This window comes from Thalia democratica, chromosome 5 (genome assembly GCF_965202585.1).
Source record: "Thalia democratica chromosome 5, ktThaDemo2.hap1.1, whole genome shotgun sequence".
Taxonomy (NCBI): Eukaryota; Metazoa; Chordata; class Thaliacea; order Salpida; family Salpidae; genus Thalia; species Thalia democratica.
The window spans coordinates 32,133,184-32,205,272 of NC_139169.1; the positions used below are offsets into that span (position 1 = coordinate 32,133,184).

At 25.1% G+C, this 72,089-nt stretch overlaps 1 protein-coding gene across 1 annotated transcript; it reads left to right on the forward strand.

Moving 5' to 3' along the window:
* Positions 1-38,118: 38,118 nt before the first annotated feature.
* On the forward strand, positions 38,119-46,742 carry LOC145836415 (kelch-like protein 26). Its single transcript, XM_082944216.1, has 2 exons — positions 38,119-38,727; positions 46,620-46,742. Exons 1-2 carry the CDS (start codon positions 38,119-38,121, stop codon positions 46,740-46,742), a joined length of 732 nt encoding a protein of 243 aa, XP_082800342.1.
* The last annotated feature ends 25,347 nt before the right edge of the window (positions 46,743-72,089 follow it).

A 72,089-nucleotide genomic window follows, 5' to 3' on the forward strand; every position in this document is an offset into this window, starting at 1 on the left:
CTTATCAATTAAAAAAAGTTAGCTCTAGTTCTTTAAAAAATGTTAAAATTTGAAATAAGTATTTTTTGAACAGTAACGTAGTCCTTTTTCATAATTATTTTAGTTGTAGTAATTTAAATAAGGTTTCTATATAGCTTAAAACAAAAGTTGTAAGGTAGAGGATTTTTTTTGAAATGAGTAAATTTTGCGCACCCGCACAGTGGGCTGAAAACGGGGATCAAGCGGCCATTGACATAAAACTGTCATAAAAAGCAGTATAATACAATTTAAAGTTACACTTAGTGTTGCAATATGAATAATGTTTGTTTTTATTTAAAAAATAGTTAAAATTTTAATTTCTAATAAAACTTTAAAGAAAAAAACTTAAAAAAAAAAGAAAATAATAATTGGCTACCTCAAGAGAGTCACATTTACTCCCATTTTAGTTTTAATATGAATGAATTTTTAATATCAAGCCAGGTGAAAATATTTTCTAAATACAGTTTATTTTTAATTAAAGGCTGTTTGTGTATATCAAAGTTTGTATTATTAATAACGTTACATTTGTACTAGTTTATCAAAAGAAAAAAACCGTAAACATTTTGAACAATAAAAACATTTATTCGTTGCAAAACAGTGCAAAAAACAAAATAATTTAGCCTGTGATTAAAAAAAAAGTACTTTAAATTTACTAGAAAATATAAGTCAAACAGTAAGTTCTTAAAACTTCTTTGAAATTAAGTTTCTAAAATAAATAAAACACTCTATTCAGTAGCACAAAGCATATGTAACAACGTTTCCCATTTTAAACTACATAATGAAATTTTTTCATCTAACTGCAAACAACTTCGCGCAGTATGTCCAACTTCTTTACAATAAGTGCAAATCAGTCTGTCTAAAGTGTTGTTAACATCGTAGTCACTCTTGTCCCATAATCGATTTAAACAATCTGTTAAATTTTCATACTGAGAAGTTTTCCTTGAAAAATTCATTCTGTACTTATATGAAACTTGTTGTTAGCTTCCAATCCACTTTCGGTGTAATTTAGCAAACCTCTACCGTTGTTTTGGTCAATTAGTTCAGCACTATGTGCAAGAACAGTATGCGCAGGATATGAAAAATATTGTGAGGTTTAATTTGAAATACACAAAATAACAAGAAAGTTAAAATAAATATAAGTGTTTGTAAACTAACAAAACCAAAATTTATTAAAAAACTTATACAAATTAAAACATATTAATAAAAAAAGTTAAGAAAAAAGAAGCATCTAATTTTTTCTCGAAACCGAAAAAAAAGCTTAAAATTTAAAAGTTTGTTTTGTTAATTAAAAAGAATTAATAAACATTTTCGAATAGACTTTTTTAATTTTATCTGTGGTGTTCTTAAGCTTTGTTTTACATAGATCTGTAAACAATTGTAGATGGAAAGTTATAATATTAATAACATTTTACTAAAATTAATTGAACATATTTCATACCATTTGAATTTCTCTTTTTAGCAATAGAAGCATCTGGTGTTAGTCTGCTTTTTTTTAACTTGATTTTTTTATCTTCAACAACTAGCCAAATATTTTTTTTTCATTTTTGCAACATTTTATAGAACATCACTGATACTACTTTCCATATTTTCAATTCTCAATAAATAAAGAAAGGTTTGTGTTAAGTAAGAAAGCTGAAATGTCAAATGAAAATGGAATTAAATTGCTGATTGAAAACTACAAGATTGAAAAGCAACTGAAAGAAAAATCTAAAGCATTTGGAGCTCAAAAGGATATAGAGTTTAATTCATTCAAAAAGGTTATTTGCAAGTTAAAAAAATAAATATACTAAGAAATTCTTGCGTCTTGAACAAAGGTTAGTTGAATTTAGAAATGATGATTGTACATGTGAAACATGTCTTGACAAAATTCGAAAAGTTTCAAACAAAGTTTCTGATCTAAGCTGATGCAGTTCGATTGAACAAACCAGCTGAGTTTTTTACAGATATTAGTACAAAATTAAATTTGTTTACCGAAAAAATTGAAGCTCAAAGTGATGAAAAATTAAAAGAAAAAAAGGCACTCAATGTGATTGTGTTCAATATTCGTGAGTCAGAAAGTCCTAAAAGCTCAATTGAAAATTCAAAAACAGATTTAAAACTATTCAAAAATCTTTGGGAGTAAACAAAATTATAAAATCTTAATTCAACTTATTGTACAGAATTGGAAAAAATATTTAGGATAGATGCAGACCATTATAATTAAGCTCAACAGTTTGAAAACTAAGCAGAGACTTTTAAACTTAAAAAATCTAAAATTTATTAGCAAAGGAAAAGAAAACGTAGTATATATTAATCCCGATAGAACAGCTTCAAGCTATTGGCATTTAAGAAACTGCGAGAAGAATTAAAAATAAAACAACAATTGGCTAATGAAAAAATCTGAGAGTTCAATACCTAATAAGAAACAAGAAAATAGTTGAAAAAATATAACAGCCCTTTCGTTACACCACCCTGAAACTCTGGGGTTAGTGTTAGTTGTAACAAACTTGTTGTAAACTTTAATAATTTTAATATATTTAGTCAATCTGTTAATTCAGATGGTAATTGTAGTGTTTTTTTTCTTAATAATAGTACTGTTAGTTATTTAGAATTTAAATGTATTAAAGCCTTAAGCACAATATTTCCTAATAGGTCAAAGTCTAGTAAAAATTTTATCATAAAAGTTTCATATACATATATTAAATCTATCTTAAACAAAATAAGTTTTGTTGAGTTCTGTATGTGCACAAAAAACATAGATTTTTTTGTCTTATTTGAAACTTGGTTAAATTCTAACATTATCAATTCTAATTTTTGTCCATCTGGGTATATTGTTATTCGCAATGATAGATTGAGCAGGGGGATCGTTGCTGTTTTTGTTAAAAATTGTTTAAAAGTTATTGAAGTTGAAAGTGAATTTATTACTTTTGACGGTTTTGAATTCATATGCTTTGTTTTAATTCTCAACGGATTAAAATTAAAATTTTTATGTATTTATATCCCTCTAAATCTTTCTAAATCTATAAAAGTTGTACCAAACATGATTGACCTAATTAAACATTTCACACCATAAAGTGTTTCTTTCTATATTATTGATGACTTTAATTTTCCCAATATTGATTGGAGTATTCCAAGTTCAACTTTTAATGAATGTAAAAAAAGTTTTATTAAGTTTTGTTCAGAGAACTATTTAACCCAAATTATTGATTCACCTACACATAAAGACGGTGGTATTCTTGATTTAGTGCTTTGTAATTGCATGGGGTTAAATAGAATAAAATTTAGTTAAGTGGATTCACCTTTAACTAATACTAATTTCCTTATATCTTTTGGCATTAATATTAATAAGAGCATGAAATTAGCTACTGTGACACTTTACCCACATTTTTCCACAGCGGATTTTAAGTGTATTTTAGAAGATATGTCAAGTATAGTTTGGAAATTTAATTATAATAAAGCAGAAAAATTACAGGAGTTTTATGATAAATTTGTTAACATTATTAAGCTTGAAATCAAAAAATTTGTACCCTTGAAGAAGAATAATAGAAAAAGAAAAATATATCCTTCTAGTCTAAAAAAGCTACTAAAAGAAAAGCAAAAGCTATAAAAAAATTGCAAGCTAGATCAGCAGATTACTAAAAAACACATGCTAGTTTCAAAAGCATACGAAACAGCTGTAAAAAATTTCGACATATAAATGAAAAAGCTTTTGTCAAAATACAAATTCAAAAAAGTTTAATTTTTTGTAAAATCAAAGCTAAACCTATCACCTTTATTTCCTCTTTTACACAATGAAAACAATTTACCATTAACTTTTGACTTTGACAAAACCTTTTGTTTTAACAAACCATTTTAAACCACCAAGATGAACATTTTAAACTTATTGATAAAAGTTGCCTTAAAATGGAGGATTTTTTTATTAGTATTTTAATTAGTATTATATTAACATATAATTTCATTAAAAATACCTAATCATATTTTTTTAAATAGTCTTATTTCTCCGAAACAATTTGTTTTTTTTATCTGAACGAAATTCCTGTATTCAATTATTAGATTGCTTTCATGCATAGTTAGTATCTTTATTTACTAATAAATCTATCAATGTAATTAATACAGACATTTAGAAAGAGTTTGACTCGGTCTCTCCCTATAAGTTAACTACAACTTTTTCTCAATACAAAATTAATAGAAATCTAGTTGAATGGTTTAAATAGTTTTATTAGGATAGAACACAAAGAGTAGTTATCGGTAACATGTTCTCCGAATCCTTATCTATTTTTAGTGAGTTCCTCAAGGATGGGTTATTGGCCCACTTTTATTTATAATTTACATAAATGATATAGCCTCAGAAGTCGATTCTAATAGCAACATTAAGGTTTTTGCAGTCAACATAAAAATTTAGCTATACAAAAATATCTAGATACAATCTACCATTGGTTAAAAGAAATTAAACCTAAATCCCAGCAAATGTCATGTTTTGAATATTCACAGAAGTACACCTATTCCTAGGTTTGACTTTAAAATAAACTATGTAATCTTGCCTAAACCTGAAGTGTTTAAATATCTTGGAATTTTTTCTCAGAAAATTTAAAATGGAACCATCACATTAACTACATTAACCGTACTGCATCAATTTTATCTTTCCAAATTCTAAAAGCCTTATATCTACGGATTTGAAAATTCTTAAAAAATTGTACCTAATTTACATCCGTCCTAAGATGGAATTCAACAAACCTTTATGGTTTCCATGTTCTATAAAACACATCAACCAACTAAAATCTATTTAACGAAAATTTACGAGTTATTCTTTAATCGGTGCAACATTTCATATACGTCTTACATAGACAGACTAACAAAGCTTTATATAAAAGCTTTCGAGTACAGAAGACTTGAATTTGATCTTATTACTTTTTTTTAACTGATTAACAATGAAACTATTATTGATTCCAAAACTTTCTTTAAACCATATAAAAATAATTACTCACTCAGAGGTAATAATAGAAAATATACATGCAAATATCATTTCAACAATGTTGGTTGGCAAAAATAATTTTTCTTTGTTCGGTAAAAATGTGGAACGAACTTCCAAAGGAACTAGTATCCTGCAAAAATCTTGAACATTTTTGATTAAACTTAAAAAAACTTGATTTAAAACAAATATTTACCAGTAAAATTTATAAGTTATTAGTTTTGTTCATCTCTTTAACCATTGATTTGGTGTGTTGTAAGTAGTTAATTGGTAGTTTAATTTGTAAGCAACACCTTCCCGTATAGATCTTAAGTAATTTTTTAACTTTGATATTTTGGCCGGTCTATTCTTAATATTCTTAGGGCTTTAAATTTTGAAATTATTGGATGCTCAGTTGATTCGTAATCTAGATATGTGAACTGTTGCTGCCACATGTATAAAGTAATTTTTACTGAATTTGCCGTGGTGAAACTTTGAAAACATGATGAATGGTGAATAGTTGCTGAGATCAATGTTCTGCAAGATGAAGATTTCTGTCTAAAGTTGAAAATAACTGCCGTTTTGAAAGTTCTTGTTTGATGAGCAATGGTCTACATCAGGGGTCGGCAGGCAATTGGTGCTCGCGGGCCAAATTTCAAGTTTCAAAAAACTTCGCGGGCCGCAGTTTTAGTTTTAGTTACATTTAAATAATCTTCCGGTTTTAGTTTTAGTCACACTTTTAGTTAACTTTTATTAAGTTTATTATATGGATTTACTTTTATTTTACATAGCCTATTTATTTAAAAAAAAAAAGAGTTTACATTGACTAATATATTTAATTCCTAATAAACTATGTACTACTTTTTCCAGTTAATATTTTAACTTAATATTTACTTAACTTTTTTTAAAAACCAAGCTTGAACTACTTTATGAGTGACTTTTATACATTTTTTACGATATCAACCAATTTTTCATATAAAAAATTGTTAATTATCGAAAATAAATTTTAAGTTTTTAAAAATTTGCACTCTTTTAAAAATTCAGTAATTAGTTTACATAAAAATAAAACCTATTTGTATTGAAGAAACCTAAAACAATTTTTTACATAATTATTGCTCGAATACATTATTACTAATTAACTAGTCTTTTACATAGTTGTCACTTTAACAGCAAAAATGTTTGAGTTATATAAAACTAGTCTAAGTTTACTAAAAGTTAAATAACTAACTAAAATATTATCATTATTAAAAAGTACAAAATATGTACGTAGCCTATAATAAATAACAATAAATAAACTACACTACAAACATCAAACTATTATGAGTATTGATAGATTTATTTAAAGTACTTGAAAAATAAATTTCACACAGACCTGAGTTTTCAACAATGTCTTAAACATGTTTAATTTAGTCTGAGTACAAAAAAATTCTAAGCTAGGCATTTTTTTTTGAAACTCTGTTTATAACAAAGTTTAAAAAAAAAACGAATTTTATTAACAGTGAATTAAATATAAACAAAAAAAATAAATGTTATAAGTCAGCTTGAATGTATATTTAAGTTTTTTAAATATTTGTAACGAAAAATTGAAAATTTACTAACCCATTATTAAAAGTAAGTTTTTTTTTCAGCATTATGACAAATATTTATAACAATAAAAATTTTTCATTTAAAAATAGTAAATGTGAAATATAAGACGAACTATAAAAATATAAAAACGTTGGTTAGGAGTTATTGCAAAAACGAAAAATTGCTTACGTCAGTTTTAACAAAGCGCTTGATTATCCTCAGTAACTACAGACTGATCAGAAAAAATTTTCAAGGCATTTATAAAGTAGCAAAAGTAATTAATAAAAAGGATATACCGTTTGAAATGAAAACATTTTAAAACATTTGTCTTAGCAACTTAACTTGGTACTACAAAAAAAACAAGTTATCTATGAAATGTGGTGCCATATAATGACACTTGAAACAAAGTCAAAACTTTTGGAGTTTCAGATAAACGAAAACAACTATAAAAATTTACACAACCTTTGAAACATTAAACTAATAACAGATTTTGACTTTTTAGATGCAATTAAAACTTATCAGACAATTTTTTTTCTACAATTTTTTGACCTTCAATAGTTATAAATTAAATTTAGATTCTTAAAACTTTACACAAAAAAAATTAAGTTTAAGTCTAACGCACATTTACAATCAAAGTTTTCTGCGTGCAATAGCTTAATTGAAGCTGATTTTTTTGTAAATTAAGTTGTATCATAAGTTATCAAACGACGCAAAAATGGCAAACGAATTATTAGTTATATTAATGAAGGGAAGGATCATTTGAATCACATACGAAAAAATTATATTTTTCATATCTGCATCTGTAGCTTTAAAAAAAAAAACATTTAAAACTATTTTTTGTTAATTTCAATTTCCAGGTTTTTTTAGCCAAATTGTCAAATTCAAGGTATTACGTCAACACTGATTGTTCACACTTATAAATTAATATAAATAATATTTCAAAGTATAGCAACTGCAAGACTTGAAATATAAAATATATTATAATCATAACCATAACTGTGAGTATAACAAAACATATAAATCATAAGTTTGTTTGCCACTCTTCAAAGCAAAAAGTTTTGAATAAGACCAAAAACTAGCCTGATAACTTAGATTTAAATTTTAGAACAAAAAAAGCAATTGAAGCTAAATACTAAAAAAATGTTTAAATTAGCCTGAAGTTTGAAAAATATTCCATGACTGACTTAGTTCAATATTGTGGCAAAGTTAAGTTGCTTAATTGCTTGAATTTGAACTATTTTGATTAACAACTTTTAAATTCATTAAATTTACCATCACTAAATATAATATATCTTAAATACGTAGTTACAAAAAATAGCATATATATTAGGGTGGAAAGCAAAGAAATAAATTCGATCTACCAAAAACTTTTGTTTGAAAAATGAAACTGTATACATACCAATTTAAATAACAAGTAAATTTTTATTTCTGCATATATACTGTTTTAAAAGTGTTTGTAAACACTAAGATTTTGAAGCAGAAAAAAAATTTATATACATGATTAACCTTCACTTAATCTAACTTAAGTATTAAAAAAAATGGTTTAAAAATGGTTCTAAACATCTGTGTACATTGGTGTGTATAGAAATTAATTTAAATTGCACACAATCCTTCTAAGATTTAATATGTATGAAATAAACCTATTTATTATTATGCTATTTTAAATGTTTTTGTGCACACTTAGATATAAACTACTGTGATGAAACATTTATAAAATAATTTAGGTACTAGTTACATGTTAAACAAAATACCTGAACTATACAGAATGAAATTTTAGTTAATTACTGTGCATTACATGGAAAGCATTTGCGTTTAGTTTGTTATATAAATAACTAAAAATGTTATATAAACAACCTACTGCATCCAAGCACTTCTTTTTTCAGCTAATAATTTTTGCAATAAGAAAGTTATTGTAAAACTGATAGAAAAATCACTTGTCAAATGCTAGTCTGTCTTTTTAACATTTTTAAGTCAAAGCAATATAGTCTTTTAGTTGTTTTAAAATGTTATTCAGGGAATTAAAACGATATTAATCTATCTATACGAAATTCCCGAAAAAAAATTCACGAAAATATATTTTTGCTCAGCGGGCCACATTAAGTAGCTCGCGGGCCGCAGAAATTTCTCTCGCGGGCCGCATTCCATTCAAAAAAATAACGTGCTCGCGGGCCGCAGATTTACCCTTCGCGGGCCGCATTTGGCCCGCGGGCCGCAGTTTGCCGACCCCTGGTCTACATGATGGTTCCTAGAGTTTCGAACCAGTTTTTGAATAATTTCGAAAAGAGATGTTTAATTTAAAGATTTGTTGTTTTGGAATGACTAATTGGAGATTGGTGACTTTGGAATCGTTGAATATTTTTGTTGTGAAAGTTTTAGTTTTTTTAAGTTTATGCCTATTATTGGTTTTATGTTTGTTTAAACACTGTATTTTGTTCTTCTTTATTTTTATGTTAGTGTCTTTAAGTTTAAGGGCTTAGGTTTTAATGCCTAGGTCCTTCGTTTGACAAAAAAATTAAAAAAATAATATTTGTTTTATCAAAAATTTAAGTGATAACTAAGAAAACTTATTAACTATTTTGTAATAAGCTACTATACACATTTATAAAACAAAAACAAAAAATCAATTTAACTTGTAACTGTCTAGGTTTCCACTCTTTTAGACAAAAAAGTTTTCTGAGGTAATTAAAAACCGTCCTAAATGACCTTAAACAGTCCTAAATCAGTATTATGTTTTATAATTCCTTTAAAAATGTTTTTAATAAAAATAAAAATTGAGTTTTTAAACAAAATTGGTAATAAAACTACAATATTTCAACTGAATCAACTAAACCTCATTCAATGTCTAAACAGGTTTGAAAATTTAAAATGATATTAAAACTATCCTGAATTTTTATATTAAACAAAACTATCCTGAGTCTAAAAAGAAGTTTTTATATATCCTGAGCTGCACTGAGTCATATAGACATTTTCTAAAACTTCAATAAAACCTGAGTGTCCTGAGAATCTTTAGTGTGTGGCAATCCTTAGATAACAGTTTTTTAAAAGTATCTGATACTAAACAAGCGTATACATATTTTTAACAATTTTTAAGGAACTCCCTAAAATGAACAAAAATCTTATTTTTCTATTGTTTTTAAAAATTAAATATTAGTTTTTTAACAAAATGTTTTTAACATCATAAATAGTTTTTAAAAAGCAAAGTTGATAAATAAATAAAATTTTGATAGTTTACGAAGTAAATTTAAATAAATCATTTTTTTTAGATAAAAACTACTAGATAATAAATTAAATTTTTTTTTCAAGTTGTTAAAAATTTAATTACAACTAAACTTTATTTTCCTTTACTAAACTAAATAAATATTTATTAAATAGATTCAGATACTCTTCTTTTGTAACAGAGGATTTTAATAACAAAATACTTATGTAAATATGATAAATATCTTTAAAATTATTGATTAAACTTACTAAATTGTTGGTCTTTAAGCGACAAATAGTATGTTTCAACTTTACTTAGTTTTCTTTAAAATATTTAAACAGAAAATCTAAAACATGATTCCTTTAAAACCATTTTTATTCCATCAAACAACATATAATTTTTATCAATTACTTATGTTAGAAACTAATATTAAGATTAAATTTTGAGTAAATAAATAATCAGAGGTTTAATCAGAAAAAAAAGAAAACAATCAATTATCATTAATTAGCATAATTGAGAAAAATTAATTAGACATTCACAATTCATAACTATATGTTTGTAAATAGTTAATCAGTAGTTTAACTAGAATAAATAACAATAACAAAATAAACGATAAAATAAGAAACATAACTAAAATAAATTTATAACAACTTATAAAGATTAGAATTATAAACATATTGTTGCTTGCACAAATCAGGTTTGACAATTTATTAAATAAATAAATGATTGTTTTTTTTTTTGATGAAACCTTTAACTAATTATTTACATAAAATTTAGTCTTAAAATTACTTGCTAACATAAGTAGTTGATAAGAGTTAGCCGAAATCGTTTTTGCTTGTATGTTTGTTTGAATAAAAAATTTTTTGAACGAATCATGTCTTAAATTTCTGTGTAATATATGTAGTACAAAAAAGTTATACAAACATAACTTCATAAAATTAAAAATAAATTAGTTACTCAAAGTTGAGAGTCATAGGGAATATTTCTAAATAAGTAGGTAAAAAAATTAGTAGACCAATTTGCTAGTAAAACTGATTAACTTTTCAGCAATAATGGATGATAAAATTTTAGCCTTCGATTTTTTTAATAACTTAGTAAGTTAGAAACTACTTTTCTTAATATTCAAGCTCACTGATTCTCAAATGAAAATTTTTATACAGTGAGGTTAACACTATAATCAAATTATGAACTATTTATATATTATTAGTTTTTTTGGATACTATCATTGTTATAGTTATTTTTCTTAAACGTTTTCTGCATTTTTTTATTCAATTTATATAATTTTAATTAATTAAATGTTTACTGCTCTTTGTTTTCATAACTAGTTAAATTTTACTTATTTTACTTTATTAGTAGTTATTTATTACTAATTGAAAAAATTTGTTTATTCTTGAATCATTATCAGTTATCACCATAGATTACTTTCAGCTTGAAGGCTTGTTTACAAAATGTTAGCATTTTTTTTGTAAAATAATCAATCATAACTATCATACTAATTTAGTGCACCATAATATCTATGCGGTTTTCGAGGGTAAACTTTACAAAGTTTATTTAAAAAAAAATCCTTATGGAGTTTTTTATTAAAGCCTGTACCTAATTGTATTTACGCACTGGAAACTAGCTATACATTTTTGGTATTTTTAAAATTCGTTAAATTTTTAGAATACTACATAAACATAATTGAAAAAAATAGGCAGGTAAATTAAATAATTTAGGTTTAGATAATACATTGTTTTTAAATTAGTTTTTTAGTGGCATGCATGCACCAATGCAACTCCTCACGCTACGCCCCTTCATTCCAATAACTTATTATTACATTTATCTTTCTCTAAAGTACATATTCTGAACACAGCAGCTACTCAATAGTAAGACTGTAGAGAATAATCACTATTCTAAAAAGAAACCTTAAAGATAGTTTTTCTTTGGTTCAAACACGTGTATTCAATATACATACTTATCAAAATGTGCATACTCAGAATGAGTATTTATCTGGAAGTGTGTACTTTAAACAAAAACTTAAGAGGAATGTAAATGTCAGGTTTAATTGGTCAGAATCTTGAAAAGTCAGGATTTAGATGCAAAATTTTGTGTGGCTACCCTATTTAGCAAGTATCATAATTTTTACCTTTTTTCTCTAAATTTTAATTTTCTAAAATTTTAATTATTTTTTTACTTCACATTTGTTTTCCTTTAAGTACTAAAATATGTTATTTTATTATGACCTTGTAAAGTATAAGTATTTTGTTATGCTATAAGCTTTTTTTTACTTAACTAAGTTACAGTTAAGGAAAAGCAAAACTAATGAAATATTTTTAGGCAATGTTCATCTAAATTTATACTGAGTTTTGGTAGAGAAATTCGTTTTAGAATCTAGACCATCTTGCTGTTGCTAACATGTTGTACAAAAAGACATTGTAACCGGATACCAAACTGCAATTGATAACTGTTTGAAATTAATGGAAAATTTTGAGCTAAAGTTCCTGATCATCCAAGCGTTTAAGAGAAAGCTAGCAAGACAAAAAAAGATCTCATGAGTTTACTGATGCAAGTTGGCATTACTATACTACAGCCACATATAAACTTTAAACATAACATATATAAACATAAAACAGTTGGAGCAGGAGACATTCTAGCCACAGCTTTCTGCAGTAAACATGTTATTCCAGAATAGACGTTTATATTGTCTTCTTGTGTTGTATAGAATATTTTTTTAGTAATGTTATTTTTATAAATATTATAAGTTTTTAAACCTAGTTTGGTGTTATACATTCTTAAAGTATATTCCTGTTAGATTAAATATTGTATAAAAGTTTTGACCACATTTAAAGTAATTTTTAATTATTATGTTTTTTATATGTTTGTTAGTGTTTTCAATTGTTCTTTAGTACAATATGTTAATTCATTTCATTTCTAGTTTTACATAGAGGAATCTAAAGTAATATTTAATATCTGCATTAAGTATAAGTTTAAAATAAATTCAGTTATTGTGTTTAGTGTGGCTTTCCAGGTATACTTTATTAGAAACCTACTTATTTGTATTTTTATTGTTTAATGCAGTGGTCTACAAGGTGTACCCTGGTGCACACTAGTGTACATGATTTTTTTTAGGCTGCACGAGAATTTTGGGGTCCATGCACCTTTTCTCTAACAATTTTTCTTCTTATAAACAGTTTTTGATTTTAATTTTAAGCAGTAAAATTAAGTTTGATTTTGTACATTCTTAAAGTATGTTCTATTTACATTTAATTCTTGTGTAAAAGTTTTGACCATTTTGACAAAGTTTGATATTTTTTAATCTATGTTCATTCATTGTTTGCTTAGTTTTAAACCCTAAGATAGTAACCCTAAGTATTGTTAAATATCAGTTAAATTAATATTGTTATTTATTACTTAATATTTTTTAAACTTTTTTTGTAAACTATACTATAAATATACTCTCAATTTTATGTGAGTTACTTGGCATCCTCAACAAAGAAACATTAAGTCTTTAGATAAAAGTTTAAGAAGACCTAAAAAGTATTTTACTAACATATTTACCTGTTTATAATTTTTATTCTAAGGAAGAATTTGTCACATGTTTATCTCACATTTTAAAATTTTTGGCATTTTTGTTATTTAGTGCATTTTATTAATAGTAGATTCAGAGAAATTTCACAACATAGCTTGTATCTAAATTTTTTGGAAGCAACACTCACATTTACTATCTGCCCTTTTATAAGCCCTATATGTTTAATTATAAACAGATGGACATAGGAGCATGAAAACAACATCTGAAAATGATGGGAGATTAAAAATACATAATGCAACAGGGAGATTAAAAAATAAACTACATAAGGCATTGACACAATTTTAACCTTTTACTCACAAAAAGTATGTGAAAAAAATCTATAAAGGTACAAAACACAATTTAAGTCATTAAATCTAGACAAAAGGTTATACAATTAACTTAAATAAGATAGAAAAGGTTTGTCTTAGTTTTAGTCAACAAAGTCACAAAAGATATGACAAAGTTCAAACAAAAAAGTCAAAATAAAACTGAAGAAGTTTTAAGTCCACAAAATCAGACTAAAATTTACAAAATTGAGTCCACAAAGTCACAGTAAAACTAACAAAGTTTTACTATTACTAAGTCTGAAAAAAATAGTGACCAATTTTAAGTCTAGGTGATTTATGTTGAATCTATGTAAATCTCTAAAACCTGAATTGTATAATAGAAAAAAAAAATATTTGTTTTTAGCATCAATGACTTCAAAGGCCAGTAACAAAGTGAAGTTTGTAGGAATTTGTATCATAGGGGTTAGGCATGACATTTGAGTGACTTTTTTTTAGTGTTTTCATAAAAATCATGTTTTTCAAATCTTTAGAGTAGGATGTAATTATGTTTCGTATTATTTTTGAAATTAAAATGAATTCTTAAATTTATTGTAAGAAAAAAAGTTTTTATTTTTTAAAAATAAGTATTTTTTTAGAAGTAAGAGACCATTTGTTAACACTATCTAGTTAATTCAATTTTTTGTAAACCTTAAGTATTTTTTAGAAAAACAATATAATAGTTTTGAGACCAAGTTATACTTTAATAGTGTTTTTTTTCTCGTTTATGAAAAAAATGTAGTGTTTATTTTCCTACAGAAAGGTATAGCATGGGTAGTGTGAAATTCTTTTCCGAATAACTAGGATATTAAATGTAATTGAATTAGAGTTATACTGATGTTCCATTTAGTTGTTTATTGAATTAAGTAGAAGAAAAGTACAGTAAGGAGAAAGGAAGTCTGATGAAATATTTCTTAGGCTATATTCAGCTATATGTAAACTGAATTTTGTATGTGAAATTCATTCTAGACCACCTTGCTGTTGCTAGCATTTTTGACAAATATACATTTTTATTTTGGTTTTCAGTGTATAGTTTTTATTTATTGCCATATTTAAAGTATAATTTAATGTACAATGTAGCTAATATATATGTCAGTGTTTGCAACTGTTCGTTAATACAATTTGTTTATATATTTTCAAATTTAGTAAAAAATAGAATAGGCATATGTACAATTTAGTATCAGTATTAGTTAAGTTTATTTTATAAATATTATTTGTCGTGTTTTTTTTTGTGTGATATCAAACTACATTAAAACCATACCTTTAATTCTATATGCGTAATAGATTTTAGTCTTATAGATTTTTTATTTGCTATAGTAAGTTGTTGATTTTTTCAAAGTATCAAAAAGAGTAGTTTTTTCTTGATCTTTAATTTGTTTTCACTTGCTAAACGACTATAACACGGTGCTCACTATAATTATAAACAGCTAGTTCAGATTTACAAGTGTGCATATTTTTTGTTTAAAAGTAAATTGGTTTTAGTGAGGCTTTTAAAAAAATTGTTAATCAAAAATTTTGTATTTAAAATAGTTATTGTTATGATATGAACTTAAGTTAGTTGTTTAAAAAAGATATGTTTATTGAATAAGCCAATAATTTATTGAAAATAATATTATAGTAAACTTAAGAAAAGTTTCAATGAAATAAAAAAATTCAATATGTTTCATAACTATTAAAACTTAAACACCTTAAATTCTTAAAAAAATGTTAGATATATAATATCTTAATATTTATAAGTATTTTTTAAAAACAAAAATGTTGTATATCCAAAAGATAAAATTAAGACATTAATAAATAAAAAATGAAAGTCAAAACTTTTAAATGAGAGATTTAAAAATTACTAAATTCATTGTAATTAAACCTTATTTTAGCATTATCTCTAAATATAGTCTAAACTTTGCAAAACAAGAATAAGTTTGTAGGTTTTAACTAAACCTACATACGTATTAATTTTAATTTTATTTTTATAAGTTGTGTCCAATTATAAATAGTTTTAAGAGTTAAAAAAGCCTAAGGTTGAATTTTCAGAATATAAATTGTCGTACACCCATTTCAAAGTTTTAATATTTTCACCATTTTACTTTTTAACAGTACTTTTCTACACACTTAATTTTAATAAAGAAATTCACGCAGTAGGTTTTAATTTAAAATTTTAAGAATATTTGCTTTTTCTAAAACTTTTTAAATAAAGCGTATTTTTAACAAAAAGAATTATACTAAATATTACTATTTACTACATCTGTAAAACCAATTATAAGTATTTAATTTAATTTTAAACTATTAAAATGTGACTAACTTTTATTAGGAATAAAGAAATATAAAGTTTAAGCAAGAATGTGTCAGTGAAAATTAATTTAAGAAGTATTTAATGTATGGCTAACAAAGATAATAAATAGTTTTAATAATAAGTATTATTGTATTTTGATACATACATATATTTCAAAGTAATAATTTTTTGATTTTTTAAAAAATTATTACTATCATATATGTTTTAGGCGTTTGATTTGTGCATTAAAATGTAAATTTTAGCTGTTATTTTTTTGTAATAAATTATAAGAGTTTTTATTAATTAAAAACTACTAGTTAACGAAATAACTATAGCTTAACTTATTTTATATGTCATATTTTTATGATTATGCAACAAATTTTTAGTTTTGACAAAGTTAGTTTAACATTGAGATAAAAATAAAATAATCAAATATTGTCTTTTAATAATGATAGACTAATTAATTCCGGAAAACGTTTAAGCAACTAAGATAATTAGGAAAAACAGCAACAAAAAAAAAAATAATTAAAAATGAAACGTTATGCCTTATCAAAAAAAAAGTGTTGGTATAGTTAAATTATAAAAATTAGCTTTATTTTTTCAGAGTTATAATAAAAAAAATATAATTATGAGTATTAAAATAACTGTAATGGATTACTCAGAAATATCGGACAACACTAAAACGTGTGCAGTTGATGCTACTGAGAACAAAGTTGGTGCTGAAACCAACAAGAAAATTGCAATAAGAGCTGAAAAACTTTGTGACGATAATTCCTCAGCTCAAGTCGATGATGTTCTTAACAAACTAAAGCAAGTAGTAATATGCAAAGGAAACAAAGATTCAGCTGAAGTAAAAAACCAGGTAACAGAAGTTGACGAAAACAAGGGTAAAGAGAGAAATGAACAGAGGAGTCAGAAGCCTCCTACTAAACAAAAAGATAGACGTAGCCATGAAGTTAAAGCTGCAAAATTAAGACCTACTTTGATACCTTTTGAGTGGTCAAAGTTTTCACAGAATGTAATATCTTCTGACAAAATAACTGCAAAATATCAGCAAGAAAATGACGGAACAGCTCAAAAATATAGACTGATGCCTTTCGTTACACTAAAAAGTTTTAGTAAGCTTGCCCTTTTAAAGCAATACTTGGAACAAGCACGTTGCGAAGAACCGGATTCGTTTGTTAACCTAAAACATGCGAAATTTTACAAGGTAAATTGCGACGGCTTCGATTCCGACGACTATAAATTCGGCAAGTACATGATGCTGCATGGCACCAGCTACGACTGCAGCAGAAAAATCTTAAATGAAGGCTACAAAAACTCGACTTCCGGATATTTTGGAAGTGGACTTTACATGACGGAATCGTTAGACACAGCGGTGCAGTACTCAATTAGGAAAACTCTAAATGACTGGAAGGAAGATTTCTGCGAGAACAAGTTAGTGAAAACATACGTTTTTGTCAACGAAGTCTCTGAACCGATGAGCTTGAAAATAAAAAAGTATGAGAGCTACCACAGGCTGGGTCAAAACTATGAAGCGCCGAAACACGAGTTTTGCAAACACATGCATCATGACAGTCAAGACAAGAAAATGAAAGTAGACACCGAGGGAAGATATTACAGAAAGGTACCGGGTGTTAGTTTGATGGATGAGTATGTTGCAGATGCTAGCTTGGTCAAACCGAGATTTCTTATTGAAATAGAACCATCTGGTGTTGACTATGAGAAGTTTCGGAAATATAACGAGTTTGTTTATGGAAAAATTAAGTAGTTTATGTAGATTTTACAAAATAAACTTATAGCATGACATAAAAGTTTGAAGTATTTTTGTAGTTTTTTATGTTCCTTCAAGTTACGTAAATTCTTTTTTATTAAACTAAATAACTATTTTTTACAACTTAAGTAACAAATAAAATATTTGTCACTTTCTTTTAACAGTAGTTAATACAAACTTCAGCTTTGAAAGCATTACTGTAAAAAGTATTCTAAAATTAAAATAAGTTAAAACAACAAGCAATTAACTTCGTGTTAGTTAACAGCACGTAGTCAGTAATTAGTTGGCATACAATAAAATAAATGTGTAATTAACCACATATGGGGCATAATCTAATAAAAAAAATGGTGTGAAGATGATTTTGAAAAAATCTGGTTTAATTAGTTGACTGAGTATAGCTTATATGTAACATATCATATGTTACTACATATATTTATACACAGCAGGGGCGTCGCGTGGGGTGTTGCACTGCCGCAACTGCACCACCTTGAAATTTGTAAGAAAAAAAAAAGTATCTATAACGTTTTCGTTATTTTTTTGAACGAAATCTCTTTTAAAACTTCAGTTTTGAAAACGACCATTTTGCCCACTTCACTGCCGCAAACTCTTAGCTGACTGCCGCAAATGAACTCAAAAAAGCAAAGTTTCTTCAAGAATTACAGCAAAATCAATATCTTGCGGTAAGTAAGCTAAGTTGAAAATTCCCTAAAACAGGACTGCTTAAGTATCATCTACAAGCTATTGTAAACATAAACTAAAAACAAAGCTAAGCTACTGCAAAGGATTAAACTTGAGTTTATGTACCCACATGATTTTTTAAATTTAACAGATCACTTCTATTAAAAGATTTGTCATAAATTGCATATTTTGAAAAAAAGATAAAAACCTTAAATCACCAAAGTCTTAAAAATTTGATTTTTTATTTTAATCTGCATACATAAACTTAACTATAACTTATTATTGTTATCATAAAGTTACTAAAATAAATAATAAAATTTAAGTTCTGAAAAAAAGAATTAAGAAGTTTATTTTAAACTTCTAGTTCACTCTTACAGAAAAATATTTTAGGTTTATATTAAATAAAAAATAGTATTATTTAAACAATCAAATGTTTAAATAAAGTAAATAGCCTTAACTTAGAAACTTTGATTACTTAGAGTAGTTTAACATTTTAGGAAAATTTAGTCAACCTCTACTTTATATGACTTTTGGTTTAATTTTTTCATAAACAAAACAAAAAATTTAGATAAAATTGTTGAAACATGGTTGCCTTGCCTCATAATCAGGATAACTTAGAAATGTTAAAAACTCAAGATGACCCAAGATAAATTAAAACAGACGAAATTAGAAAAATATTCAGGCTGACTAAAGCAGTTTTAATTTTTACTCTGAAAATAACAAGCTTATTTAAAATTAAAAAATAAGTGTTTTACTCCTATGGCCACATGAAAACTAACTAACCAAATTTTTACTTCTATAATGGTTACATATTTATAAGTTATCTTTAAAATTCATGAAAAGTTCAACAGCCTCACAACTAAACTTAAAAAAGTTGAGCTCCTGACAAAAGTACTGTCATCAAAATGAAAAACAAATTAAAATTATGTAAAGAAAAGATACCCTTAAAAAACTATTGAATTTTAAAACTCCAACAAAAAACATTAAAATTAGAAAAAAAGTTTATAAAAATTTTAATGTTTGTAAAAATAATGTGCAAATTAGTGAGGGGTAAGGGGGGAGGGTGTATAGGCACTTTTTTACATGTTGTTCTTATTTTAACTTTTTCAGAAAGCTAATAGTTACTCTTTAATAAACTTGAAATTTCCAATTAAACCTTTAGTTACAACCAGTCAAAGCCAGAGAGTACAATGATTTATTATACAAGGAGCAAACCAAAACAGCAAAAAATACAATTTTACTGAAAACCTATATTCTCCATCATTTTTAAAACAATTTTTAATTAAACTTTTTCATCCTAATTTTTATAAAATTCTATACTTTTGTTGAAGAGAAGTTTTAAATTTTTAAGTATCAATATATATTTTTATAAATACAAAAAAAATCTTTTGTTATAACTTTTTTTTTTGGTGTTTTAAATATCTAATTTAGCAATTTTTTTTTGTTTTATAAAAGAAACATCTAAAGATTTTGAGGCCAACTTATAAAAAAAAAGATGTGATTTTAGTGATTTTGTTTATTTGTTGTTTGAGTTTATATTAAAAAAATAAGGATTCATTTGTACCTCTGACTGTGAATTACCATATCTCAAAAACTTTTATGAATTTTTAATATTGATAAAAGATGACTTGTAGTTAAATTAAAACTGTATAAAGTAATTTCAGTAAAATAATTCTAAAGTAGATGTTAAGGGCATAAAGGGGAGGAGGGGGGGGGGGTTAAAACATTTTTTTAAACACTGTTTTAGTTTGTGCCTCCCATTATGAACCTTTTGTTGCCTTTGACTTTGACCAGCTATATCTTAAAACATGTACTGAATTTTTAAAATCTGTTAAAAGCATCTTGTAGCTTAGTAAAAACTACATAAAATAAGATCAAATTGTGAAAAAAGTGTTTTATCCCCCCTATGCCCTTAAAAGCAAAGCTTATCTTCAGGTGTAGCAAAAGTTCAGTTGTTTTCAAACTTGACAGTAAAAATATATTTTTATTAAAATAATTGATTTTTTTTTAATTCTGCACCACCTAAAAAAAATACCACGCGACGCCACTGATACACAGTACACAATATTAAAACAATAAAAAGTTATATTTAAAGTTAAGCTTTAAATATTAAAATAAAAATTAAAATTTTGTTACATCAAGTTTAGTAGAAAATAATAGTTATTTTAAATAAAGTGATGACATCTTATCAAAAACTGAAATATATATTGTTTTAAGAAGATAGTTATTAAAATAACATAAATTTTATAATTGAGATATATTTGTCAAATTTACTTATAAATGTGTGAGTTTATTTTTATCTTTAAAAACAGATTAAAAAGTATGCATCTGTCTAAGTCTGTATTGTATTATTTTACTTTTACTAAAGTTAATAACAGATATATGTACATAGTAAGTACGTATATGTTTTTTTTGTCGCGCTTTGTTTAATGAGTTCTAGCAAAATCTGTTAAAATAAATACTTGTCAAATTATACGACCATAACAGTAGCAGTTTGTAATGATATATCGGTAAAAGTATTTTATATAAAAAAAAAATGTTTAGATTAAAAAGTTTTCAAACTGTTATATTTTGAAAGTTTTAAGCCGAAGTCAGAACTATAATTCTCTTAAGTTTTACTTAAATTGAGTCAAATAAAAGCAATAATACAAAATTTACAAAACGTAAAGTATAAACTTTAACTGTGTTAAATACTCTATATATGAATTATAAAAAAAAGGAAACATAATATTAATCATTTCAAAATAAAAATGACTTGTGCAATTTAAGTTTACACACCTTAAGTTAAAGAGAAAAATATGTGTAAAACAGCCATATTTAAAATTACCTTTTTACAAAATTATTACAATGAGTTCATTTAACACTAACATTAAAAACATTTTCTTAAAGAAACTTTAGTTGTTTTAGTTTAGAAAAAACACAAAAAAAAAACTACTTCATGCTGTTGGAAAGTTTTTTAATAATAATGTTTTTAATAATTTAAATGTTTTAAGATTATTGAAAGCTGATTTTAGCTTTTTAATTACAATACAATGTTTTACTCGCTTGAATCTAATCAAATAAGATCACCAGTTAAATGAAATTTGTAAAAAATTTTACATAATCATGCAAGAAGACATTAGGCAAAACTTAGAATAAAATACGAATAACAAAAAACTAAATAAAACTTATAGTTTAAACTTATTAATTTAGAAAAATCATTATGTTATAAGGTTATTTTAATGTTAGTTTTTGATAAATGTCAATTACTTAATTATATTATAGTTTTTAAACTAAAAAAAACAAATAAATATATTTAAATTAAGCAGGCTTGTAAAATTTGTAAATAATAAAAAAGTAAACAATACTTGCAACTAAAGCGTTTGACCGAATTTACTGTTTAAGGAAAAAGTTATATATCATATTGTGACGTAATTATAAGATTATGCTTATAAAAACTAACGTCGCTATGAATTTGAAAGTGGTTTTAATATTTGCTTGTACAAGTTGAAATAGTTAGGTTTTTATCAAATGTTCTGTAGCTTTGAAACATATTTTTTTTATTTGTACACATGAACAAATTAATTTGTTCCTTTTACTTAAAGAAGTTCCCCTGTCATTTCCTTTATTTTATAGGTACAGGTCATGCAGATTCTCTGCGGATTAATTATTTGCCCGATGTGATGTAAAATTTTCCATTTAATATTGTAATCGATATTATTATGTTTTAATTTCCAAAAATTTCCTTTACATTAAGTCGAAAACTTTTATTGTTATCTAAAAAGTTAAAAGTACACAGCTATTCTTAGTTAACTATTTAAATATATTAAGGTTATTGTAGTAAATTTTTATTTTTATTTGTTATTATTATTATTGGAGTTTATTGTGCAAAGATGGACTCGGGCATTAAAACCTGAGCCGCTTAAACAATACACACGAAAAAAGAAACAAACAAATTACATTCAATGAAAATTAAAATCTAAAAATAACATGGTAAAATTAAAAAAAAAATAATTACAAACAAATAGTCCTGTATGATAAATAATAACTTAGTATGCACATAGAACAAAACGAAATAAATTCTCATATAAAAACCTATGTATAGACTAAAAAAGATTACACATTTACAAAAATTATATATAAAAACATATAATCTGTAGCGGGAAGGCGTAAGGAAGAAAAATTATTCTTAGTGATATTAATATTTTACAATAAATTTTTATTCGTTAATCACTGTATTTTATTGTGTTTATATTATTTGAATCGATTTTTTTTAGTTTTAATCGAAATTGTTTGACACTCCCACACGAAACCGCATCCTGCGGTAACTTATTCCACATATTTATTGTTCTGCAGAAAAAAAAATTTGCCACTGACTGTATAATAAAATAAATAAAATATCAAAATAAAAATATTATCATTAAGCTTTTATTTTGCAAACTTAGCAAACATACAAATTACAATGGATTAAACTATAATAGCAATGAATAATTATTGAACTTTCTTTTAATACTAAGAAGTAAAATTTCATTAAAACACATAACATAATTATCAAAATTTTTGATAAGACTCTGTTGCATAAAGAACATCTACTATTTGCACATGTAACATTAAGTTTTATTAAAGAAAAATGGGGCTCAAAAGTTTTAGGTTGTTTTAAATGGTGTTGTTATGTCTTTTCTAATTATGTTTAGAAAAACATTAATCTAATTCTCTATATTTTATCTATTAAATATTGTTAATTTAGTAAGTCATGGACTATAGTACAATCTATGTAAATATTTTTTATGGAAAACTGATAGAAAGATATTGTTAACTATAAAACTATTTGAAAGACTTATTTTGATAAAATTTTAAGAGAGTTTTGATTGTTTAGTTTTGTCTTATATTACTAATCAAAATCGTCCTTGGAAAATTAAAGGGTATCCTTGGTGTGCCACTTGATAACCGAAATGTTCTTCGTGCACCAGGTTTTAGGAAATAAAATTTTGACCGCCATTTTTGCCGTTAAAAAAACAATAATAACATTTAACCTGTAGATTATACAACTATTACATTCGAAATGACAAATTTAGAAAAAGAAATAACAACCTACAATGAAAACGGAGAGTAGAGTTTACCCAAATCATAAGCATCTTTGAAGGAAACCTCTGAATATTTTCATGCGTCTTGTGCGACGAACTAGATCAGGTTGCAGAGGTTTTTATTGGGGGAATGGAAAGTCTTTACCCGAAAATATGGGAAACGGAAGATGCGCTATTTGATGGGTTAATTGACTGTTTAAAAAAAGACCGACAAACAATTCTTCAAACTAGTTTTCCTACTGAACCCATTGTCAGTTTATTAATAGTGCAAGGTGTAGATCCGGAAGATCTCAGGAAGCATATTTCTTGCAAGGAAGCACCCAGAAGAGTCAAGAATGAAAATGTTACCAGAAAATACTCAAAAGAAAACGGGCTTCCAGACGTTGATCTCAATCAAGCGTTAAAATGTTTAGATCAAAACAGCACTGAAATGTCTTTTTTCACACAAAGCAGTTGTCCAGTATGTCTATCAAATGCAATAAATCATTAAGAAAGGTCATCACATAGTAATACCATTTTGTGGACACCCAGTCTGCTGTAAATGTAGCGAAAATTGTTACGAAACGATGGTAGATGCCCAATATGTAGAAAAAATTTTGATGTAAGCCGTTTTGATATAATGAAATTTGATATCAACTCTAGGCAATTACCACATGAAGGAAATCTTTATCTTTATAATATTTTTAAATGTTTTTTAGAGAATTTTTGTTTATTTTGTTTATAACACGCTTTTTAACTCGCTTAAATTTATTAATGAGGTTTTTAGGTTTGAAATCCTTTAGTTTTAATATTCCTATTTAAGTATTTTAAGTTTTTCATAAATATTTATTTAAATTCTCACTTGAAAGTTTTCACAAAATATTTTTTATACTTTGGTACTTTAAAAATACTGATTAATTTGTTTAGTATGCAAGTTTTTAAAGTTTAAAGTAAAACAAATATTTATGTTCATTGTCTTTAATTAATTGTCATCACATGTGAAAATTCACCGGTACAATTGTATATAAGCGTAAACTTGAAATTAAACAAAACTTTATTAAAAGTTAGTGAGTGTGTTCTTACTATTTTTTTTTCATTGTACTTACTTTTGTTGAATTGATTTAGTAGTTATTTTGAATAAGTTTACTGAAGAAGTTGATAAACTGTATTAAAAAAGTATATGTATAGTAACCCAAAAATTTAATTTTTGTGTACACCAGGACTTAGCCAATTACTTTGTGCACTTTATATGTCGTTAAATAAACAATTATAAGTTAAGATTTGTTACATTAGATGTTTTTAATTTAATATTTTTTTTTACAAATTACTTAAGAATCGATAAACCCAAATTAACTTTTGTTTCTCAGGTACGTATGTAGGACTTAAATAAAAAATTTAGAATTTTTTGGTTTTTGACCAAAGTGATTTTTTTTAAGTTTTTATAAGCAATATTTAAGTAACTAATTAAAAATTTAAGTAAGGTAAGAATTAAATAGATGAAAAAGACAAAAAGTTGTAGGATTTGAACTTATATAGCATCAAAAATAATTAAATTATAAAAAAAAAACTTTTTAAATAATAAAATTAAAGCATTTTAGCCTACTGTGCTTTGAAGTCTAAAAGCTTTCTATTTTGGCAATAATCATTGAAAATAGATTTTAGTGGTCACCTGTATTGGTTTTAAAAAGGTTATCGCTAGAAAAAAAAATATTGCTAATGGTCACGAAGTTTTTCTTTGGTATAAAAGTTTTGTTTTTTAGTTTTAAAATTTTCTAAGAATAGAAAAAAAAGTGAATGCTCACAACTATGGTCAAAATATCGGTGTGGAGAAGACTTTTCGATCACCGAGCCACACACCCAATTTCTCCTTAATAAATTTTATTAGTTTAAACTAGAACTCAATTGAATTCAACTTAAAAAAAAAAAAAATTAATTTTTGATTTTATACTAAAATTAATAAAATAATTAAAAGAAAAAAAAGTATGCACTCTTTTTTTAAACCCATTAATGCCAATATTAACTATGAAAACCATAGTTTACCATTAACACCACACCGTCTCCTCTCAAGGTTTACAATTTTAATGATCATTTACGTTCACATTTTTCTTCTTGCCCTCTCTACAAAGCACCGCTATAGTTATAATTGTTAACAAAAATATAGCTCTTATAACACTTAATCAAAGGAAACTCAGGTAAAAATTTTCTATGATTGTAGGCCTTATAAACATTTGGTCTTATAAAAAAAGTTAAGCAGTTTTTTAATCATCATTAAACGAAAATGACAATAATAAATGTAAAAAAAAATATTCCTTTTGAGATGAACTATTCCTTTCAGTCATACAGTAGGAACAAGTTTTATTTTGAACTACTAAGTTTGAAGCTTAAAAATGAGTTTTTATAAAAGCTTATCTAAAATTAATTACACGGTGTTCCAATACAATGACCATTTTTATGTAAAGTCAATAAGATGAAGATAATTATGTAGTGTATTAAAAATAGAATAAAATAAAAAACAAATTTTAAACTTTATCATGCTTGATAAACAGTTAGCTTGCTAGTGGTACTTATATTTATCTTTCACAAAAATACTAAACTTAAAATTTTACGTTGTCAAACAGAACTAAGTATATATATTTTTTTTCGGCTGGCTTTGCTTTTTTTTTTCTTCAATTATGAAACAGATTTTTATTTATTTTGAGTTAGGCCAATTTTTTGCTATTTTTTAGTTAAATTTTTCATTTAATAGGTTTTAGTTTTTAAGTTAGAAAAAGCAAATGCACAAAATTACCTCAAATATACTGCTAAGATTTTTTGAGTCTATAATAAAGTTTCAATCTTTTGTTTAATGTTATTTGCTCTTACTATTACTTATTACATATTTGCTAATGGTCTAAGTATATTTTCTTACCTACTAAAACATACTAGAACCTATTATGCCAAAGAACTTAGTTTTTATTTAATTTAATATAATATTGTTTTGTTAAAATATAGTCTACTAAACATAGTTTGATCTCATTTCATATCCTTTAAAGAAGTGAACAAGTAGAACATATAAAGTCCCTTAGTAGAAATATTTTTAAATTATTTAAGTTCTAGCATTTTCTGTTTTGTAAAAGTTAAAAACAATAACTACGACTGTAAAAAAATAAAATGTTTATGCACTACAAATCCCTAAGGTATAAAAAAAGGTTTAAACTACTTTTAATATACTCAAATAACTAACCAAATTATAATTATCAACAAAAAAACTGTACTAATGTTTTAAATTAAACATTAAAATTTGGTTCTTGTCACCCACTTGTTTGATGAACTGATATAAATCTTGTATCGTTTTTCAAAATATAGGCTTAAGTTTTGTTTTTTCAAATTACTTTGAATATTATATATTGGAATTTTTTAAAGTAACTACATATAAATATTTTCATTTGATTTTTAGAATAGCTTTTAGAGTCCTCTAACTTATTTGAAATTTAACTTAAACTTTTATTAATATAAAACATCTATTATTTGCACATGTAACATTAAGTTTATTTAAAGAAGAATGGGGCTCAAAAGTTTTAGGTTGTTTTGAATGGTGTTGTTATGTCTTTTCTAATTATGTTTAGAAAAACGTAGATTTAAGTCTTATATTTTATATATTTAATATTGTTAATTTAGTAAGTCATGGACTAAAGTACAATCTATGTAAATATTTTTTATGGAAAACTGATAATAATATCTTGTTAACTAAAAAACTATTTGAAAGACTTATTTTGATAAAATTTTAAGAGAGTTTTGGTTGTTTAGTTTTCTTTTATATTACTAATCAAAATCGTCCTTGGAAAATTAAAGGGTATCCTTGGTGTACCACTTGATAACCGAAAGGTTCTTCGTGCACCAGGTTTTAGGAAATAAAATTTTGACCGCCATTTTTGCCGTTAAAAAAACAATAATAACATTTAACCTGTAGATTATACAACTATTACATTCGAAATGACAAATTTAGAAAAAGAAATAACAACCTACAATGAAAACGGAGAGTAGAGTTTACCCAAATCATAAGCATCTTTGAAGGAAATCTCCGAATATTTTCATGCGTCGTGTGCGACGAACTAGATCAGGTTGCAGAGGATTTTATAGGGGGAATGGAAAGTCTTTACCCGAAAATATGGGAAACGGAAGATGCGCTATTTGATGGGTTAATTGACTGTTTAAAAAGAGACCGACAAACAATTCTTTAAACTAGTTTTCCTACTGAACCCATTGTCAGTTTATTAATAGTGCAAGGTGTAGATCCGGAAGATCTCAGGAAGCATATTTCTTGCAAGGAAGCACCCAGAAGAGTCAAGAATGAAGTTGTTACCAGAAATTACGCAAAAGAAAACGGGCTTCCAGACGTTGATCTCAATTAAGTGTTAAAATGTTTAGATCGAAACAGCACTGAAATGACTTTTTTCACTCAAAGTAGTTGTCCAGTATGTCTATTAAACTACAAGAAAATCATTAAGAAAGGTCATCACATAGTAATACCATTTTGTGGACACCCAGTCTGCTGTAAATGTTGCGATAATTTGTTACGAAACGATGGTAGATGTCCAATATGTAGGAAAAAAATAATGTAAGCCGTTTTGATATAATGAAATTTGATATCAACTCTAGGCAATTACCACATGAAGAAAATCTTTATCTTTGATAAATTTTAAATTTATTTTTGAGAATTTTTGTTTATATTGTTTTTAACATGCTTTTTAACTCGTTTAAATTTATTAATGAGGTTTTTAGGTTTAAAATCCTTTAGTTTTATGTTCCTATTTAAGTATTTAAAGTTTTTCACAAGTATTTATTTAAATTTTCACTTAAAAATTTTCACCAAATCTTTTTTATACTTTGGTACTTAAAAAACAGTTGATTGTTTTATTTAGTATACAAATTTTTAAAGCTTAAAGTAAAACAAACTTTTATGTTCATTGTCTTTAATTATTTGTCACCCCTCGTGAAAATTCACTGATATAATTGTATATAAGCCCAAACTTTAAATTTTTTTAAATTTTAAATATTAACCACTTTATAGCAAGTATAACTCAAATGAAATTTAAGGATAAAAGTATTATGATATATGCGGCAGTATTTAGCTCTAAGAAATATTTTGACAAAATGTACTTACAGATTTTGTTTATAACTTACTTTAACTTTACTTAAACTATTTCTTAGATGAATTAAAAATGTTATTGCTTTAGGCTGCATATTTTTAAAGTTAAAAAATAGTTTTGTTTCATTTTTGATTTACTTTAAGTATTTCAGCTCTTATTTAAATTTAAATGCGGACAACTTTTAGAGTTTAAAAATTAAATTTTGATTCCTTTTAAAACTACCTCAAGATTAAACCTTGTAAAAACTACATTAAATATTAGTAGTACTTAGTACTTATATACCTATTTATTAATGTTGTCAAATATTAAATGATTTATAAGTGTTTAAACAATTTGTTTAATTAACTTACTTAATTTTTAAAACTTGTTTTCAAACGACCAAAAGTTTTTACGATTTATTGCATATTGCTATAACGACATTAGCATTTTGGCAACTCTATTACGGTTTTAAATAAAAAATAAAATAAGTGTTTAAAATTTAACATTATATGTTTTGGTTTTAAGAAAACGAATAAACAGATCTTAACTACTAGAGTAGAAATATTGAATTCATTCTTTCAAGATTTTATTTTACAAATTAAGTTTCGGTCAAAGACCTCGTCAGTGCTTAAATAAATCTCCTTCAAATAGAATAAGATTTGGAATAAGAAATAAAATCTTAATCAATTGAATTCAATATAATTAAAAATCTAAACTGCTTTTTAAACTTAGAAATATTTATACGGAAATTTAGTGGTTATAAAGTATTGAAAAATCAGAAATCCTCAGAAACGCTTAACTAAACTTTCAACCTCAGGCTAGAAAAGTATGACTTCTTTCTTTAGCATGAGATAGCCTAGAAATTATTTAATGCCTAAAAAATTCCTTTGCTTTAAAGAATAGGTAGACTTAAAATGAATTTGTCTCAAATTTCTATGCAAACTCAGGTTTATTAGGACACCAAACTTGAATCTTGCATCTTAGTATGTTTTTAGACTAGAAATCAAAATTACTTTTAATGGTTTTCTTTCATATTTAAAAACAATTATCAAAATCCAATAAATGTAAATAATATAAAAATACTTTATAAATTATTTATGATGATAGTACAAAGGTAACGCATAATAAAAGACTAATGCCTAACTGCAAATATGTTCTATAAACTATATTTTGAATAAAATATTATATCAACTGAAAATTTAACAAAGAAACAAAAAAATAGTCGAGAATTTTTTCATTAAAAATTAATATCGGTTTTTTCACGAAGTCATTTAAAAAAAAAACAAATTAGTCTGTTATCTATTTGAGACGTCTAAATTCTTTTGTACGTAACATTTTTAAATACCTAAAAAATCGAATAATAGAAACTTGTTCAAAGGACCTAGTATTACAAAACAAATTTGTTTAAACTTAAAGAGCCCAAAAACCCCCTTTAAAAACAGTCGAAGAACTACTATAAAAGTATTGCCTAGGTTTAGGGACATGAAAATAAAAAAAAATAATATCATTAAAAACTTTAATTTAGATAAAGCAAACTGTACAGACAATATCTCTAGTAAAAATCTAAAACTGATATTCTCTTAAACAGTTCTAAAAATTAGTGAACATATTAATTTGGTATTTTAATAAGATAGTAAACCCTAGAATTCAGACTTATTAAATTGCTAAGAGTTACTATGGTATTTAAGCAATGAAGCGTAAAAACTTTGGTTTGTTTTATCTTAGTATTTTCACGCTCGAGTAAACAAAGCAGCGGTTTTCAACATGTTCGACATAGATTTCCATTTATTTAACTGAAAAATCCAAACTAATTTCTTTTTAAAATTAGGATAATCTTTATTGAAATTAAAAAAAAAATACTACGCAATCCTAAGAAATAATTTTTAAAGTATTTAAATCAAAGTGGAAAATAAAGTTCACAATAACTGTTACAAAAAATAAAACAAACAAAAAGTTTTTTTTTATAACTTTATTTGCATACTTTCAAATAAATAACTGTTAGATGTATATAAATGTCATTTAAAGTCATTTCTTAACTTTCTATATTATTTTTTGTATAACAAATTGAATTTTCAACAACTAATATAGAAAAAAAAAAACTAATATACAATAAATTTAAGTATTTTCAGTTACGATATTGACTTAAATACCACTCTTATTTAATGAATTATTAAGTGCAGTTTAGGTATCTAAAAATGTTATTGAAAAATTATATTGAAATTTAATTTTACTAGTATTTACGATATCAATTTAATATTTGTATTTAAATAATAATAGAAATTTTGAAAAAAACTACTTTGAGTTTATTTTATTTGAAAAACCTTAGAATTTTGAACATCGAATTTTCTGTAAAATAATATGATGATAAACATTTATATTTTGTATGTTAAAAACATTTTTTATTTAAATTAGTTAAGTTAAACGCACATTTTACATTTAAAACGACTAAAGAAAGACATAGTTTATAATAATTTTATCACAATAAAATTTTTTAAGGTCTATATAGCAAAATTAAATAATTATTTATTGTTTTTACTTAATGTTACATTTAACATTTTTCATATATTTAAAAAACAAAAACCAAAAACAAAAAAGTTGTATGAAGTATATATACACGTTTTTAATCAAATTAGATAACTTTTAGACAGTGTAAATAAATATTCCATGGATAATCCTAAAGTTTGTATAAATGTTATAAATAACATCATTCTATTTGCCAACAGTGTGAATGTTAAATCTTGCTTTTAATTAAAACACTAAATTGTACCATTTGCAACTATTAGAGAATATACATAAAGCAAAACAAAGACCGACGGTTGAAAAATTTACGTGGTAGAAGTAAGCTATTTTATTAAAAAAACAGACTATTTACTATTTTATTAGTCTAAAAAGTTAATTATGTTTAAACCAAATAACAATCATTTAATAAAACTAATAAATGTTTATTGTCATATCATTTAGTAATTTAATTTTTGTATTTAAACGAGATGGCAAAAAGTGTTGTTAAATATAGGGTTTAAAAAAAGTTTTTAGAGTAAATTTTCAAATAAATTAGTTCTCAAGTGTAAATAAAAGTTATAACATTGTAAATTTTTAGAATTAAAGCTAAAAACATTTCAATACATAACTTATTTTATTTTTTAATTCAACTTGACCATTTTGAAAACATTTATATTCGGTCTGAATATAAAAATTCCCAAAAATCATTCAGATTAACTACGAAAACTTCCATCACACTATTCTATTGTTTTGAAAAAAGTAGTTACTTAAATGGGTTTTTATTAACACTGAGTAAAAAATAACAATTTAAAGGTATTTTAATATTTGTTGTTTGAGCTTATATTATTTATTAAATTTAAACTCATAGGCAAAATAAGTTTATTCAATAAAAACTTCAAGAATTTTCTTTTTATTAAAAAATAAAAAAAACGATGCTATTTTAAAAATAACTGTTTTTAAAAATTAAATAATTGTTGTTTGTAAGCTTAACACTACCCGTTAGATAACAGAAATGTTTTTTTTAAAGTCAGTTAATTATTATATTGGTTAAATATTAAAACGCATTGGTTTGCTTTGCAGTCAAAAGTATATTAAAAATGTTATATAACTGACATATAATAAAATCAAAGTTTGAATTTTACATAAACTTAAAAAATATTTTGTACCTGAGTGCAGATAGAATTTATTTTTGATTTTTTTCCTAAACTTTCCAAAAACATAATATATCAATATTTAAAAAGGGACCTGTTCTATAATCACAAGATCAGTCAACCAGAACGCAAGTAATTAAGGCAATGTTATCATTAATATAATGATTATTGTTGATAAAAACAAGATCTTTTATTGAGACATTCCTAGATTCAAGTTATTATTAAAACTTTTTTAGATTTGAATGTTTTTTATTTATGTATGTTTGTAATTTAAGTATTAAGAGTTTTTTAAACAGTACATAATTGTTTAAGAAATCTTTAAATAATTTATAGTTCACATTATTTAAAGTTTTAAAATAGTTATTAATTAAACTTGAGTTGTTATTAAGTTTTTTTTATTAAAAGTTAACTTATACTTTGAAACAGTGTTGTGAGACTTTTTTTTTTGTAGTAGATACATTACTCAATTTGTGTTGTCTTATTTATATAAAACAGACTAAAATAGCATTTAGTGTTAGAAAATAGTAATTAAAAACTTAGGATTTAATATGATTAGTAGTATTATTAAATTAAATGTAATAACATACATACCTTACATCTTACTCAAATCATACAAAAACTTTTTTTTTTTACCTATCTAATATTTATGATATTAATTCATTGAATGTTTTAAAAATGTTTTAGTTACAAGACTGTTTGAAGCCAAATTAGAACATTTAAGAAAAAAAGGTAAATAAAAAAAAATTACTATAAATTTCAATATTTTGAATTTTGTTTTAAAATATATAATTATTATATATCAGCTGAAATGTTGGTTAATCAAAGTAGACTACCACAAACTTTTAGCAAGACATTTTTTTTCTTATAGTTTTGATTATTATAACCTAAAAAATCTGACATTATTATCAAAACTTCTACAACTACAGTTTTAATAATTTGAAGTTTTAATACTTTCTTCTATTTTATAATTTTTTGCTGAAAAGAATTCGTGTTAGTTAATTAATAATGTTCCTTTTACAATGCAAATGAAATTTTAAAATTAAATGTGTACATTTAATATTTTCAAATTATTTTAAATTTTATGGTTTTTTTTTTCAAATTATTTTCTGTTTCAATATACTTATTTAAAATTGTCTAGGTTTTTTTAATTCTTGTTTGCAAACTTTGAACTATTTTTGTACTAAAAAATTAAAAACAAACAGTGTATCCTAGCTATACAGAACATTATTAAATTCTAAATGCTTTTTTTTTTGTTTTTGTCTTTGTCTGTAAGTTTTTACTTATTTTGTTTTTAAGTTTTACTTAACAGTCTATTGGTAGTAGTTGCATACCAAACACACATAACTGAACTTAATGTATTACACTATTAATTTTTCAAGTTATGTTTTGTTTTATACTTCATCATACTTTTAGCAAACAGTTAACATTTATTTATTTAAACTAAATGAATTTGATATTTTTTAGGATTGCTATTTTGTTCAAATAAGCTCAGATGAACACTTATTATGAAATTTAAGAAAAGTTTATAAAATAACAAGAAAATAGTAATATATATAAAGGACTAAAAAAACTTAAACTTTTTATTACTGAAACTTGAAAAACAAAACTTTAAACGTTATACTATACAAGTTAAATGATTATATTGCATTGTTTAAAGGAAAAAGAAAGAAAAGAAAAAACATCTTGTTTCTTTCTTTATACTGTATGCATAGAAAATTACACCGACTACTTAAAGTATTTAATTTAAAGCTACTTCAGAAAATTAACATATATCAAACATAAATAGCTACTACCCTTTAAAAATTCTAAAAATGTTTCTATAAAGATTTTTCTTATATTTTAAACATGAACTAGCTTTAACAGTTGTACAATCTAAATGCATTTGTTAAATATTTTTGTACAATTTAGGGACATACTTTTAAACTGAATCTAAAATAAAAGTATATAAAGGGAGAGTTGCAAAAATATAAATTAAAAAGATATAAATACTTGATAAGTATTTACCTATTTTAACGTAGAATGTCATGCTTAAATAACTGTTTGGCTATTTGCTAATTTAGAAACTTTGTTAGTTGTATGATTTTTAAAGACTTTGAACAAACCGTTTTTAGTATTTAAATAAACTTTTAATATTTTTTATATAACTTCTAACATTTTCTTTTTTATTAATAAAATTAAGTTAGTCTAAAATTTAAAATTAGTACTTTTTTAGCTTGACAAAATGAAACGACAAAGCAAAACCTTGTTAGTAGAATATCACCAGAAGAAAAGTAAAATAGAACTTAAAAGTCCTCATCCAAATTACAGTTCAATTTATAATACTTTAATGGATGTTAACTATGTAGATAAATGTATTGAAAATATCACAAAAAAGTCTGAAGAGAAACATTTAACGAAGTTTATTACTTATACTAAAAAAAGTATGTTGATGATATTAATTTTTAGCAAAGTTGTAATACAATTTAGTAATATGTTAAACTTATATAGTTATTTCAGTTACAATAATTTTTATTAATTAACTAACTGTTTTAAACCATAAATACTTTTTTGATATTTAATCAGATTTTTATATGTTTAAATTCATATATGTAAATACTTTTTAATTTATTTATTTAAAGCACACATTAAACGGACAAGCGGTAAGCATTATTTTGATTAACTATATTGCTAATTTAATAGTACACAAAGAATTATAAATAATTGGATAAAGTTGGATTAATTTTTTCAAAACTGTTTGTTTTTTCTTTTCTGTTTATTTCAGAAGTTATGTAAGTTTACATGCGACTGTTTTGTAAACTTTTACCTGAAATAGTTAAAAAATTGTATAAAAATAGTTAATTAATTTAAAAATAATAAAAAAAGCTCGCATAAATTCCCAAAATACTTATACATAAGCCTATTACTTTTACTTCTTTTGCTGACTAAATATGTTTATTGTTTATGAAAAATTGTTGAAGATATTTTTCGTAAAAAGTTTTTATTGATAAAAATAAAATAAAATTACTTATTTTTTAGCAATTGTTTATATATTTTCTATAGTAAATACGTGTTTCATTTGAACTTACATAAGTTCTGAACTACTTAAACAATTAAAAAGGAGTTTTAAACACAAGAAAACAAGTTTTTTTCCAATTATGTACAAAAAATAGATTTATAATTTAATTACTATTTAGTTACTTACCGTTTAAACACTTTTCAGCGATAACATTTTTTAGCTCCGAATGCATTTTTTATGTTTAAGGCTGCATTCAGGGTTGCCACACACTCAGGGAATTCAGGGAACTCAGGGAATCTCAGGGAATTTTAAAACTGTAGAAAATCTCAGGGAAACTCAGGGAATTTCAGAGAAACTCAGGGAATTTTGGCATTTTTCTTTTAACTCAGGGAAACTCAGGGAAGTTTTGATTTTTTCTCTAAATTTCAGGGAAGTTTTTGAAAATCTCAGGGAAATATTGTTTTTACTACTTCTTTCATGGAAGCCCATTCAAATGGAAAAAAGCTACTTGAACTAAATAATAAGCATTTTCAAAATAAAAGTTTTCACAAAAAAGATGTAGAGTTAGGATGTGCTGCTTCTACTTTAATTCAAGATTTGCTAAATCAAGGTAAAGTTTCTAACATTTTGTTCAAGTCATTTCACAATGAATGTAAACTTTTTATATTTGCTATAATAAAAAAAAATTAAAACAAGAATGACTGTTGGTTTGAACTTTTTAAGAAGAGCTGCTGTTTTAAATCCGGCATGTCTAATTGGAATGGGTAAAGACCGTTGTGTCAGAAACTTTACAAGGTTGGTCCAACAACTTGTCAGCATGAAGATACTAAAAGCAAAAGAGGGTGATGACAGCATTAATCAATACATTGATTTGTTAAGTTCTTCTAACACTCAAATACTTTTTGAAAATTTTCTTGAAAAAAGTCACAGTTTAGACACCTTTTATTTTGACACACTCGATACCCCAAGCAAGTATAAAGATTTAACAAGAGTCTTTGAGGCTGTTTTTGTGCTTCACAATGGCCAGGCAAGTGTTGAACGGGGCTTTAGCTTAAATAAGGAAGTAATATCAACTAATATGGGAGAGATGACAATAAGGTCCCGAAGAATGATCAATTATCATCTATATGCATACAATGTAAAACCAAGCACAGTTGAACTAAGTTCTGAATTGTTTAATTTTGTAAAATCTTCTAGGGCCCAATATTTGGCATATCTTGAACAACAGCTCTTTGCTAAAAATGTTCCAAATAAAGGTGATGCTTTGAGCAAGTTAGGAGAACAAAAAAGTAAACTTACAAAGCAACTCAAATGTTTGAATGAAGACTATGACAAATATACTGCAGATGCCAACAAACAGTCTGATTTAGAAGCACTGAAAGAATTATTAGCAAGAGAAATAGCTGCTAAGAACAACGCAAATAAACTTGAAAATAATATTAAAACTATTGATTTAGAAATTGCATACTTAAAAAAACAGTATTAAGATTTTTTATTAGGTAATGTAAAATTGTTTTACAATCAAAATTATCTTTTCAGTTATTTAAAATAGATTGTGTATCAACATCTAAAAGACATAAAAAAAAATTAATTTTAGATTATTTTGTATCAGTTGTTAGGTATTAAGTTGTACTTTGATATGAGATATTTCTTTAGCTATTTCTTTAAACTTTCTTTTTGCAGGTTTTTTTACAATAATGTTACGCTTTTAAGTTTTATTTACTGCATTCAGAACAGTTGCTAGGAAAGACATACAAGTCATAATGAAGTTATTATGTATGCATTTAAGTGAGTTCTTCATGTGAAATCATTATTATAGTATAATTAAATTTTGTCAATTAAAATGTCGAACATATTAAACTTTATTCTTTTATGTAGAAAGTTAACTAACAAGTTTACACAAAGTTGTGCAAAAATTTAGTTTTTAATTTTTAATTGGTTTAAACCTTTTAAGATTGAGTTTTTGAAAACAGTTTTTTTCATAAATTTAATGCAGAAACATACACATACAACCTTCCTTTTATTATTAAAGAAGAAAAATGAGAATGAGGTATTAATAATTTGTGTTAGAAGATTTTTTTTTTTTTAAGATTTAAAAAACACTCAGGGAAACTCAGGGAAATTTAAGGTTACTCAGGGATATTTTTGGTCATTCAGGGAAGATTTTTTGGCTCAAAGAGTGGCAACCCTGCTGCATACATTATTTTCATTCCTAAGATTAACTAAATTAATTTTTTTGCTTAGTTATAACAAAAAGTGGTTTAACTAATTTCAATTTTCAGCTGACGGGAAACTAGACAAAGATAAACTATGTTGCTTTTTACAACTGAATAAACTTTTTCTTACGGAAAATGTGCAAAATGAGTTGTGCATACTTTTTGAAAAAAACATGAGTTATCAGAATGTTATAACTTATCTACAACTTACAAAAGCTTTTAACTTATTGAGTTTTATTAAGACAATTTTAAGCTACATAGAACGTTGGTTTACAATTGTCGTTGAAACTGAAAGCTTTTTAGAGTTAGACATACCTAAAGTTTCTAAAATACTTACAAGCTCAGAGTTGGTAATTACATCAGAAGTTGAAGTATATCTTGCTGCTGATAAATGGGTGAACCACAGTGTTGAAGAACGCAGCAAATTTGCAAAAGACTTGTTATTGAAAGTCCGACTTAATTTGCTATCTGATGATGCTTTAAAGTATCTTCTCAAACAACGATCAGCATTTTCTAAAATACAAGAATGTACTGATATACTCAATGAAGCATTACAAAGCAGAAAAGAGCATTGTAGAATGATTGAAAGACGTAGATATTGTAAGCAGGATGATTTTTTATTATTTACTTTTGGGGGTAGAGAAAGAATTTCAAGCAGCTTAGATGAAAATATTAGACATCTAGATGTCAATAGCTTAAAAACTTCAAGTAGCATTTCTTGCAAAAAAAATGGTCGAAGCTCTTCTACAGCAGTATGTTTAAAAGGTGAAGTTTATTTTTTTGGTGGATTTGATTCAAACCTTGAATGGATAATGTCTGTAGAGAAATATTCTCCTCACACTAACACGTGGAGCAAAGTGACTGACATGTTTGATGGTCGTTTTGGTTTTAGTGCGTGTGCATTTATGCATAAGATATATATTCTCGGAGGTATGACAAGATTTGAGAACGTTACAAATAAATTTAGTTCTTGCTTTCAATTTGACACAAAAAACTGCTCATGGAAGGAAGTTGCCGGAATGAACCAGGTACGATGTTTTGCAGCTTGCACAAATTTCAAGGGAAATATTATAATCTCTGGTGGTAGGGGTGTAGATTACAAAACTCAAAACACTACGGAGTCTTACGATGCGTTTGGAAACACTTGGAAACAAATGCCAAACATGTTATCGAGTAAAGCAGGCCACAGTTTAGTTGATGTTAACAACAGGCTGTTTGCAGTTGGGGGAAACGGTTATCATAGGTGCGAAGTTTTAGACCATGTTGTTAATAAGTTTGTAGCTGTAAAATCCCCAATTCCTCGCGGAATTTTTACTGCTATAGCAGTGGGTGATAGTTTTTTCGCAATTGAAACTTCGGTTTCATCTATTGTCCACAAATATGATGTTCAAAAAGAAGAATGGTTAAAAATTCCATGTGAAGTGAAGAAACTTTTTTATCATTTTACTTGCATAAAATTACCAAAAACTTAATAAATTTGACTGTTGACATTTAATTATTTGCATATTTGTTGTCGCAATTTTAAAGTAAGTTTTTAAAGTTAATAAAGTAAATTTTCGTCAAATTTAAAAATAATTAAAAATAGCAAAAAAAAATTAGTCGTTTTGTTTTTATAAGTAAGAAAATTAGTATCAAAATTAATAAAAAAATGTTGTTGCCGAAACGTTTTCAACTAGCTAATTATCCCTTATTATATTTCTAGTACAAATAAATAAGAAGAAGTCTTAAAAGCTAGTAGCTAAAAAAATAATAACTTCTAATATAAGTCGATTGTTAGTTTATAAACTATAACAAATTCATCATCAGGTTCAAAAAAAAAATCTAAAACAAGTGAAAATGTTATTTTCATTTTTTCTTTTGACTAGGTGGACAACAACTTAAGTATTCCACACTTTCGAACCTCTGATACGCACTGATACAACGCTTGCGGGTTAAGTCCGGAAAAACTGAGGCAGCTTAATTGTTTACAGCTAAACGTCTCAGACATTGTTAGCTTATTGAGAGGTTATATTGATGCTCGTTTGATCAGTTTCAACCAGTACCAAAAACTAAACTGTTAAAATATTATTTTCTAACATAAGTCTGATGGTTTATTTAACTTACTATAAAACAATTAAACTTAAACGAACCTGCAGATATGGTTATAATTTAAAAAAAATAGTTTACAAAACGTTCATTTTATAACTAACCAATATTTAATTCGTCCATCATCAATGAAATTGAGATGTATACTTATATCAATAAAAACAATAATTTTCCATCACAGCCATCAAAATTAGCATCCGAGACAACAAACGACTGGTTTTGTACTTAATAAGACTCATCAGGCAGGAATAGTGGCGAGAAACAGCTGTTTAAGTTTAAACAAGCGGGCATAAGTAATATCCTACTGAAATATAAATACTAATATTTAAAAAAATTCTCAATCGTTTATAATAATTGTGTTACAGTATTCATTATAAAATGATAGTTGTTTAGACTTTAAAAACTTCTAATATATGCTATCTCTTAAATAAAAACATTTGAAAAACTTTTTCTCTAACACTTGTACTCTAGTCTGAGAAAAATAAGTGAGGTTTTCTTTAAAATTTTTGAGTTATGTTAGCCTGAGATTTTTTTTTAATTGCACTAAAACCACAAGTAAGTTTTTGAAAGTAAAGCAACTAAACAAAATTAATTTTCAATATAAAATAAACACTGTTCAATGCAACTTTTCAAAAATAAAATTAACAAAAACTGGTCGCATTTAAACTAAAAAAATTTCTGATTTCAATTAAAAATAAACAACACAAGTTGTTTTAAAAAAAGTAAAATTTTATTCTTATTACAATACAACAACTAGTTAAATATTTTAGCTTCTTAAAAGCTATTTAACGCTTACTAGCTTAATATATGTTGCATTAAAATTTTAAGTTATGATAAAGCAGATAATAGTACGGTGTTTCACAAAGTGGCCAGTCACACTGTCATTGCAGATGAAACTGAACTATAAGATTATATAAAAGATGATCAGAAATAAAAAAATAACTAAAATTGAAAAAATAAAATCAACTAAGATCAATTGAGCTTAGCTTACACATAGTTAATAAAACTACCAGCAGTTAGCCCTCAAAAAAAAAAAAAAACATTAAACACCATTAACAATAAAATAAGTTTAAATAGCAGTATATAAAGGTTAGTATTGAAATTTATCTGATTGATATTTAAGAAAAACATCATTCAGTACAGATTGAATTGCTACAATTTACATCTGGTTTTTCAAGTTTCTTGGTTTTTTATCCTGGGTATAGGCTGAAGAACTTTAGTCAAAAGTATAGAGTATAGCAATTAAAACAATCTACGCAAGTCAAAAGTATTATTTAACTCTATGCAGCGTTTTTAAAACCCATAAGTAGAGAATTCTTAGCACTAATATTAAACTTTAAGTGTCTTGCTCGAGTATTTATTTTGTGATATATTCTTAGCATACCTGAACTATTATTCACATAAAATGATTGATTCTAAAAAATAGCTTTAGCAATAATATTAAAGTTAAAATATAAATTGAAATGAAAACATTCCTTGAAAATTTATCAATAATTTTGTTTCTTTCGTTCTATTTAGTTCTATCATTAATATCTGGAAATCTTTGTTAAAGTATAGTTTATGACTTGCAAACATATTAAGGATCAAGTTTTCAAAACTAACCGTTATACTAGCTTCCCTTTTTAGGTACTCAGTGTGTAGCAGTTTAAAAATATCCATATAAGTATGCAAAATGTATGGGTTCTTACACTGTTATTTTTTTCAGATACCGTAGAGCCTCTGAAAAAAAGAAGAAAATAAGTTTTAATTACTCAATGATAACTTTTTAAACCCGAAATTTACTTACTTTAGCAGTTTTGCTTGTAAATTAAAATTTTTAAACTTAATAACAAAAACAACTGTATTTCATAGCAACATGTGAATAATTTTCAATATCACAAATTAGTTAAGCTTTAGTGCAGTACGCTACACGAAAAAATAATACGAATGCACTGTTTATTTTATTTGGTATTTTCTAAAGTATCATTGTTATATTTTTATATCAGAAACTTTAATAAAGTTTTTTTATTGTATAACTTCTTGAAAATGGTTTTAACAAAAATTTAAAAAACCTAAGTATTTACACCATATAAAATTTGTGTGAAAAAAGTAAAATTAGGCGTAAGATAAAATTAGTTTTCAAAACTTTAAATATATCTAAAGATAATTTCATACTAATGCTTTTGTGAAGTGAAGTATGTTATAAACATAGAGAAGTTACTGATTTTAGACTAGTAAATATTGATCAACTTAAATATAGTTTATAAAACGGTATTCTTAGCATTTATAAAAGTTTATTTTTTATATTCTGTCAATCGCAAAACCTTACCGATTACTTTAATTAAAACTAAACTGATTCTAATAGTTTAAAATTTCGGTAAAGCTAAAAAGTACTTTAAATTAAAAAGTATTTAATAATCTTAATTTAATCAAAAACATTTAAAAACTTTTTTAAAATTTTATTTTAATTAGGTTTTCAACAAGCATAAGTTATAATTTTAAATCAATTTAGATTATAAGTTAAGAACAATATGCTTTGTTCCTAACTTTTGTCAAAATTTTTCTAAAATATAGTTTAGTTAATCTGTTTATTTTCGTTGAAGTAATAGCTACTTTTAATTTGATAATTTAATAAATACGATTTTAATTATTAGTTATTACTGCTTGAAGTTATAATCTAAAATATATTTTATCTAAAACACACTTTTAATATTCGGTTTTAAAAACTAGTTAGAAATATAAACTAAAACAATGTTTTTTTTTTACTATTTTAAAATCTATAAACTATTAAGAAATAAGTAGTTACGTAAGGAACCTTTGGTTTACAAAATAACATACTCATTAATACAATATATAGACATTATTTACAAAATAGTACTATTTATTTATCAAGTACACAATTTGATACTTTTAACAGCAAGGATACGGTTTCTGAAAAATCTGTCAGGTTTTTTTTAATTTCTGAGTTGTAATCGAAGCAAAGTCAAAAATTAATAAATTTTAATTAGAAGAACACTTTATTCTTTTTACAAACTAAAATTTTGGCTTACGTTATGAATTTTAAGACATATCTAAATTAATAAACATTTGAATTCTACTGTTTAACTTATATATTTTAAAATTAAGTTTTATAACTAAATCATTAATATTAAATCTCTGTTTTGCAACTAATTTAGCATGTATAAAAATAAAGAAAAATGTTTTACAAAACTTAGCGAACTTAATAACAAGAATTAAAATACTTTATTTTTTAAAATTGCTACTAAATATAATACATTTATAAAAGCATACTTTGTAATGTGAAACTATACTTTCAACGGTCCTGCAGTGAATAGTTTTCAAAACATTAGCTTTTGATTTTTATCTTTGATTGAAGAAGTTGTTCGTTATAATATCCTTTTTTTTTGTGTGTCAAGTAATAAATTAAAAATATTTTTCTTTTAAAATTATAACGCTGCTGAATCATTAAGTTATGTATATGGTTTAAAAAATAATGCGTTTAAACATAGTGGTAAATAAAACAACAAGTTCTACCAAAGTTTATTGCTAGTTATTTAAGTACTGATTAGACTGTTTTTGTTTAACTAATCGCAACATTATTTCTTACAAATTAATTTTAAAAATGAACTATTTAGTTGGAACAAAGTTATCTTTAAGTTTCTATAAAACAAATAATGTCAACTGCAAGTGATCTAAGCGACATTGACCTCCAAAACCTATTTCAAGCATTTGATGAGGTAGTCAGCATTTACAACCTATTTTTACTACTAATATCGCAAAATATTCTGCAACACACAAATAACTTAGAGATCAACAAAAGAAAGTTTGCAGACGTTAAGAAAGAACTATACAACTTTTTGAAGAAGCATAGAAGGTTTTTTGAATTACAAAATGATTCCTTATACCTAAGTGATGATTTGCTTGTGTATTCAATTGTTATAAACAATAATAAATCTTGTGAAGAGTTTATTAAGTTAGATGACTTTCTGTCATGCGTTGAGAAAATTCAAGAACTTAGCAGTTCAAACACAAACTTTTACAAACAGTGTGAATGGAAAATGTATACAAAAGAAATTATTAAAAGAGCAAAAATACTCATGAAAAATGATGAAGTTTTTGAGAATGACGTAAAATGTATCTTAGAAAACAACTTTCTAGTAAAAGATATAGGGATCAAAACAAAATGCTTAAACTACAAGGAGCTACGAAGATATATACAAAAAAGAAGTGATAATTACTGTTATTCTCAAGTCTCAATTGATAGAATTGATCAGTTGTCATTTAAGTTCATGGATGTAATAGAAAATTTTAAAGATCAAAAAACTTGCAACATATGCTTAGACAATTTTAGAAATAGTCAAGAAATATGCCATTTACCCTGTAACCACTTTATGTGCAGCGATTGTGCTATAAAATGGTTTAAAATTCCAGAAAATGGTTCGAATTCGAAATTTCAGTGTCCATTTTGCCGTGATGATTGTACTTAATGTATTTTAATTTCTTTTTTTTTACATATTTTTTAATACAGTATTTCATAGTTTGTTTTATTTTATTTCTAGCTAAAAATTTTTTAAAACTATAAGTCTTTCTATAAAGCATTTGGGCGGAATTTCAAATTTTTATAGCTATCACAAGCACAAGATTGTTTAAATTTTTTTTAGTTTCGTCACAATTAAAATAAGCTATGTTAAAATTAATCTCAACTTTAAGCTAACTTTCTTAACTAAGTTTTTGCTTTAAAAATTTTATTTTGCAAATTAACTAGAAGTAGACAGAAAGCTACATACAGCTTTTTTTATTATTACTGTTAATATATTGATTTTAAAACTTAAATAAAATTTAAATTTTATCTTAAATTTAATCTTAATATTATAACTTAGTTGTTTAGTTTTTTAAGTAATAATTTTGAGTAAACATTTGTTTTAATTTTAATTTAATTGTTTGAATGCTATTTTCCATGACTGTTACACATCTTTTAAAATTTATTTAAGCACAGACAAGGTCTTTGACCAAAACTTGGTTTGTAAAAAAAATTCTTGAAAGAATAATATCATTATTTCTCCTCCGTTAGTTGAGATCTCTTTATTTGTTTGCTTAAAACCTAAACATATACCAGTATTTCATAGTAATATGATTTTTAACAATTAAAGCAGTGATTTTTAAATATGTTAAGACTATAGGGGCATGGGTCAAAAACTTTTTTTAACTTAAAAATGGCTGCTGTTTTAAATATTAATGTATATACAATTAAAAAAGAACTAAATTTTTTTTTTAATTTTTGTTATAGCCTGTTTTGTAAATCAAATCTGATATTAGTACGAAAAAAATGTTTATGGCTTAATTACTCGGAATTTAATAACTCATTAAGAGTCTTTTAACTCCCTCTTTATTTTTTACTATCGTAAATACATTTTTATTATTCGAACAACTTGTAAGAAGGCAACTAAAAAGTAATAGTTGAAAAGAAAATAACTAAAGAAGAAATTAAAAATTGATGTTTTTGTTTATCCCTTATGACCTTAACATTTATTAAAAAGCAATATTTTGGCATCCCTTTATTTATTTTTGGTTTAAGTAACTGAAAATTGGTAGGTAAATTGTTTTACTCGGAACATTTTTTTTAGTTCAAGTAAATTTTTATAAGACATAAAATCAAATAATAAAATAATCTTCTTTGAAACAAATACTTATAATACTACTTATATAAATATCTTTATAATTTTTACAACATATTAAATGGGAGTTTAATACACAGCTAAAATTATTTTAAAAATGCATGTCAAATTTAAACTTCTTTGTATGTGAAAGTAAGTTTGTGAAAATACTCGATTCATATTTTATAAAATTAATTATTAGAAAGAATGATTTAAAAATTAACAACTTATACAGGGCATTTTGAAAAAAGAAAATTTTTGGTTAGATTTAAAGATAAAACTTAAGTCAAATGTTTGTAAAATTTAAACAAAAACTTTGTTAGAGATTGCTGAAGATTGCTGATCCTTGCTTTAGCTCGGCGACCTTTTGTAACTTGCAAGAGAATTTTTCTAGAAAAAATTGTACGTAGTTCGCTCTGTTTAGATTAATGTTCGTGAACGGTAGTTATTTTAAAACAAATGTAAACATCAGTTTTAAGTACTACTTTAAACCATAAATATGATAAAATAAGCAGTAATAGAGCAATAGCAAAAAGTGATTGTTTATATATTGATGTTAACAGCTTAATTGTAAGTTTTTTTTTAGTTCTACAAGATTATGATTTTAGCTGAAAACACTTTGCAGACCTTAAACTTTAGAGCCACATTTAGCTCGCGAGCCACAGTTTGCCGAGCCCTGCTCTAGCTAAACTAGATTTGATATATTTTCAGCTAATTTTTAACAAACAAATTATTATAAAATATTTTAAAAAAATCAAAAATTCGTTAATTAAGTGCATTTAATATTAACCTAAAAGCTTTAATGTCTTAAACACTTCACAAAAAAGAAGATGGTATATGACTCTTTATGTAGACTATGTAAAACCTAATACCATAAAAATTCAAGATAGCCGCATTTTTCCTTTATCCTTAATCAGGGGTCGGCAGGCAGTTTGTAATCGCGGGCAAAATTTCAAGTTCCCAAAATCTTCGCGGGCCGTAGTTTTAGTGACATTTGAATAGTATTTTGGTTTAGTTTTAGTCACTCTACAGAAAGTTTTTACTTTTACTTACTTTAATATTTTTAAATAAAATTTAGCTACATATAGTTTAAATCTAAATTATAAATACTAAATGGAATAAAATTACATTGACTAATAAACTTAAGTTTTAATAAAATACTAGCTTTCTTAAACACTTAATAAGCTAATTTAACTTATTTTTTTACTTAGAATCTAACTATCTATAATAATTGAGCTTGAAAAACATTTTTAGGGGATTTTTTTTAAACTGTGAACCAGGGGCGTCGCGTTGTGTGTTGCACTGCCGCAATTGCACCACCTTAAAATTAAAGAAATTAAGTATCTATAAAGTTTTCGTTACTTTTTGAACAAAATCGCTTATAAAAATCCAATTTAGAAAACGACCATTTTGCTCACTTTACTGCCGCAAACTCTTAACTGACTGCCGCAAATGAACTCAAACAGCAAAATTTCTTCAAGAATTACCGCAAAATCAATATCTTGCGTTAAGTAAGCTAAGTTGAAAATTCCCTGTAACAGTACAGGTTTAAGTGTCATTCCGCAAGTTATTGTAAACAAAAAATAAAAATAAAGCTAAGCAGAGGAAACTCGAGTAGAAGCAACTCGAGAAGAGGCAACTCGAGAAGATGCAGCTCGAAAAGAGGCAGCTCGAGAAAAGTCAATTTGAGAAGAAGCAACTTGAGAGTTGACAACTAGAGAATTGGCAACTAGAGAAGAAGCAACTTGAGAAAAAGCAACTCGAGCAGAAGCAACTCGAGAAGAGGCAACTCTAGCAGAAACAACTCAAGCAGGGACAACTCAAGTAGGGGCAAATCGATCACCTTAAACTCGGATTTTTTTCTAATACCACGCGACGCCACTGCTATAAACCACTTATTCATATTTTAAAAACATTAACATTTGAAAATAATTTTTTGCGTCTAAAATTTTTGCGTTTTCATTTTTTTTTTAAATTAGTAGTTAGATAATTAATTAAAACTTATACCTATTTGTATTATAGAAAAGCTAAAACAAATTATATAACATAATTATTGGTAATTTAATAAAATACATTTTTAGTAATTAGATATTTTTTTCATGGTTGCCACTTTAAAAGCAAAATATGTCTAAGTTATATAAAACCAGCTTAAATTTATTAAAGTTAAAATAGTTAAAAATTTTCTGTTAATCAAGGTTTAATACCTAACTAAAATATCATCATTATAAAAAATTACACAATGTTTAAGATGACAAGAAAAAAAAAACAACTAATTAGCTACACTACAGAAATAAAAATGATCTTTAATAGGTTTAAAATAGTTTAAGTTTTGCAACTTAAAAATTAACTTTGTATGTTTAGCAACGCTGTTTAAATATAAAATTATTCAGAAAATAAAGAAAAAAGCATTATAAGTCAACTTGAAAGAACAATAAAGTTTCACAAATATTTCTAACAAAAATATAAATGTTATTATTCCATTAATAAAGTATAAAAAATTTATTAAGAAAAATAGCAATCTTTATCTGTAATAAAGAAATATAATAATAACATAACATAATTTTTAAAAATAATAAAAAGAGTAAATGTGAAATATAAGACTAACTACAAGAATTAAAAAACGTTAGTTAGGAGATTTCGGAGAAATAAAATGAAAAAAAAATCGCTTAAGTCAGTTCCAACAAAGCACATGATTAATTTCAGTAACTACAGACTGATCAGTAAAATTTTTTTAGGCAAATTATTAACTAGCAAAATTAATTACTAAAAAGTAGTTAGTTACCCTTTAGAATTTTAAACTTTCTAAAGAATTTGTTTTGGCGTAGCAAAATAATTTTACTTATTTATTAAATGACAACTAGAAGTCGTGTTTAGGAAATGTCTGTAGATTTTAAAGCTGCATATATAAAATTAGGACTTTAATCAATATGTTAAGATGAGAGTACTGATACAACAAAAATTGTTTATAATATTTAGATTCTACTAGAGTACTTACGTTCAACTAGAGGTAGTTTTACTAACTTTAAAATTTTAGAAAAATTCTAGTTCAATGCAAAGCAAAAAAATAGGTAAAGACATTTTAAAAAAAAGGTACGATGCACCAATATTAAGTATTTGAAAGTACGATTTTTTTCTTCTATTAGAATCTCCTTTTATTTATGAAATAAAATTAAAGGTAAAATAATTGTCTTAAATAAAATAACAATATTTAAGAATACTGTTAAGCTAATTTAGATGTGTTTTTTATTAAAAAAAAACATGTGTATGGTATATTTTATGTGAAACGAAAATTCACTACTTTACATTTAAAAAATTTTTAAATTCAAGTATTTTTTAGACTTTTTAAGCATAAATTGTCAAATTCTGGGTTTCAAGTTTTTTAGCAACACTGATTGTTCACACCTATGTGTATACAATTAAATAAATAATATTTCAAATTATATCAGCTGCAAGATTTCAAATTTAACATATATTATAATGAATACGAGCGTTGTAGATCGAACAAAATATACATCATTAGTTTAATTTGCCATTCTTTAAAGTAAAAAAGTCAGCTAGAGTGACACAAAACTAGCCTGATATTTTAGTAAACATAAGGCAATTAAATCAAAACTTAAAAAAAATCAGTTTAATAACCTTATTTGCTTGAATTTGAACTATTTCAATTAACAATGTACAAACTTAATACATTTACCATACCCAAATCTAGTTTATATTAAATAGGTATTTACAAAAAACAGCAGCTGTGTATACCAGTATGCAACGCATAAAGTTTTGCCAAAAAAATTGTTTGTAAAATGAAAATATACACCAGACTAAAACTATTATAATTTGTGTCTTATATATTGTTTAGAAAGTGGTTGTACTCAACTAGATATTACATGTAGAAACAGTTAGAAAGTTATGTACATACAAAACTTATTCTAACTAAGTGATTTTAAAAAGTGGTTTAAAATATGAGCATCTTTGTATATTATTGTGCATAGGAATATTATATGTAACTTTAAATGTTTTTATGCTCTCTCAAATGTAACATTTTATAAAGACAAAAACATTTATAAAATAGACTTAGGAATAAAAAACTTTGAAAAAATACCTAAACTGTAAACAAATGACATCGTTGTTAATTACTGTTCATTAATTTTGTACAAAATGGAAAACATTTGCATGTCGTTTATTCACTAAACACGTGTTATATAAGTAACTAACTAAAACCAAGCACTCTTAAAACTGATAATAACTTGCTGTTGCAAGAAAAAAAAAATTAAAAAACTGAGAAAAAAACCCTGATGGAATGCTTATCTATCTTTTTCACATTTTTAAGCTAAAGTAGTAAAGTTTTTTAATTCTTTTAAAATGTTATACAGGGGCTAAAACGAGTTAAAAAGTAAACCAAATAACAGATAAAAAAATTCTTAAAATACATTTTTGCTCAGCGGGCCAGATTTACATGCTCGCGGGCCTCAAAATTTTCTCTCGAGGGCCGCATTCCATTCAAAAAAATAACGTGCTCGCGGGCCGCATATTTATCCTATGAGGGCCGCATTTAGCCCGCGGACCGCAGTTTGCCGACCACAGTTATTAATAAAAATACATAAACAAAACTTCTTATTTGTTTTAATATCATTTTTAAAATTAATTTAAGATTTTATTAACTGTTATTGATATCATACTTTTACTCATGTTTCTTAATCCTAAAATATAACTTACATTAAATCGAAAAGCAATTTTAACATACTTATTTTATCTTTCATAATTAAATACAAAAGAAAAACAAATAGTTATAAGCTAAGCTAAGATATAACAACATTAGTTTGAAATTACATTTTAATTAAAACTAGTTAAAAACGTTTAGTAAGAATAGTTTAGCCAGGAGGTTTCTAGCTAATAAATTTATGTATATAAATAATAAAAATGAAAGTATAGAAGTGTAGTGTCAGTATCGGGTCGGCTGCACTCGTAAGTTCTTGTAAATTTATTCATTCATAATATTGAGCAAATTTTGTAAATGAGGTAAATTGATAGTACAGCAGAATATTAAGAACATCTTCAACCTTATCCCGTACCAAGTTAAAATATTAGCCAATGAAAAGTGAACTTAAAACTGCAACTGACGCATCAGTATAATTATCTTTAGTATTTTAAATTTGACTTAATGGAGAATATAACGGGGTTCTATGTTTAGACAGTAGTTACACTGCCAAATTTATATTTTACAAGGCCTGCATCCTAAAAAAAGATATTCTGTTGTTTTAAAAGTTTTCTCCTAACTGTTTATATAGTGAAAATGGTTACTATTCAGTATTAAAGACTTTTATAACTTCTTGAACTTTTTTGTACTTAAATGCATACAATTGTGGTACAATTAACAATAACGAATTTATTGTAAACAGTTTTAAATAGCCTGAAATAAAAAAAGTATAGTCAAGCTGGTTTAAACAAGTTAATGAAAATGCAAAATGTAAATTTAAGTTCTAAATTATATACTAATAATAATTTTTTAGTTAAAAAGTTTTAAATACAACTCTAATTGCGACATTTCTCATAAGTTACTGTTCATAAACCATAATAACTAAAAATAATGCATTTAATAATATTTCCTAATCTCTTTAATTTCATAACTAGATGATCGTCTAAATATAATGAACCACACTTTATGCACATTGTGGAAAACTATTATTTATTTTTTTATAAAATTTAACTTTAAGTATGACTTTTTCAAAGAAAATAATAATTAAAACTTTGTAAAATATTTAATAACTAAGCTATAAAGTTTAAATTTAGAATAAATCAAAAATTTAGTTCGCCTAACCTTAACAAAATATTAGACAAATTATTAATTACTTAAGTTTAATTGTTCAAATTGAAAACTAATAAGTTATGAAAATTTTTAAAGAGCAAAAAAATAAATGTTTGTGTTATAGATTTGACACTACATCATAAATAAAATGTACATTAAAAAAAATCTTAACTATGTGGACAGAATTCTGACAAAAAATTGACCTAAAAACATTAAAAAAATATTTTTAAAGTTAAAATGTAATATTTTAAACTTAAAAATTTCTAAAAAACTTTATCTTTAATTTTCTAAGTCGTAAAAGAATACAAAAACTTTTTTTTAGACAGAACTAAGCAAAAATATCTTTAATGCGATAACTTCTTCACTAAGAAATATGTTTAACTTTGTTCTACGAATAGTTACTTATTACTAAAGCAATTTGCTTCGTTACACGTACATTTAAGATTCTGGTTTTGGAAGTACGCTTTTCCGTAGTTCAAAAATATCTGCTCGCCTTTTGCAATAGGTCTGGTTGTCTTGATAAAATTCCTTGGAAATGATTTTCCATCTTCTTCAACCTCAGTGAAAATAGCCTTGCAGTTTGCATTGCAGCTGAATGAAATTATTTGTTATTTTCTAAAAAAAGTTTTATTTCTACTAAAAACGTTTTACTTGGTATAAATTCATTTTAAACAGTATTAAAAGACTTTATTAGTTTACAATACAATAACAGTCACCTGTGGTTGATGTAGCGCATGTAGTTTCCAATCGGACCTCCATCTATCACTACATTTTCTCGGCAGGTTTCGTACATATAGTTTGACCATCCTCGTTTTCTTATGTTTTGCATTCTTCGTTCTTCCTCTTTCTTAGTTATTATCTCGCCTCTATATTCTCCTATAACTTGATGTGTAAAATTTACTTTTTTATCTTTTAAAGTGCCTTAAAAAATGAGTCTTTGTAAGGAACTTGGATATATTTTAATTTTTTAAACAAAATTAGAAAATAGTATAAGACTTGTTGTTGGTTAGCGTATTTAACTTTATGAATAATATTTTTCTAGAATACAAAGTTTAATAAATCTAAGTTTATACATTTGTTGTTCAGTAAAATTTTCAAAACTATCTTTTTCAGTACTTTTAATAAATTATTCTAAACAAAACATTATTAAACAGACAATGCTTACTGCTTGTAAAATATAAAAAGCTCTTACAAATTATACAGTACTTTAGGATTGATTACTTTGTGCTTCTTACGTAGAAAAACGCTTGTTTTATGATTAAAAACTAAGTTAAGAAGTAGAGTAAAAACTAACTATTAAATAAAGGAATCAAAAAAAATAATACAATATACAAAAGTTCACTTAAGAATAATGTTATTTACAAAATACAAAATAAATATTTCAAAACAAATTATTAACTATAATAATAAAATTATGTGTAAGTTGTTTTTTAAAGTAGTACTTACTTCTATTTAAGTCTTAATAACGTTGAAATTATTTGAAGCAAATGAATTTCATAATGTAACAAGTTTCAAAGCAAAGCAGGGAGGATGTTAATAAAAACTAAAAAGAAGGCCAAAAAAAAATTAAATTATGTATACAGGTTGATTGATGCGTATCAAAGTGTAACGTTCACATTCAGATGTCAACTTGCTATTTTACAAGAAGGGTGGGAAAAGTCTGCTAAGGTTCAACTACATTATTAATTAGTAAATTTTAATTATCCCATACAAAAGCAAACGTTAGTTTTATTTTGCTAAACATAAATGTTATTGAGTATAAACTTTTTTTAGGACATTCATTTAAAATCTATCGGAATTTAAGGTTTATATGCATTTATAATAACTAGGAAAGCTATCACAACTGCCAAGTTTTTATTTAAGAGGTATAAGTATATAATACACAAAACTAGAATGTCATTTTAATTGCAATTATAGGAATATTACACAGTTTAACAACCTACTATCTGAATACTAAAAAACCTTAACAACTAAACCAGAAAGTAAAATAAAACTGCGTTCAAAATTATTATTAAAACCGTAGGTAATACTTTACTCCGACTAAAAGTTAAATAAAAAATATTCAGAATCGTAAATCGTAAGCAACTAATGGAAAAACGCAAGAGATGAGAGCGAAGGAAATGTGTTGACCATTGGCAAAGGGGAATAAATTGCAAGTAGCAATCTGCGCAATAATAAGATAACATGTGTGGTCTCTTTGAAAAGTTTTTTGTTTTATTTGTAGTTTGATCGATTGATGTAGTTAGTTAGTTGATAATTAATTTTTATTGGTTAGAAAGCCACCTTGAAATCGCTGAATTTGTGAATAAAGCCTCGAGCGAGATTAGAAAGTTTATGAAAGGTTTAGTTTTTTTTTTTAATTTTTAGTTTCTAAAATTTGTTCGGCCTAACTAGTTGTAAGAATGTAGTCAAATTTAATTTAAGGTTCGTATAAAGTTTAAACGATGTTTATCTTTTTTTTTTGTGAAGAATGCTAGAACGCGACAAAAATAATTTTAAATGTTGCCTATTAGCTTATGTTTTGCTATAACTTTTTATTGCAAAATTAAACTTTGTGTTTCTCAAACAAGCAACTGTGCTCAGAAGATTAAACAAAAACTGATTAAAATTTTTTATTTGTTAATACTTAAAACTTAGGATACTATAAAAAGTAAATTAAATAGTTTTCACAGACATACAGTTTTCATATTCAACTATTAAAGAAAATTATTTTATTATTTTTTGACTTTAAAATTTATTGTTTTTATATTTCGATATTTTAGTCTACCTAAATTGTCTAACATACAAAAAAAAATTTAAACGAAAGCTGTTGTCACTAAGGTTTTAGCTGATAAAGTTAGAAAACGTAAATAGATAAATAGACATTATTTCTTATTTATAGTCAAAAACTATCAAACAGAAGTAGAATTTTGCTTAATAGTTCACGAATTTGTAGTTACAACTATACTTTTGTATAAAATAAATAATAGTATGTTTTTAGTATAAATGGTTTAACATATAGCAAATTAAATTTTAAAACGTTAGCTGAATTTACTTTCTTATCTCATTAAACCATAAAAACTAACCAAATATTTATTTTTTTCATTTTCACTTAGATACAAGGTGTTACTCATCAAATGTTCTGCAAACTTTCCACATTTTTCCGATATAGAGAAAAAAAAAACTATTTCATGCTTTGAAAAGTTATTTCATCGAATAGTTCAAAATTGATCAAATTTGTTTCCATACTCTGACTTTTATGGAATGTAACAAAATAGAATGTAGCCTATGAATTATGGTTGAAACTTAGCCTTTTAATGTTAAAAGACATAAGTAATTTCACTTAAACTAATTTTTCTCAAATTTGTTTTACCTTTTATCTATTGCTAATACTGATTATTTGTAAACACTAACAAAATAAAAGTACTTATATCTCTTGTGTGGACTCAGGTTTTTAACTAAGTCCAAATTAGCACATCAAGTAGATTTTAACAAACCAATATGGATTATAAAACAGTAATAGACTTTTTTTTAAACGCACGCGTAATGCATATTAACTCAAATTTCTGCTTCTTTTTTGAAATTTTATTTATTCGGTACATCACTAATTATTTGTCGATACTGTCTGACCACACTAATTTTAATAAGCATTGATTGATGAAAAAAATTAAAAATTTTTGCTTCTTCGTTGTAGCTATTCTTAAACGCCGGTCGGTAAAACTACGCAGAACTTTATTTGTACATTTTGTCCATTTTTTACTACCCATTCGTGAGTTGCTACGTTTTAGTTCTTGTATCTTTTGTTTACTTACATTTATATATTTGATTTGATTAAGAACAAGTATTATGACGTCACAGCATCAAAGGGCTCGTACAAAACTTGATCTATTTTGCTTTGTTGTTAGACACCGGAGAAACGTTTTTACGTCCTTCCTCGTAAAAATCAACTTTAATAAAACATATAATAATAATATTAATTATCAGTAAAAACCTGTGTAAACTGTATTATTAACTTATTTTAAGTTCTAAGTTGCCAAACAATACTGATTAGTGATTTAGTGAATGATTAAGTGTTTCTAATTCTATTAAAATTTGTCAGTATAACATTTGAACTAAATCTTGAGTTTGCAGTACTCAATATTTGTTTAAAAAACAATTAAGTAAAAAAAAATCACTGAAATATTATAGCCGCGGAAATTATTAGAAGTAAACCAATTTAAACTCATACAGATTAATAAAAGAACAACAAAAAAACAATGTGGACACTTTTAAATGTAAAGATTTGCTATCTTGTATTTTAAATTGAAATTAATGTATTTAAACCTATATTTGTTACTTTGTCTTTGTTGAACTTAAAAAAAAATTTAATATTTTCCTCACATTTCTACTTTGCACTTTAAAAAAATTTATGTAAATGTCGTTTTAAAATTGTAAGTTAATTTTTGTTAGCTAACACAGTTGTTTTATAACTTTAATAAGGTCAAAAACTGTATGATACCATTTTAGAATTTCGTAACAGCTTTTGTTTATAAAATTAGGTTAATAAATATTTTTTTGTAAACAAAAAATACTCTCAATTGTTTTGTGTAACAACAAACTTTCATCGGAATTTGTTTAAACTTAACACTCTAACGACCTCGTATAGGTTTATGTGAACAATTATTAACCCTTAATGTTTTTTTAGCATCAAACTTTATGGATACATGTCTGAACTTACACATTTATTTTTGTCGAAATATTTACAGGCAAAACAAGAATGCGAGTTGTTTTTCCTTAGTAGAAAATAAAATACGATCGTATAATTTGTGTATGGTAACAAAATTTAAAACAATTTCATTCAATTAAAAACAATACTTAAACAACTTATCGACCTCATGGATATTTGGTATACCTGCGTACATGTAAATTAAAAGTTTTAAAAATCAATTTTACCATTTATATATACTTTATACATCACAAACTTAAAAAGATTATCTGATATTCATTATAATTAGAGTACAAACAAAGAAATAAATAGAGTAGATATTATCTGCTCTCTCAGGATGACATACGTGCATTATAGAAAGAAGCATCATATCGATTTTATTTTAATGAAAACACTTAATTTTTTTTTAATTATTGTTTTCAATGGTCAGTCAACTATTAATAATTTATCGATAAGTTAATGTTTAAAACCTTTTATGTTTGAATGTTTTTTTTCAAGACCTAGATCCGAGTTTTAGCAAAAAAAAGTTGATCAAAGTTTAAATATCTATAAGATCAAATGTCTTAACAAACTTTAATTAGTCAATAAAATTTCAAGATTAACTTGACGATAATAGTAAATAATAAATTCTCAAGTATACCAAATAGTAGTTTACCATGTCATAAACTGCAACTATAAAATGATAGAAAATTAAAAAAAAATAATTTTTATTTCTTCAAATAACTAGTTTTACTAGATCACTTGTAAAACTAATTCGCTTTAAAAAGTTTTATAAAGTTTTCATATAAAATTCTGTATATAAAATAATTATAAGTTAGTATCATAATTAGTTTAAAACATTTGGTCGAAAATTATAAGGCAGTAAATCAGGTTCTCAAAAAAGAATACAGCTAAAAATAATGTTATTCTATAAAACTATACTAAACTTAAGATAAAAAAAGTAATAATTAGTGAAAAACTACTGTTGAAAAAAACGTATTGTCAAGATCTAGTCTCTTTATACTTTATAATAAGTTATATGAACTTTGATAACAAAATCACCTAGGACTTGATTTTTATAAGTAATAATACAACATTAAATTCAAGTTAAATCTAGGAAGTTTTATTTATCTAGATTTACGAAAAAAAATAAGACTGTCCGGTTTTATTTGTAAAGCCTGTTTTTTTTAAAGATAAGTTTTAAAAAAATTATCAATACAAACATTCATTTTGATTTTGATAATATGACTTACTATTTTAAGGTTAGTATTATTTGTGTATTTTGTCATATAAAACAGTACAAACTAATAACAAGCTACATTAAACATAAATAAATTTTGTTTCTAGTTATTTCACCTCTTAATACTTAGTGTCTTATTTTAGTCGTTTTTTGATAATAAAGTTAAATAAAGTTTATAAACTTTGAATGTAAATTAAAACTATAAAAAGAAGAAAAAAAAACACGTGAAAAATTTATTAATGCATTAGTCTTTAACAAAAATCTAGTATCACTGCTAAATGAAAAATTCATTTGTCAGAGATAAAATTCAATGAAAAACACTTGACTCTATAGGTCTAACCATTTTAAGCTACTGAAAAATTGCCTAACAGATTTAAAATTATCAAAACTTCTGAATAAATTTTGATCAAAATAACTTCCAATAAAGGAACTTTTTAAATCTATATATCTAAAAATTGCCTATTAAGTGATCATTTGCCGAGCTACTAGCAAGTGGGACCCGAATAATTACCAGACATCTGATAGCCTTGGTGTACTGCAGTACTCCTATGGTGAAAGTAGTAAGGGTAAACACCCGTTTGAGGTTGGTTGTGTGGAATATAATTCATCAACGGAGCATGAACCATGGGATGGAGGCTCGGAATTCCTGGTTGATGTTGATTGTAACTGTTGCTCATCATTATTTTAGCAGACATCCCTTGAAATTCTAAAAACATCATTTAAATTGTTGTAATAACTATTTTCTTAATTTGTACTTTAACTGCTGGTTTTTTTAAACATAGTTAAGTTTTGTTTGTTTTAATATTTAATTGTTAATTTCTACTGTTACAACTTGTTATTTTTCGAAACAAAAACAGTGTTAATACTAGACAACTATATTTATTTAGTATATATTCATACAGCTAACTAGCTTCTCCATTTTAAGTAAAATATTAGTAACATAGTAATAGTTTACTTTTTATACCAAATAATCCGAAATACCTTGAAACCTTCCCGCTACAGGATATCTTACTTGATGTCCTGAATTAAATCCACTGTTTACTTGTATCTGGTTTTGAGAGGAAACGTTCATCATTTGCGTTGAAGCTTTTTAAAATAAATGTTTATTTTTAAATGAAGCTTAAAAAACAAATTGTCATTAATAAGTCATTCTGTCAAGTAACGTCAGAACTAAATGTTTTGTTTTAAGAAAAAGATAGACAAAATTTAAATCAAGTTGTTTTTAAATAAATATACGAATTTAACAAACAATAACTTATAAAAAATGATAAAAGTAAGACAAAAACAAAAAGAATAGCTTAAAATATTTAACCTGCTCTGTAACGTTGATCGATCATTGGCTGTACAACTCTCCTACGAGAATTTATAAACCTGTAAAATAGAAAAACTTAATTTGAATCAAATAATGTTAAAACTTAGAAAATGTGCAGTTAAAAATGTTATCTACACTATTTTTTTGATAAATATACTTTATTTGAACCTAAAAAAAAATTTATTAAATTTTTATTAGATTTTACTAACTTAAGATTATAATTAACGTAGTTTACTTTTATAAACTGATGATTTAAGAAAACAGCTTTATTTTAACTCTGTGCAGATATATCTCATACAATAAAAAGACCCAAGTATAATCTTTCAAATGATAAGATTTAATATATTTATAAATAAATGTATGAATAATTAAAAAAATATCATAAAAGTTAATTATGATGGAAGTAAGCTTAAATCATTTTAACTGTTACTAACTGCTGTTGTCTTTTATTACTCTCTTGTTTAAACTATAACTACTTGGTTACTATATGAATTTGTAAAATCCTATTTCTTGCTAGCTTTTTATTCTACTAATGAGAACAGCTTAAAATGTATGTTTAGTCAAATGAATTGTGTGTCTTGTACATCTTAATGGATAAGAATAAGTTGTGTATCGGATTTCAGGCATGATAGTTTGTTTATTATTAACTTTAATTTTTTAATCTTAAACTTTTAATGTCTATTCTTATAATGATACAGTGCTAAATTAAAATCTTTTGCATTTAATTTTGCTTTAAAGTAATATAATATACGTACTACGAAAAGTAATGATATAACTAACCAGCTTGCGACTTGTTTTAATGTCAGTCCGGTCTGTCTTGCTAAAATGTTCTTCTGCGCTTCTGATGGATAATGATTCTAAGTTGAATTACATAAAATTAAAACAACTGAAGTATAATCATAGTAAAATCTTGTCAATAAATACTTTAATTACAAAAAATGTATAACTCTTATGTTCTTCAGGTATGCAAGGCGTGGTATTGTTAGGTAAAAAGTGTAGTATAAGGTATAAATAATAGATTAGAATTGTAACGTTGTTGTTAATCGAAATAAATAGTTTACAACTACATAAAAAAGAACTATCGATAAACGACAAACAGTTTTTAAGTTACTTTAAATTAATGCTTTTTTTTTTGAACAATACTAAATACTATTCATTATATAAATTATTATCACTAAGTTTCAAAATTTTTTGAATGTATTAGTTTTACACAAATCTTTGTATTCAATTTGCAAGAACTATTAAGAGATATGTACACTCTTCATAATATTAAATTAGAAAATAGAGAATGGTAAAATAAATAAGAGGTTTAATTGTAATTTAAATGTAATCTTGAAAGTACGTAGATGCTTTAACATATCGCGTATATGGCGGTTTTTTTTTTAATTTAGTTTGTAACTAAAAGTCAATTTTTTAAATAGCTACGTTCTCAAGATAGTTTTTGACTGTTCAAGAAAAGTTACTCGTGGTTTCTTTAGTTTATTTTCTACTCTTCCGCTTGTGGAACCTTTACTGATTTCAGAAAAAGTTGATCCTTCAAATATGTTACCTAAAAATTAACAGGTATAAATATAGTTTAATGCATTATATTATTACCAACTTCATAGTATAAACGCTACTTAAAACTCATGTTTTGTGTATTTATTTTAGAAAATTTAGAAAAATGTAATATTCTGTTGGACAAAAATAAAAAAACTTGTTCAATACAAATCCACAAGAAAAAAAAAACATTTTAATTACACTTTATTAAATTAGTTAAAATGATAAAAACTTATCGGATATTTCAAATGCGCAGAAGACTTAAAAATTAACTAAGATACTTTTTGAAGATTTTTTCAAAGATATTTTGTAGAATACTATGACATAACTTTTACCAATGTTTTGCACAAAAACATGAAAAGCTTTATAAAATTTTTGATTTGTTTAGAGATTAATAGTAAAAAAAAAGACACAAAACAAAGAATAATGTTTTTACAAAACTAAGAAAACATAGTTTAACTTTGTTTAAGTACTAATTAAACTAGTATGTATTTTAAAATTTGTTTCTAAAACAAGTTTAAGATTTTGTTCATAAATTGAAACAAATCCGTATAAAATGACATAGAATGTCAAAAAGCAAAAAATGTATACTGTTGAAAAAATTTTTGTATTACTTTTTTCAACTTTAACAACAACTTAAGCTTTCTTTTAAAACTTTTGTTTAAATCATTACTTTATTTATAGGACACAAGTTTATGCAACTTTTATCATACAAATATTGGTTTAATTGTAGAAAATGTTTCAATTATTATTTTTACTGTGTTCAGTAGTATTTAGGGTTTCAACATGTCGTAATTTTTTTGTGCTAAAATGAATAATTTAAGTTTCGAAGCAATTAACATAAGATTAATAGAAAGAGTGAAAATTAATTGATTTTCTAATTTTCAAAAAAAGTTTGTTTTAATATAAGTTTTAATCTTTTAAACTTTTAGGTAAGTCAGCTGAAATGATAGGCAAAAAAAAAAGCTAAAATTTTATGAATATATGATTACTATATAAGTTTACAAAACATCGTAGATTTTATATATCTAAAAGTTTAGTTTTATTTAATTTTTTAACTAAAAGGTATTTTAAACAAGAATTAGATTATCATATGGACTATTAGATTCAAATATACTTTGCTGCATTAAAGGTTTGTCACTGCTAGTAGTTTTTGAAAACTTATAATCACCTCGAAAGACTTGTTGTGGTTCTGATGTTGTCTTAACAAATTCATCTGAATGACCATTTGGTGAAGAGAGAAGCTTTAAAATATAATTACGTATCAAACATGTTAAACTTTACCTAGATCAATTAACTGTACATAACGTTTTATGTCAATCTTGTTAAGAACTGTAAACAAAAATTAATTTTATTTGACCTTGATGTTTTTTGTTATGATATCACTAATAACTTTTTTAATATTATATTATCCAAATTAACTTGACTTTGAAGTTAACTCCCTAATTGCAATATTAACATTAGCTCATAAAAGTTAATTACTTTGAAAGTTCAGTAAAAAACTTAAAAATGTAAATGCATTGTTAATACTAAAAATCAAAATTTTAGTTAAAACCTGATTTTCTGTATTTTCATCTGTCGATGGTAGTTTTTCGTTTCTAAGGTCTGAAGAACTATTACCGGAAGTAGTTGACTTACTTCTAGAGATAACATTATTTTCAAAACTCCCTGGAAATCGGTTTTTCAATGATGGAATCCTACTTGAAATAATGTGATCAAAACTTAAACGTGTTCTAAAATGGGTGCTGTAATTGGATGCAAAAAAATGCTGGAACACATGTTTCATAAAGACAAAAGAGATTGTCTCTAATCTTCAGCCATTTCAAGTTTAAAAATAAAAAGCACTTTGGTAAACATAGATGCAAAAGTTTACAAAAAAACAAAAACAGTATGACGTAAGAATTGAACATTGTACATTACAAATATTCAGTACAAAAATCGATCTACCATCTAACTAATCAAACAACCAAAATTAACGAAAACAGCAGTTAATTGACTATAAAATACTTCAAAATTTGTTGTATTTTAAGAGGAGTTTTTTTATATGTCGACAAGACGATATAAATTCGCTCCTCTTATTTAAACAACCTTCCTTTTTTAACGCATACATAACGGCTGTAGATTCTTTTAAGCACAGCCTACAAACAGGGTTGTTACTATCTGCTATTGGCTGTGCTCTTTTTATCACCTCCCAAGTTAATTTAAAATCAATGTTTTTGCGCTTAAGGCTGCAAACAAACTTCGAAAGCTCAGTTTCATTTTCGTATACACCACCTTTAAAGAATTTTTTAGGTTGGCATACCGAAATCTGAATTGAGTGGAGCATAGGCCGATGTAGAAATTCTTTTCAAGGTCAGATTTAACTGTTGCCTTGTAAATAATGTTCTCTGACCGGCAATTGCCCCCCTTCAAATTATATTTACAGCCACCAGCGCAATTACACTGATTTTTGATTAAATTACTTTTGTTTGTTACTGATACAGATCAAGTCTTCTATTGGTTCACTGGTTTGGAAAAACAAACGTACAGCTTTTTTAAGTTTGATGTAGTCGATTTTTATCCTTCTATCACCGAAGAATTGGTAATAAAATCACTAAAATTTGCTGGTATTTATATTAGCTTACCTACTGAAGACTTAAGTCTAATAAAAAACGCATGTAAATCAGTACTTTATGAACAAGGAAACCTGTGGCAAAAGAAGAAAGCAAATAACACCAGCTCTTTTTTTGATGTAGCTCAGGAATCGTTTATGGGTGCAGAGTTATGTAAATTATTAGGTTTTTTTTTTGTTAGATGGGTTGAAGAATATCTTTTGTTTAGAAAGAGTTGGGTTGTACAGGGACGATGGTCTAGCTGTACTGCCCAATTCTTCTGACTTTATAGTTGAAAGGCTAAAAAAACAAACGCACGCCTTTTTCAAGTCTATGGGGTTACGAGTCACTATTGAATCACCAATGTTGACGACTGACTACCTGGATGTGAAGCTCAACTTGTATGATCTCTCCTATATGCCTTATAAAAAGCAAAATGCAATAATTATGTATATAAATAAATATTCTAGCCACCCAAAAAATATTATAAACCAAATACCAAAAATAATTAATCAACGTTTAAATAAAAGATAAAGCAACGAAGAAGACTTTTTAAAGACAAAGCAAGATTACGAACTAATAATGAAAAAATACGGTTACAATGATAAATTTAATTTTGAAACAACGGAGCAAAAAAACAAAACGACAAATAAAAGTAAAAAAAAACGAAATATAATTTGGTATAATCCCCCATTCTGTACTTCAGTTAAAACAAACATCGGCAGACAATTTATAAATCTAGTAAAAAAACATTTCAACAAAAATAACCCATTATCAAAGATATTTAACAAACATAATATGCGAATCAATTATTCATGTATGGCGAATTTGGAGAGATTAATTAAGTCACATAACCAAAGGATTACAAACAATAGTAATTTAATCAAAAATCAGTGTAATTGCGCTGGTGGCTGTAAATATAATTTGAAGGGGGGCAATTGCCGGTCAGAGAACATTATTTACAAGGCAACAGTTAAATCTGACCTTAAAAAGAAGTTCTACATCGGCCTATGCTCCACTCAATTCAGATTTCGGTATACCAACCTTAAAAATCCTTTAAAGGTGGTGTATACGAAAATGAAACTGAGCTTTCGAAGTTTGTTTGCAGCCTTAAGCACAAAAACATTGATTTTAAATTAACTTGGGAGGTGATAAAAAGAGCACAGCTAATAGCAGATAGTAACAACCCTGTTTGTAGGCTGTGCTTAAAAGAATCTACAGCCGTTATGTATGCGTTAAAAAAGGAAGGTTGTTTAAATAAGAGGAGCGAATTTATATCGTCTTGTCGACATATAAAAAAACTCCTCTTATAATACAACAAATTTTGAAGTATTTTATAGTCAATTAACTGTTGTTTTCGTTAATTTTGGTTGTTTGATTAGTTAGATGGTAGATCGATTTTTGTACTGAATATTTGTAATGTACAATGTTCAATTCTTACGTCATATTGTTTTTGTTTTTTTGTAAATTTTTGCATCTATGTTTACCAAAGTGCTTTTTATTTTTAACTTGAACTGGCTGAAGATTAGAGACAATCTCTTTTGTCTTTATGAAACATGTGTTCCAGCATTTTTTAAAATCGCCATTTCAATAAATTATATATATATATATATATCATTTCTATATCAAGATAGGTCCCTTCTATGTTTTTTATTTGTAACAAATTATCCTTTAAAGACTATCCTTTAGTAACAGTTAGAATTTTATAATCATAAATTTATATATTTACCAAAAATTCAACTTTTCAAACTTCAATACAAAGCTTTTTTTAAATATAAGTCCATAAGCAATCAGATAAAAAGCACATTTTCAATCTCTGATTTAGCATTTATTAAAAACAAACTTTTTTAAATAGTTGTAAATTAAAAATTACAAACAGTAGACACTAGATAGTACATTAAATATTCGCGACGATGATTTCGGTTTCTTGGCTGATAAAAAATTCAAATTTTCCAAGTACAACCATGTGAGTTAAGATATTCTTTGCTGTGGTTCATAAAAAATATATAGAAAATTACTTTACAACATACTTTTTTTTAACAAAATTTTTGTATTGTGAAACTAAACAATGTACAATTTTTGCCTTTTTGTACAAACTATTGACAAAAAAATTTAAGAAATGCATTGAAATGTAAAATTAAGTATGTTGTTTTTATATTTTATTTTTGTTAAAAAATTTAGTGTATTGTATGAAAACTAATTTAATTTAAGCATTAGATGTTGACATTAATAATTAATTTGTAATAAGAAAAACAAGTTTATCGTTTTACATTGGTTCAGTTTACTCCTTTTTAGATTGTTTTGTTTTAAGTAAAAAACATATTATAATAAACCTTTATTTTAATAATTATTTAAAAAACTTAGTTCCTTTTTTTAGTTTAAATATAGTTTCCTAATTGTTACTCAAAATTATTGTAGTTTATTTTGACAGTCTTAAGTGGTGGTTAGCTAATTTAAAATAAGTATGTATAAAGTTAAAAAAAAATTAGTTCAAGAAATTTATCAAAAGATAAAAAGTATGTCAAAAATATATATACTTTAGCTCTTATTCTTTGAATAAAAAATAAAAGAACACAAAATTAACTTGTTAAGTATTTCAACTTTATTTCTAATAATATAAAATAAATATTTTGTATTACACACATTTTTAACTTGAGTAGATATTTTGTGAAATATGTTTTTACAGCGTACTTAAGTATATTTATATGACAAATTTAACACTCTTATGGGTTTTTTCATTAATAAAGTATAGGTAAAAACATTTTTAACTTATTAGTAAAGAGTTAATTTAAATTTTTTATTACTTGACTTTAAATCAAAACAAATAGACTACTTGTATAGATAACTATTCATTTTTAATCGGTTGATCATTGATAATATAAAAGAAATCAATAAATAAAGTTTAATATGTGTTTTTCGAATGTTTCAACGTTTAAGTTTAAATGTGCTTAGTTTTTATAAACGATAACTTTATATGATAATTTTTTTAATTCATTAACTCATTTTTATCAAAAAAAATATAGATAAATAAAACTCCTTTTTGGTAAAACAATTTACGAGTGTTGTAACACAATTAACGAAGTTAATTTTAATGCGTTTTTCAAGAACATTTAAAAAAATTTAAAATTTTGGACTGCATTTTTTCCCTTGTTTTTATAGCTAAATAGTTTTTTTTTTATTCTAGAGATCGTTTTTTTTTCTTTAATTTGAAAAAAAAATCCGTTGGATTGGGATTTGACTTTTAGTGTGGGGCCCCTTAGAAAAAATTTGTTTTTTTTATAATTTTATATTTTTTTTTTATTATATGAGTTTGAGTAAAAAAAAATATTAGTAACATTTTTTTTAATCTTCTTAATAATGTGTGTATAAACGGCTACGATTAGTTTTTTACTTACTGTAAATATGTTCCACAATTAGGTCTTAATTGGGTTTTTTATGAAGTTTATGAATTATGAACTCAAACTCATAAAATAAAAGTAGTAGTATAAAATGAAGTAATATATTTACAAAAATGTTATAAAAATATTTCTCATTGAACCTTAAAGTATAAATTATGACACTGATCAGCACAAAATAAGTTTTCTGCCAACAATTCGTATGATAACCTATTCTTAATGTGTAACTAAGAGGGGAGAGTGAGTTCTGATTTTTTTCTAACAAAGGAAAATAAAAATTGCTTTGAGATTATTTTATTTATTGTTTTCCATATTATATTTTTTATTTAATTTATTAAAAACAATTTTCTTAAATTTGGCTGAATATTCCACTTTTATATCAATAAAGTCACAAATAAAAATAAATTGTTAACAGGTTTATACTTTTTTGTGATCTAATCTGTCCTTATTTTGTTTTACTTTTTTGAGTTTTAAGTCATATTTTATATTGTATTATTATACATTTTAATTGTATAAAGTAGTTTTACAATAAGTGAAGACAAACAACCAGAAAAAAAAGGTAGTAAGGTCATTTAGAGGTCTTAATTAACAAGTATTATACAACAAATAATAATATTTGAGGAAGGTTATAAAAGTAAATTGGTCATTTCTTACTTGGATAGTTTTTAAGAGATTGTTTATTTGATACCAATTAAGGACAATAACAATAATATGGACTTGTTCCTACTGATTTTTTATAAGTATTAATCAATTATAATACGTTTTATACATGTAAAATTTCTGATTTTGTTAAAGGTTTTAATTTTTTTTTATTTAAAGTCCATTGATTGTTGCTGAAATCAGTTTAAAACTTAAGGTTACTTGAACATTTGAATTTAATAAACTTAATGTAAGATGGTAAATTACCTGAAAACCGGAAATATATGGAGAATATTTTTTTTAAACTTTATAAAAAAATTGAACATCATAAAACCTTGAACAATTTATTTTGTAAGATAGTAAAAAACAGATTAGAAAGAGAAGTTAAATTATTAATTAAATGCTTATTTTACATATTCATACTTTTTATATAGTAAAACACATTTAAAAAAGATTACATTGTCATTTTATTAATTTTGTACTGTTAAAATTTACTTTTTCCAGCTAAAAATTATTTTTGACTAAAAATTAAAAACGCATACTTTTAAAAAACAAGAATAAAATTAAAAAACCTTTAAGAATCCAAAGGAAACAGTGACCATCCTTCGGTAGTTTCACTTTTATATTAACAAAGTACTTAAAGTTAACATAACTGTAAATATCATAAATCTAAAAAAAATCAGATGCGCGGGCCGCAGTCTCCTAAATTTAATAATGTTAAAACTAGCTTAAATAAGTGATAGAGACAATGTTGGTATTTGTTAGCTGATACTCGAGTTATAGTTTTGAACAATAAGTAAAAAGAAATTACTTTATTCTTTTTTTTTTTAGATTTTAATATTTTGATTTAATTTTTAAATGTGATTTAATAATGTCTGATATAGATAAATGTGATAGTGTTATATCAAATTTTATTATGTTGTTTATAAACAATTATGTAGTTTTTACTAGAAATTATAATTTTTTTTTATTTAAACAAATTGTAGGAAACAATTTTTTTTGTTTTTATGATAATATTTTTAATTAATATTTAAACTAGCTTTAATTTGTATACTTTATTGCTATATGTATGTTAATAAGGCTTACTTGTTAAATAATATATGATAAAGTGAGTTATATGTTATTTTGAAAATTTGTATAAAAATGGTTTGAAATAGTTAACAATTAAATTAATATTAAACTTTCATCAGTGTTTAAACTTGTAGCAGCTTATTGTGCAATTTTGGTTGTAGTTTATTTTTTGATATCTATCCCATTAGTATAAAATAATTGCTTGATTAAATTACATTTTAAGTGTTCTTTTATATGATTCTTTTACATAAGGTTCTAATCTTATAATATTTCTGTTGATATTGATTATTGATCCTGTTATATTAATTAAACTACTTTTGTTTACATAAAACTGTATTTACATTTCAAAAAAAAAATCATATTTTTCGTTAAGACTTAATGTGTGAAAACAGTATAAAAAAGTTGTTTTTGTTAATTAGCTTTTCTACTTTAAATCTTAATTTTTAAGTACATAGTCTGATTGCTTTTTTAAAGTAGATATAAAAATATTTTTTTGAATATTTTTATAATTAAATTTCAGTATTATAATCAAGTATTAAAATGAAAATTTGTAGTATATACTTGCATATAAATCAGGGTTGTGACAAATCAAGTTTAAAATTTTCTAATGCAATATTTTTTTCTTAAGGAGACTTAATTTTATCAGTTTCAATATGTTCATATGTTAATACTAATTTTAATCACAACTAAATTTTTATTGAATTAAAGTTTGTTAAAAACTTAAAAATATTAATTTAAAAAAATTTCGAATGGATTTTAAAGTCTTAGTATGACTCAAGAAAGTTTAGGCTCATCAAGGATATTTTTTTGACTTAAATCAAGTATACCAAGTATAGTTAAGTTGTACTTCTAGGCTATTTCAAATATTTGTTCCTACTAAAAACTTGAGTAAAAATTTTCATAGCACTGCTTAATATAAAATAAACTATTTGAATGACTTTGTATTAAAATGACCAGGAAAACACAAGAGTGAGTATAGAAATTTATTAAATATTTATTGATTTTAAGTTTTTATCCATAAAACTTTGATTTTATTTTAGTTTACTAAATATTGGCATCTTGTTTAAGAAAACAAAAATTTTGATATTAATTAAATAGCTTATAACTAATGCTGATTTTTGTTTAATAGTTAGATGTTTTTTATTTACCTAATATTTATATGTTTCCAACCTCAGTTATAGTGTCAAAAGTGTCTTAGTTTGTTGAAATTACATTTGTTAGGTTAGAATTAGGTTGGCTAATTAAAGTTAAGCTTTTATAAACATATGATTGAATAAATTAAGGGCATAGGGGAGTGGGGGGTCCACCTTGAATTTTACAAGTTGATCTTATTTTATAAAGTTTTATATGAGCTATCAGACATTTTTAACCGCTTAGTATTTGTTGAGATATGAGGGATCAAAGTCTGTGACCCCAATAGGTTCCTAATGGAAGGAGCAAACTAAAAACGCGAAAAAAGACCATTTCAAAAAAAAATCTATCTCCTCCTTCATTTTTTAAGCAATTTTCTTCAAATTTTCACAGAAAGTGTATTATTAATTTTAAAAAAGATTTGATACAAGATTTTTTTAACTTTGAAAAATAAAATTATTATAAAAAAAACCACTTATTTTTTTTATCTAAGATTTTTATTTTTTAATATTTTCCTAAATCTAACATTTAAAGTCTTCTAAATTACAAAAGGAACGTTTCCTGAAAGTTTGAGGTCCTTAGCTCAAAAATGAAGGAGAAGATAGATTTTTAGTGATTTTTAAAATTTCCGAGAAAATTGAATTTGAAAAATTTGTGGTCTAAACCAGTACTTCTTAACCTTTTTCTAGTGGCGGAACCCTTTTTAAAAGTTCAACTTTTCCGCGGAACCCCTAATTTAATTTTACATAAAATGTTTGTTATAATATTTCCTGCAAAAAATAAAAGAATTTCAGTGAAAAACAAATTTTTTAGCAAAACTATAAAATTATTAGAAATCATACCAATTGTAATAGTATCAAGTCGAGGCAATAGGTATTTTATGATTCTATAATAAATAAACGAAAACAAACATGATTAATCGCAACGTCATAAAAATATTTCCTTGCATAATAAAAACAAAATGAGAGCTACAAAAAATAACGAAATGAACATGAACCTAATCGAATTCACAGATTACTGTAATAAACGGGTAAGATGCCTAACGAAAAATAAATAAATTTAGTGCGAAACTTGAACTTGTCTCTTAGCAACAAGCATGTCAATGCGCGGCTGGATTTTGGATAGACTGAGACGGAGATAGGCAGATAAGGTTGGAGTCAGCATACAGTTCCTTTGCTTCGTTTTAATGTTTGTTACATGCGAAAAGCCGGACTCGCAAAGATAAGTGGTGGTGAATGGTAAAATAAATTTTACTGCACGCTTTGCTTAGACGGCGTACTCTGAAATTGACATATCCAAAAATCTAAAAGCTCCTTCCCTTTGAAACTCAATTTTAAATTGCTATCTTCAGATAGTTGCAGCAATTCGTTTTATGTATCTGTAGGAAGATTCACTTCTTCTGAAGCAATATCACACATAAAAGGTATCAAAATCCATAAATTTCCGATGCGAACATCTTCAGGAATATAATGTTGAAACTTTATAGACAAAAGATCAAGGTGGTTGTATATTTCGTCAGAGAAGTTAAATTCTATGCATTTTTCATGGGCCTCATCAAACCGGTGAAACATCGCAAAATTACCATTGCTAACCTTTTTCTTCCAAAATTTATATCTATTTTTAAACGACTTGTCTGTCATGACAAAAATGGAATTTTGCTTCCCTTACATGCTTAAGTTCAAAGCGTTCAATTCTTCGAAAATATCGGAGAGATAAGCTAGCCTGGCCAAAAAAACATCATCTTCAAAGAACTTCACTAATTCTGAGCCTTCATTTTTAAAAAAGGTGAACACCTGCTTCTTTAATTCAACGAAACGAACCAGTGTCCGCCCCTTCGACAGCCAGCGAACTTCGTTGCGAAAAAGAAGTCGCGGATGGTCAGCATCTAAACTTTCACATAGGTCTTTGAAACATCTGGCCTTTGTGTCACTTTTCTTTATAAAATTAATAGTTTTAATCGACGCTGAGAGAACTTTTTGTAAAAAAGAAGGAAGATATTTTGTTGCCAAATTTTTTCTATGTAAAAAACAATGTATCTATTTAGTTTCAACTGCTTTATCCTTCATTTTCCTCACTACGCCATTTTTGGACCCAATCATAGACGCTGCACCGTCAGTATAAATGACACATTTATTCCACTCTAAAAGCTTGAATTTAAAAAAAGATAACAACTTTTAATAATAATAGTAAACATTATGTGCTTTCCTTAAGATGTTTTTTTTGCATTAATTTAAACAAACAGTAATGTTTCAACAAACAAAAATGTTGCAACTAAAATTACATAAAAAAAAACCTTGATTAAGCAATCATTATTTTATGTTTTTTATTTTAAGATCATTAATTTGAAAATAATATAATTTTGAATATTAAAAGTTTTTTGTCATTTTCTTTAGGTGGTTTTTTATGAATGAATATCAAAAAAATATCATTGAGTTATAATAATTAAACAGAAAAAGCATTTAATACTTAAATAATTAAAACTTGGCTAACACATAGACATTTAAACATTTTTATCATGTAAATTTTAAAAATTATTTCAAACTCAAATTCTGTTAAAATTTTAAAGACCTGGCCACAACTTTAAAAAATTAGAGTTTCATTTTTTATCATGTAAGTCTAAAAAACTATTTCAAATTCAATTTCTCTTAAAGTTTTATAGGCCAGGTTTTTTTAAATTATAGTAGCATTTTTTAAGTAAAAAATAAGCTTTTATACATGTCAAATTTTTAATCAAGCTAATAGACATCTTTTTAAACATTTTTACAGCATTTGAAACAATATAATATACCATAAATAAGTTTCTGATGAAGATTTTTTATTTAGTTTTATCGCGTAAACATTTAGAACTTGTTTTGATTGCTCCTACATTGTTTGTTTTAGTGATAATACCAATATTTTCATGACTTCACTAAAAATAGAAATTCAAAAAAATTGCAAAATTTTGCGCAACCAGGACACCTATTAATAATGAATACCCATCAAAAGTCCTACCGCTAGATACACACCAAGCAGATCAATGAATGCTATAATTATATATGTTTTCCAATTCATGTGCTCCGTTTTTTTTTCGAGTTTTATGATTTATGTTTTTGCTTTTCTTTCAAACTTCTTTTTTAAATTTCGAAAGGCTTCGCGGAACCCCTGAGAGGCGTCGCGGAACCCTAGGGTTCCGCGGAACCCCATTTCAGAAGCACTGGTCTAAACGTTTGTATTGAAACTTTTTATAAAAATTACAATATCTCAAAATTTAATTAAATTTTTTTAATTCTGTAAAGATTGGCTCGTAGTTTGTACTTTAAACTTTCAAATTAGATACAATGTTATTTTTAGAAAAAAATATGTCGGATCCCCCTATGCCCTTAAGCATGAAACAAAGATATGTTTATATTTTCTAATTTATACAAAATTTACTATTTAGTTTAATGGGTTTTTAAATTTCTTTTACCAGAAAATTGTGTTATAAAATTCCTGTAACTATTTTTTTAAGAAGAAGTATAATTGCTAATAGTTGGCAAATGAGAGTGATAACAACAACAACTTTTATCATGCATTACATATTATACAAAAAAACTAACTATTGTATTAGAATACTAAATGTTTTTTTTTTTCATATGGCATAGAATATGGTCTTGTGTTTAAAATGTTGTCAAGAATCTAGTTATGATTAAATGAATTTAAGTTTTG

Excerpts from the sequence above, each read along its gene's own strand:
- LOC145836415 (XM_082944216.1), top strand. The coding sequence starts at position 38,119 with ATGTCTGTAGAGAAATATTCTCCTCACACTAACACGTGGAGCAAAGTG. Across the intron at positions 38,728-46,619 it reads GGTTAAAAATTCCATGTGAA|CTAAGCAGAGGAAACTCGAG; the intron begins GTGAAGAAACTT and ends ATAAAAATAAAG.